Source organism: Entelurus aequoreus, linkage group LG11 (assembly GCF_033978785.1).
Source record: "Entelurus aequoreus isolate RoL-2023_Sb linkage group LG11, RoL_Eaeq_v1.1, whole genome shotgun sequence".
NCBI classification, from domain to species: domain Eukaryota; kingdom Metazoa; phylum Chordata; class Actinopteri; order Syngnathiformes; family Syngnathidae; genus Entelurus; species Entelurus aequoreus.
This window is the reverse complement of record NC_084741.1, coordinates 54577161-54649249: the sequence shown is the minus strand read 5'-3', so window position 1 is coordinate 54649249 and position 72089 is coordinate 54577161. Positions and strand designations below refer to the sequence as shown.

The window sequence follows — 72089 nt, the reverse complement described above, 5'->3', positions numbered from 1 at the left end:
GTCATCGGGTCTAAGACAAACAGACTCAAGAACCGTTTTTTTCCCTAAAGCCACAACCACGGTGAACTCTGATAGGCACTAATTTTATAGTTTAGCACCTCTCTGTGTGCATTTTTTACTTCCCACCCACAGTCTGTGTTGAATATTTAAACAACACATTCAGAACATTTGTTCTCAGGACTGGACTGTGCACCTAACCTCCTTTTGCACTATTTTTCTTTGTCTTTCCTTCTTATGTTTTGCATATTTGTAGACTGTCGCACTGATACTGCATTTGCTTTTAATCTCATTGTACCTGTGTATAGTGACAATAAAAGGCATTCTATTCTATTCTACATATCTAGAAAGGGTGGTCCTTAAGAGGTAGGCATTTTTCGGAGGTCTCAAGAAGGCAACAAATACAAGAGTGTGTGTGTGTGTGTGTGTGTGTGTGTGTGTGTGTGTGTGTGTGTGTGTGTGTGTGTGTGTGTGTGTGTGTGTGTGTGTGTGTGTGTGTGTGTGTGTGTGTGTGTGTGTGTGTGTGTGTGTGTGTGATATGCTGATGCCTCATGTGACGCCACAATGATGGTTTCGATTCCAAGTATTTGCTTTCCGTATGTCAGGCATATTTGTCCAGGCTCTTTAGTGGGAACTCCAGATTTTACAACTTTCAACGCTTTTGATTTGCCCTTGGTGGTAAAATGAATAATATTTGCTTTGTGAAGGCAGCATTTTTGATAAACATCCTGCAATGCCTCATGTTAGATTGTGAGGATGTACAGCAGGGGTGTCCAAACTTTTTCCACTGAGGGCCGCACACTGAAAAATCAAAGCACGCGGGGGCCATTTTGATATTTTCTTCATTTTCAAAACCAATACAATATACACTTTTTTTTTTTAACCTTTGGGGCTCGCTCAAGTTAGGTCCTAGGGACTCATAAGGGTTTCAGTCTTATAAAAGGCTAAAAATAAGTCACCCAATTTTTTTGGGCAAAAATACAAAATATACAATATTTTTCCCAAAAAGATTTTCAAAGTGGAATATTTGATGTGAAGTAATTTGATCCCTAAATAGGTCAATAATTCATAGCAAAGTGTATTATAATTTATCATTATTATTTTTAGCAAAGGCAGGTGTTTTTTAATTCCACTAAAATTTTTGGGGATCCAAAAGTGCCCCACTCATAAAATGGTTATGCTTTTTATTTTTTTAAATTTTTTAAATCTCTATATCAGCTTCAGATAATATATAGTGTAATTAGTTTAGTATATTTATAATAACAGTCAATATAATAATTAGTATAATTAGTATTAGTATACAATTTGTATGTATTTAAAAAAAATCATTTTCACATTTTTTGTGTTTTTTTTGTTTGTTGTATCTGTGTCCTTTTTGTCCTTAAATCAGTCAATAATTCATAGCAACATTGATTTTGAATCATTATTATTTTTTGAAAAATTATTTTAAAAAATCGTGTTATTAGCGTCAACAATGCAACTTTTTTTTCTCGTTGCATTTCACCTATTTGCTCTTTTATTCCACGTTTTAATATTTTAAAAAAAAACATGAGCTTCGGGCCACACTTTGGACACCCCTGATGTACAGTGTCTAATGTAGTGCCCAGTGTGTGTATATATAATGAATAATACCGTGTTTGGTTGTGAATCAGAGAGAGTGAACCAGTGTGCATGCATTAGGGAACAATGTTCATTCCCTGGAAGATAAAAAAAAGGTACAACTTGAATGCATGTGTGTATGTTGATTAGAATGCTTTAATGTCTATTGTTTTGGAAGCCTTCATTAAAGTGCAGATATCAATTAAAAGTACATCTAAGGGCTGATACAACACAAAAATAGAAGCATCCCTTTCCTGTGTGCACAGACCTAGCACATTTTACAGAAGGAGGCTCGGCAACCTAATTGAATCAAGTCCACAAGCCGACTTAAATCAACATAAAAACCGAGTGAGGCAGGTAGAACATGTGAATGCTGATAACTTGTCCCTGAATGCAATCCCAACAATGAAGCGTATCGCGAGCCAAACAGATTTCCCAGACTTTGGTCTCAGATCCAGAACAAAGTCTCTCAGCCGTTGTTGCTTTGTTTGCTGATTCTCTGTCAGACATTGTTTGTTCGGTCGGGAGTGTTTTGGAAGGGTATTAAAGGAGGTTTTGTGCAAAGTTGGAGGTTTTGTAGACACGCGCTGCGAAGATACGACGCTGTGGGGGCTTTGTCTTTGTTTCACGGTGACAATGATCGTCATGCTGCTATCATATACAAACCGGGAGAAACAGCATTTGAAACCAATAGAAAACACTTTGAATACTTTTGTCTTTTCTCACAGCAAACATGCACACCTTGACGCTTCACAGCTCCTGTGCAAAAACACCCAACATGGATTAACATGCCCTCCGTGGTTCCCCTTCACATCTGAGTGACGCCTCTTGAGCATTATCTTGAACAGATTACATGGCTCTTTAGGTCCAATAATGTATTGATGTGTCCTGTTGAGAGTTCTCTCTAACAGAGACAATCAACTACATTGTTTTGGGGCCACATTTTCTAGAAAGATAAAGAGTGGGGGCGGGGGGCCCTCACTTCTCTCTTCACTATTTTGTTTTAGTTTGCATATTCCGAAGAACCAGCGTCTTCTACAGTAGACATTGGATTTTGGTTTAACCTTTTTGACCCACTTAAATACTAACAGTGAATTAGTAATCTTACTCTTGATTTTAATTGTATTCTAATAATTATGGCCGACCTACTTTCAATTTACAGGGTAAACCTTGTGAAATGATATGAAACCATGACCCATGAACCATGAAACCAAAATGAGGGACTCATAAAAACTGATAAAAAATATATGTACATACAATTATGCAGTGCTACAATTAATTCCAACCAAATTGATAATTCATTATAATAATATATGTCTTTCAACTTAACTGTCAATAAAATTAAAGTGCAAATGATAATAAAACTTTACCACAGTCATAATTGTTTGGCTTAAAAAACATATTTATGTCTTTTGCTCCAGACTTTTTCTGTTCGACTGAGATTGTCATGACTGCCACAAGTGGTGGAAACGTGTATTACAACTCAGTACCACAGCTGAGACACAGTAATTTGTTGGCGGTCCTCAAGGGCAGTGGTTCTCAAATGGGGGTACGCGTACCCCTGGGGGTACTTGAAGGTATGCCATGGGGTACGTGAGATTTTTTTGAAATATTCTAAAAATAGCAACAATTCAAAAATCCTTATAAATATATTTATTGAATAATACTTCAACAAAATATTAATGTAAGTTCATAAACTGAACATCAAATCAAGTATGCTATTTCATTCATTACAATGCAATATTCAGTGTTGACAGCTAGATTTTTTGTGGACATGTTCCATTAATATTGATGTTAAATATTTCTTTTTTTGTGAAGAAATGTTTAGAATTAAGTTCATGAATCCAGATGTATCTCTATTACAATCCCCAAAGAGGGCACTTTAAGTTGATGATTACTTCTGTGTAGAAATCTTCATTTATAAATGAATTACTTGTTTATTTTTCAACAAGTTTTTAGTTATTTTTATATCTTTTTTTCCAAATAGTTCAAGAAAGACCACTGCAAATGAGCAATATTTTGCACTGTTATACAATTTAATGAATCATAAACTGATGACATAGTGCTGTATTTTACTTCTTTATCTCTTTTTTTCAGCCAAAAATGCTTTGCTCTGATTAGGGGGTACTTGAATTAAAAAAAAATTCACAGGGGGTACATCACTGAAAAAAGGTTGAGAACCACTGCTCAAGGGGACCCTCGTGGCCCAACAACGACAGAGAGTATAGCCAACTCGGTTTTTAAAGTTGGTAGCAAACATGGCGCCCGGTAGTCCCGTGAGGGGCTTTTGACCAGAGAGAGTATGGCCAGAGGATCTCCTAAATCTGTTATTCTCAAACTGTGGTGTGTGTACACTAGTGGTACACGGCTCCATCTAGTGGTATGCCAAATAATTACTTAAAGTATATTATTTTATTTGCCTATATTCAAACACAGTGTTACTGTTCAAATTGTGTGTATGTAATGCTACAAGGGCCAACAATATTAAATATATGTATTAAATAGGGATGTCCAATAATATCGGCCTGCCGATATTATCGGCCGATAAATGCGTTAAAATGTAATATCGGAAATTATCGGTTTCGTTTTTTTTATTATCTGTATCGGGTTTTTTTTTGTTTTTGTTTTTTTTATTAAATCAACATAAAAAACACAAGATACACTTACAATTAGTGCACCAACCCAAAAAAACTCCCTCCCCCCATTTCTTTCTGTTATCAATATTCTGGTTCCTACATTATATATCAATATATATCAATACAGTCTGCAAGGGATACAGTCTGTAAGCACACATGATTGTGCGTGCTGCTGGTCCACTAATAGTACTAACCTTTAACAGTTAATTTTACTCATTTTCATTAATTACTAGTTTCTATGTAACTGTTTTTATATTGTTTTACTTTCTTTTTTATTCAAGAAAATGTTTTTAATTTAATTATCTAATTTTTTTTTTTTTTTTTAAAGTACCTTATCTTCACCATACATGGTTGTCCAAATTAAGCATAATAATGTGTTAATATCGGTTGATATCGGCATCGGTTGATATCGGTATCAGTAATTAAAGAGTTGGACAATATCGGAATATCGGATATCGGCAAAAAGCCATTATCGGACATCCCTAGTATTAAATAAAACCTCTGCTTTGTCTTTAATGAATACCTAGGCTTACTATGCTACTGTATTTTAATGTTGGCCATTATAGTGGTACTCAAATAGCTAAAGTGTTTCTGAAGTGGTACTTGATAAGAAAAAAAATGAGAACAACTGTCTTAAATGATTGGTCAAAAGCCCATCATGTGACTACAGGGCGCCATGTTTGCCACCAACTTTGAAACCTAGTTGGCCATACTCCCGCTCCAACAATGGGCCGCAGCCCTATGGTTAAGAAACACTGGTCTAATGTATATATTTGGAGCACTCTGCTGTTTTTAAGGACTTTCTGCAAGAAAGCTAGCCAAAGATCATTTTTAAAACATCTCTCCAGTGTTTGTAAGAATCTGCTGCAAAAATGTCTCACACAACTTTTATGAACTTGGCCCCCAGTTGAATAGCCCAAATGATGAAAAAGACGGAAACCTTGAAGAACATCACTATTATAACTAAAGAAGTTGAATAAATGACTCCTGACTGTATCTGACAATAACAAGCTACAGCAACACTTAAGTTACATAAATCACATTACGAAAAAAAAAAAGGGCAAAAAGGAGAGGACTTAAGGGGGTGCCTTGAGGAACGCCTCAGTTATGTGAATCACACGTTTGGACCCCAGTGTTCTATGTTTGCTGGAAAGGTTAAAATGTCTATGTGAGGATCTTGCAGTGGTCCAAGTTCCTCTATACATCAGGGGCCGTACTTATCAAGCTTCTTAGAGTGCCATTTTACACTTAAGTCCTGAGAATTTGCGAAATTTAGTCCTACTCTCAAACTTAAGAATAAAAGCTTTTTATCAACGTTCTTAAGTCTAAGAATCACTCCTACTCTCCACGATATTTAAGAGACCTTCAGAGGTGTCTTAAGTGGTTAGGAGTTGCCAGCAGGGGATGGCACTGAGGCGAGAGAGACGTGCGCGAACGTTCAGGGAACGGAACAATGTTTTGTTTTTTTTGATGACGAGCAGCTGATCAAACGGTATCGTTTAGACAGAGCGGATATTATTTTGGTCACAGATTTAATACTTTTCGATTCCTTGTTGATTTCTGCATGTGTCTGCAGTGGGCTAGTATATATAGAGCCACCCACACCAGTTTCAAATTAGTTGCCTAATTAATGAATTGGAAAGAACATGTTATGAGAGTAGCGTATGTGTGTGGCCGTGAGGTGAGTGACGTCAGTGAGTGTGTGGGCGAGAGAAGAGAAGAGAGGGAGCGGTAGCGTGAGTGCGGGCGGGGACTAGTTTGTTTTGTATTATTTTGTAGTTTATTGTCAAAATATACACTCCCATTGTCCACTTCAATATTTCCAAGATATTTCTTTATTCTTAGACAACGGATTCCCTTCCGTGATTGGTCATTTCTATGGACACAGAAATTACGTCACCTAAAATTCCGTTTACGGCACATAGTAATGTCGTAATTCAGCTCTGAGTGTGACACTTAAGATTCAGTCCTACACTTCGCTGAAAGTGTGAGTAAGACGCTTGATAACTAACTTTTAAGTGCAGCTTTCAGCGAATAATTTATTTACTCTTAAGTCAACTCTTAACAGACTTCTTAGGAGTAATTCTAAGAAGCTTGATAAGTACGGCCCCAGGAGTACTCCAGTGTTTTTAGCAATTTGCTGCAAAAACGCTTGTTTCCCAAGTTTTGAACTGAACTCGGGGGGCGATATGGTGTCTGGGTTTGGCCCCTGCGCCGCCAGTTGAATAATGTTGCTCCAGGAAGAGGCAGACCACTATAAGGCTATGTCTACACTAAGCCGGATAACTCATTAAAGACATAATTATTTAGCCTAAGCCCCGTTTCGGCCACACTAAATCATCGTTTAAGGTTCCCCTCCTTGGAGAATTTTTTACACAGGTAAGTGCGCCGTGTATTTCTTGAATCTCCGGCTCTTAGCTTTGTATGGACTCATTGATCATTTACAAACTGAGTTCGGAGAGGAAGTGACGCTAGAAAGGCCGCGCTCAACACAGGAAGTGACGCCAGAAAGAACGTGCCACAGCACAGCTTCATAATAAATCAGTTTCGTAACTCGGAGCTAACCACTGGAAATATGGAGGCGAGTCATCCAAACATGCCCGTGTTTCTCCTTCCGTCTGTACAGACGCTTGTGGAAATCACACATGAATACCTTAAGAGAAAGCGATTGCAGCTATTTGGGATAAAACACTTTTCAGACGGCAAGAGAACTTTCCAATGTCGAGGTCAGCTGTGATTCTACTTACTGAAAAACTTGTCCATTTGTCGAAGGAGAGACAACGAGAATGCGGGCTCCCGTGAATGTGATTAAAAAAAAGATAGCGTGTGCTTTGTATTACCTGGCCGTCGAGGGAAGACTACGGAAAACGGCGAATGCTTTTGGACTGGCAAAGCAGACTGTATCAGTTATTGTCCGCCATGTATGTCACGGACTCAACGTCTAGGTCCAGAGTATATAAAGTCACCAAAAAAGAATGGAAAATGAAAGTGAAGGCAAAAGAGTGAGGATATCTAGATCCCTAGATTGATTGTTGTAAAATGTTCTTTATCACATTGTTTACTTTCACATGTCCATTAAAGATTGAATTAATTTATGATGGCTCAGGTGTGATTCACTACAATAGGGCCCCACAGCACACTGGATTCCAGTTAATTGAAATACCACAACACTGGATATTGTTCAGATAAGTTAAATTTAAGAACTTGCACACAAAGCAACACTGGAGGTGACTATGACGTGCACATTTTCCGCCCTTGCGTACTAGGTCACGATGCACCGGCGGACGGAGGGGGTCTTAAACGACCATTGTGTGTGTGTGGACAAGGATAAGGTTAGGTGGGATTTACCCTGGATAACCTTGGCCGGCTTAGTGTAGAAGGGAACTAAAGGCGCTATTACTCCCTCATGTTCCCACCAGACTTTCGTCATTACGTCGGTGCCCTCGGTCTCCGCCCGCCGTTGTCCGCGGTACATACCGTATTTTCTGGAGTATAAGTCGCTCCGAAGTATAAGTCGCACCGGCTGAAAATACATAATAAAGAAGGAAAAAAACATATATAAGTCGCATTTTTGGGGGAAATGTATTTGATAAAACCCAACACCAAGAATAGACATTTGAAAGGCAATTTAAAATAAATAAAGAATAGTGAACAACAGGCTGAATAAGTGTACGTTATATGACGCATAAATAACCAACTGAGAACGTGCCTGGTATGTTAACGTAGCATATTATGGTAAGAGTCATTCAAATAACTATAACATATAGAACATGCTATACGTTTACCAAACAATCTGTCACTCCTAATCGCTAAATCCGATGAAATCTTATACGTCTAGTCTCTTACGTGAATGAGCTAAATAATATTATTTGATATTTTACGATAATGTGTTAATAATTTCACACACAAGTCGCTCCTGAGTATAAGTCCCACTCCTGGCCAAACTATGAAAAAAACTGTAACTTATAGTCCGAAAAATACGGTAATAGTTGCAGCCCTGAGAGGAAGCAGACATTTACTTGTACAAAACCTTGAGGAAAGCCCTACTACCAAATCCTCAAGGGCTCACGTTCAGCGAGCGCCCCAAAAACACAAAGACTATGCAAATCTTCCCAGGTTGCGTTTATCTGCTCGCGGTTTCCGCTTGCACCACGGGAACCTGCATTGTGCGGCGCGTGGCGATTATCGCATGTAATTTACATAGAATACGCGCAGGAAACAGCGCGCTGATCTCTAACAAAGCAGAGAAGAGTCTCTATCGGCTCAGCAGCTATCTGACGCCGCAGCAAAATTACAGGTTGAGCTGCGGGGTTTAAAACCTGGGCAGTGAATGGTATCTCCTCCAAATGTTGCTTGTTTATCTGTCGCACTTGTTTTAGAATCCAACTCAGGCAGCCCGTTTTTAGGAAGCCGCATCTTCAGCGGGATAATCTGCCCTCTGCCTGTGTTTCCTTTTGTCACAGAATCCATGCATCAACACAGCGAGGTGAAGTCCCATCCGGTCGGTGTGTAATTGCACAAAGGCACTCATGCTAATGCTACGGAGGGAGTGAGAGTCTATGACTGACTGAAGCAAACATGTTGAGAGTGAGCAATGGAAGACGGTCTCATTCATGTATTGGCTGCTCATGTCAATACTGTGATCAGTAAGATATGAGGGTCAGATGAGAGATCAAACTTCACCTGAAGCTAACTGGAGGAAGAAAAACCCTCAACTTACCTTTGGCTGGAGTTCACTGCAGAGTACAATAAGAGCCTGATTTACTAAGCTATGCCTAAGTTGTACAATCTATAAAATAGCATGTACTATTAGTTGGAGTGTGATCTACTAAGACTGCGTGTGCAATTGTAAAAATTCCCAAACATGCAGGAGACATATACCACTTTTTATGGACATTTTAGAAGCAGTCGTGCATCTACACTGCAAAAACTGAAATCTAAGTAAGATTAAATATCTCAAATAAGGGTGATATTTGCTTATTTTCTGTCTGATAAGAAAACTCTTCTCACTAAGCAGATTTTATGTTAGAGTGTTTTACTTGTTTTAAGGGTTTTGGTCCTAAATTATCTCAGTAAGATATTATAGCTTGTTACTGAGATTTTATGACCTATATTGAGTAAAACATGCTTGAAACTAGAATATCAACTGATGCAAAGCTGTGTCATCAACACTCACAAGTATAAAACTACTTTTAACATATTGAGCAAAAAGGTCTCTTTTTTTTCTACCAAGAAAAGTGCACTTGTTCTTAGTGAGAATATACTTATTTTAAAGGCCTACTGAAATGAATATTCAAACGGGGATAGCAGATCCATTCTATGTGTCATACTTGATCATTTCGCGATATTGCCATATTTTTGCTGAAAGGATTTAGTAGAGAACATTGACGATAAAGTTTTGGTCGCTAATAAAAAAGCCTTGCCTGCACCGGAAGTAGTGTGACGTCACAGGTTGAAGGGCTCCTCACATTTGCACATTGTTTACACCAGCAGCGAGAGCGATTCGGACCGAGAAAGCGACGATTACCCCATTAATTTGAGCCAGGATGAAAGATTTATGGATGAGGAACGTGAGAGTGAAGGATTAGAGTGCAGTGCAGGACGTATCTTTTTTCGCTCTGACCGTAACTTAGGTACAAGCTGGTTCATTGGATTCCACACTCTCTCCTTTTTCTATTGTGGATCACGGATTTGTATTTTAAACCACCTCGAATACTATATCCTCTTGAAAATGAGAGTCGAGAACGCGAAATGGACATTAACAGTGACTTTTATCTCCACGACAATACATCGGCGAAGCACTTTAGCTACGGAGCTAACGTGATAGCATCGTGCTTAAATGCAGATAGAAACAAAATAAATAAGCCCCTGACTGGAAGGATAGACAGAAGATCAACAATACTACCAAACTCTGGACCTGTAACCACACGGTTAATGCTGTACCGCCTGGCGAAGCCTAGCAATGCTGTTGCTAACGACGCCATTGAAGCTAACTTAGCTACGGGACCTCGACAGAGCTCTCATCTGCTTATCACGACCCATGCTGACCTGCGTTCCAGCGATCGACGGCGCGACGAAGGACTTCACCCGATCATCGATGTGGTCGGCGGCCCGGAGACGGAGGAAGTCAAGGTGAGGACAGCGGTGCGGCGGCGGGCGTTGTAGCTTTCTACGACACCCCGGCCGCCATTAGAGTAGGCAAGAAACATATATTTCCCCAAAGTTACGTACGTGACATGCACATAGCGCCACGCACGTACAGGCAAGCGATCAAATGTTTGGAAGCCAAAGCTATACTCAGGGTAGCGCGTCTGCTATCCAACTCAAAGTCCTCCTGGTTGTGTTGCTGCAGCCAGCCGCTAATACACCGATCCCACCTACAGCTTTCTTCTTTGCAGTCTCCATTGTTAATTAAACAAATTGCAAAAGATTCACCAACACAGATGTCCAGAATACTGTGGAATTTTGCGATGAAAACAGAGCTGTTTGTATTGGGATACAATGGTGTCCCAATACAACCCTTGACGTCACGCGCAAACGTCATCATGCATAGACGTTTTCAGCCGGAAGTTTCCCGGGAAATTTAAAATTGCACTTTATAAGTTAACCCGGCCGTATTGGCATGTGTTGCAATGTTAAGATTTCATCATTGATATATAAACTATCAGACTGCGTGGTCGGTAGAGGTGGGTTTCATAGGCCTTTAAGGTATTTTTGGGTTCATTGAGGTTAGCTAATTTTACTTTGGGAAGTCTTGACAAGCCGAATTTTCTTCTTCTATTGGCAGATGATTTTGCTTAGTTCAAATAAAATACCCCTAATTTTTGTATTTTGTTTTCTTGTTTTTGAACACTGACTTTTTGCAGTGTACATCAGGGGTGTCAAACTCATTTTAGATCGGGGGCCACATAGAGAAAAATCTACTCCCAAGTGGTAAAATCACGGCATGATAACTTAAAAATAATGACAACTACAGATTGTTTTCTTTGTTCATTCTGAAAATGTACAAATCATAACGTTGTTGGTTTTTTCAAACTTACATGTTGCGGTTGATACTATTCTATCTTTATTTGTCGTAATTTCTACTTTCTGAATAAGTTATGTGATAATGATCATCAGTCAAGTTGTTGGTGTTAATTTTCAATCCATCAAAATAAAAAAATAATATCAAAATCAAATTTCAGGATGTTATTTATGTAGTTTGCTCATTTTCCTCGACTGGTGCACTTCCCTCATGTGGTTTATTTATTTTTTGACATATGTAGCATGATTTACAAAGATAAAAATAATTACTATTGCGACATCTAGTGGACACATTTAGAAAAGCAGTTTCTTTCATTAATAAAAATTCAGCTCATTTTTATACTTGGCAAACTCATCCCGCGGGCCGTACGTTTGACACCCCTGATCTACATTGACTTATTTTTATTTTGGTTTAATCGCTGAAGGTGCATGGCATATAGGCCGCACTTGTGCTCAAGACGCGAAAAATGCAAACTTCAAAATGTTTTTATCATATAGGATATATGCTAGTGATATGTATTCTATGTACAAAACTTAAATAAATAAAAATTACATCAAAACACATCAATTGAAAAGGTTTTAATCAGACTTTTAAGTCACCAAGCAGCTATACAATTATAAAAGGATGGGATTAGGGATGGGAATCGAAAACTGGGTCTTGTCCAGAACCGGTTCCCAGTGTATCAATTCTTTGGAATCGCTTGCCATTTCGTCGAGCAATTGTCTTAACAATACTTCCGGGCGTGGCCTTAGCCTGCTCAGTGGCCTTGTGTTTAGAATGTCCGCCCTGAGATTGGTAGGTCGTGAGTTCAAACCCCGGCCGAGTCATACCAAAGACTTTACCTCCCTGTTTGGCATCAAGGGTTGGAATTGGGGGTTAAATCACCAAATGATTCCCGAGTGTGGCCACCGCTGCTGATCACTGCTCCCCTCACTTCCCAGGGGATGGAACAAGTGGATGGGTCAAATGCAGAGGATAATTTCACCACACCTAGAGTGTGTGACTATCAGTAGTATTTAACTTGAACTTTTATTACGTGTGTAGTAAGATCAGACGGCAACATGGCGTGTTCCCAGGCGGAGAAAGTTCAACGAAGTTTGCCAACATTTTATTAAAAAAAGACTGCAACAGCGTTACTTTTAATAATCCCAAGGTTGCTATTTCATCAAGAGGAGTACATACGAGCAAAATGCTGAAACATTTGAACATAAAGCATGCTATGAATGTCGCATTTTTGAAGCGCTGATCTCAATGCAGGCAGCAGCATTCATCTGACGCAAATACAACAGGTTCTAGCACTGCCTATAATGATAGCGCTGTTACCTGTTAACTTGAAATGAATGCCATCTCATTCACATGAGCGAGAGGAGACATATTCTGAATGGTTTGGAGGCGGGCAGTAATGGCTCCAGTTCACGTCTGTCGCAAGTTTTCACGGCGGCAGGGAAGAGTACCACTCGGCCAGGAACGACGAATGTCATCGAGCAGTGACTAAGTTTGTGGTCAAAAGCTTGCACAAATTTGCCACATTGATGCTCCTTCGGTAGGTGAATGTTCAATTGTAGTCAGAGAAATAGATAGATAGTACTTTATTGATTCCTTCAGGAGAGTTCCCTCAGGAAAATTAAAATGTTGCATGTTTTCCTCCAAACACATTTTTACTCAGTCATTATATTATACAAGTAAAACTCGTACAATTAGAATATGGTGTAAAAGCCCATTCATGTCAGCAATTCAACATCAAATGTGAAACTAATATGTGATATTAACTCATTACATGCAAAGTGACATAAGCCTCTATTTAATACAACTTTGATGATCATGGCTTACAGTTTGTTTGTTTTTTTTAATTCTGAGATTTTCAATTTAGGTTTTTAATAAGATGTAAGCAATAAACATCAACATTATATCAAAAAGAAGGTTCGAAATATCTCATGTTGCATGCAATGAGCCCATGTCATTATATTAGTTTCACCTTGTAAATCTAAACAAACCTTTGCACAGTATGTTTTCTAGGTCGATGACAAAGATTCTTAAAACTTAAAATGTTACGAAATGTTAAATTCTGGTGTAATTTCCAAATCTTTAATTTTTTTAAATTTTTTTTTTAATCTATTTTCAAAAGTTTTTTTTCTGTGCTATTTGCCTCTTAAGACCTCAATGTTGGCTTTCTAAGGTCATGTTTGCTCTAAACTAAAGAAAATTGATGCGAATCCATCATAGTGTTGTCTTTTTTTCCAAATAAGAAAAAAGAACCGATAAAGAACCGAATCGTTAAGCAGACTCGAAAGTGGAATCGTAAGCGGAAAAATCTCATCAATTCCCTTCACTATGCTGAATAAATGATGTGTCTAATACTTTTTTTTATTTCTGTCTATCGCCTGTCGTTACAGCACGAGCACTCCTCTCTCACAGCCGTGTGTGTAAATGTGTCAGTTTGCGCGTACGTTTGGTAAATAAAACATAAAATAGTGCTCCCAAAACGGTGATGTGTTGATGAATCACATTTCAAATGCTGTATTAATAAACTTGCATTTTCTCCTCCCAGTATTGTGGGCGTTTTGATGACCAGCATATATTTTGCATATTAATGAAGACAGAGACTCAAAAAGGGAGTGCTCGCCTTATTTTGCTCACTTTACAAATGCAATCCACTTTGCACACGTTTGGTAGACCATCTTTGCGTGTGCTATCAATTTTGCACATGTTTTAGTACACAAAAAACTTCAGTAAATCAGGCCCTAAATCCCCTTTGAGTGTTTAAATCACTCACAGTCACAAATTCTAAGAACAGACACAGAAAATAAAGGAGACATGAAAAAAATGTTTCAAGTTGTCTTTGTTTAATATATCAGTTCTCCAGGATTTTTGCAGGCCTTTTTTTAAATTTATTGGTATGACCTAAAATGTCTGAATTTGCAGCAGTTGTGCCAAAAGTTGAGATGTTATAAAAATAATGAATCAACTTGTAATTTTATGAATTCATCAATGTTTTAACCCTCTGGGGACATTTGTTGAAATGATCTTACAAGCCACACAGGACATAAAAACAGGGCAAAAAACTCAAAAGTTTCAAAGGGCGTAAAAAGATTTTGAATTCATATTTTTTGTATTTATTTTTTGCGAAAATTTCAACAACAAAAAATGTGTTGAGCCTTTTCAAAGCATTTTAATCATGTCACATATTTGAACTAGTAAAAATATGTTTTATGCAAATGTATACTATTTGAAAACTATGACATAACTTGATTAAAAGGCCTTCAAAATTCTAACAAAACATTATATGTTTGGTATTTTTGTTTGAGGCCGAAGACAATTGAGAGATTTGAGCAACAACATTGAAAAAGAGAATCCAAACTGTGTATATGCCTTTTGGAATGTTTATGTCCTGTTTGGAATTGTCAAATTTGACATGAAGACCCTCTTAGGAAAAGTCATGTATAATGAAGTATTGGAACACAGCAAAAATTATGGCCAAAATACAGCAAATATTTACTGAAAGGACAAAAAAACCCTCAGCCTTTGTCCCCTGAGGGTTAAGTGTTAACTTCAAAAGTACAGGATTTACACACAACTTGGAATACTGTATTGATGTTTTACTCCTTTTAATACTGCACAGTCTTAAAAGTAGGCACGAGGTAGCAGTTAAAGCACATACTCAGAGATTATTACTGTGCTTTTTTTTTACTTTATTGTAACTCATAATAATGATAATACTGTAGACTCGGGAGCTGCATTGGGTTAAAAAGATCTGGCCAGGGGCCGGGCTGTATATATATATATATATATATATAAAAAAAAAAATATATATATATATATATATATATATATGTATATATATATATATATATATATATATATATATATATATATATATATATATATATATATATATATATATATATATACACATTAGGTCAGGAAAAAACACAGAGGCTATTTCATTCCTACAATAAACAAACAATAATATAAAACAATAAACTCCCCTGAAGAGCAGGGAAACCTGCGAAACAGGCTTGTAGGGATGAAATAGCCTGTGTTTTTTCCTGACCTAATGTATATTCCACTTTACCCCAGTATTGAGCACTGTATAACGGATAAACAACAGTAACCTTTATATATATATATATATATATATATATATATATATATATATATATATATATATATATATATATATATATATATATATATATACACATATATATATATATATATATATATATATATATATATATATATATATATATATATATATATATATATATATATATATATATATATATATTCCGAGCGCGATGATGTCACGTTATCGATGGGAAAATGCATTTTTAGACGGCTAGGAGACACCGAGAGTAACAAGCGGTAGAACATGGATTAGAAAGGACAGATTTAAAAAAGGAATAACAAAAACAAATAAAAACTTTTTTTCTTTCTTTTTATTAACTTGGGACTTCCCACGGGCCGGATTTTGGACGCTGGCGGGCCGCATCCGGCCTGTGGTCCGTAGTTTTGGGACTACTGCTGTAAATTATAAAGAAAAATAGATAAGTAATAGTAACAATGATCATTATTTTAGGAAACATCACCAAGGACTTACAATTTGCAGACATTCTCTGTATTTATTTTATACTTGAAAAATGTTTTGTCTATCTTAAACATTTATTTATTCTCCCACACATTTATCCCCGCATGTGAAGAGAATTTGTCAACTGTTGAGAGGAGATCCATAGTAACTTTTGCTGATAAATGAGAGACGGTGAGAGATTATCATTACACTTCAACATCTCTAACAGGTAAATACTGCTGCTTCGTCAGCATTGCAAATAAAAATGTTATTAATTGACTAACCATACAGAGATATAGCATAAATAATTATATAAGTACCAGTAAACTAGGAAGTAAATGTTCATATATTACATTACCCAGAAGGCTTAACGCCATAAACAAAAACAGGGAGTAAGTCTGAGCTACGCGGGAGGACGACAATTGTGTCGTTTAGAGACAAATTTGATTGGTGAAAAAACGCTGAGTGGCCATAATGTGTGGGGAACTTGCGGTCATTGGACAAAGTTCTGAGGCCGCGCATAATTTGCTTGAAGTGGCGATAGTGAGATTAAAAACTCCATGAATGACTGACATAAAACCGGTAAACATGTTGAGAGCATTCGGTCACTCGTCCCACTGACGTGAGAAACGTGGACACACTCGTCTAAAACGGCAACTTTACCCAATACTGTCAAAATATTTTCTTGATATCGTCATTTCATTTTGTGTTGTAGAGACATTGAAAGGGGCCTGTACATACAATGTTGTTGTTTTTTCCATCACAATGTTGTATTATTATTTACTCTAAGCATCTATGCAACATTACTGCTACTACTTTGACAGCGTTATTCACATTTGTGTTCCCTCGGAATGAGAAGCACTTAACGAGACTTTACCTTCTTAAAGTGACACATAAGATATGTCTCTATGTCTAAATTTAAATTTAGACATAAATAATATTTAAATCGACATGCGATGAGGTGGCGACTTGTCCAGGTTGTACCCCGCCTTCCGCCCAAATGCAGCTGAGATAGGCTCCAGCAACCCCCGCGACCCCGAAAAGGACAAGCGGTAGAAAATGGATGGATGGATATGAATTAGGAATGACAAAGTTAACGCAGTAAAGTCAAAGTTAAAGTACCACTGATAGTCACACACACCCTAGGTGTGGTGAAATTATCCTCTGCATTTGACCCATCCCCGTGTTCACCCCCTGGGAGGTGAGGGGAGCAGTGAGCAGCAGCAGTGGCCGCACTCGGGAATCATTTTGGTGATTTAGCCCCCAATTCCAACCCTTGATGCTGAGTGCCAAGTAGAAAGGAAATGGGTCCCATTTTTATAGTCTTTGGTATGACTCGGCCGGGGTTTGAACTCACGACCTTCCAGTCTCAGGGCAGACACTCTAAGCCACGGAGCAGGTTAAGGCAATTATCACATTAATGATGTATATATGCCTATATATATATATATATATATATATATATATATATATATATATATATATATATATATATATATATATATATATATATATATATATATATATATATATATATATATACATATGTATATATATAATTTAATCACACAATTTATTCTGATCGTACATGTTCTTTAACTTTAACCGAGGGATTGTTATACGGTCAGTGATCGGGTCAATGCATAGGTCAATGAAAAGATGATTTAGGTCGGGGGTTTTTAACCTTTTTGAGCTCGGTGCTCAACTTGTCCACTACAAAGGGTGCACTAGTCAAATGTTAACACTGAATTAGTAAATTTAAAGGTATTCAATAATTATATCTAACCTACTTACAGTTCACAACCTTGTTAATGATATGAAACAATGTTGTTAATTAACACATAAACCTAGGTCAGGCTGATTAGACATATAAATACTAAGCAAATATTTCGCATAGGAAGGGAATCATAAATAACAATTATGTTGTGCTAAAATAAATAAATTAATATGTTTCTCAACTAAACTATCAATAAAATTAAAAGTGCAAATGAAAATACAGCTTCACTACTTTAGTCATAAATTTTGCATTTAACAAACTTCTCTATGATTATAGCTTGACTTTTTCCCGTTTGTTTGATATTGGTATTGATATTGTCATCACTGCCACAAGTGGTGGAAAAGTGTCTTGCTGCGGCCCATACGTACCACAGCTGAGAAACACATATAGGGGGCGGTCCTGGCCCAACAATGGGCACTATGGTTAAGAAACGCTGATTTAAGAGACTCCAACTGGTTTACACGCTGGCAAATTTCGCTTCAGAATTCACCCCAACGGGATTTTAGATAAAACCCAAGTAATTTGCATGTTTAGCAGGGAGTCACAAGTTATACAAGCAAAACAAATGTTTCAGGCAGACACTAGCAACAACGCTATTAGTACATCGACAACAAGCAGCGGGCGACAAATAACACTCCGGCAAAGTATACCCAGGGCAATGTTGTCAACTGTGATAAATCGCAATCAATCAAAATTCAAAAGTGGGCTGAATCTGCTTTTTTTTTAAAAATACTTGTTTTACTATTTGCATATGATAAAAAAAATAAAAAAATGTAAGAACTGTGCATAAAAAAATCCAATGTACCCCCCCGAGATGATACACTAATATGGCAAGGTCAACCATAATAAACTGCCAGTAATAAATGCTCTTTAGCAGCGCCCAGGTTGCTCCATGGAGCTTTTTCGAAAATGTATGGAAATGGAAAAAAAAATAAGTGAAAAATAAGTTTTCTGTTGTAATATGGTTTCTGTAGGAGGACAAACACGACACCAACCTTCCAAATTGTTAGAAAGCCCACTGTTTAATATGTTTATGCTTAACAAATGAGAATATTTGGCGAGCGCCGTTTTGTCCTACTAATTTCAGCGGCCCTTGAACTCACCGTTGCATGGACTGTGTCTCAACAGTTTTACATGTACAACTTTCTCCGACGCTGCCACAGAAAGACGTGTTTTATGCCACTCCTTGTCTCATTTTGTCCACCAAACGTTTTGTGCTGTGCGTGAATGCACAAAGGCGAGCTTTGTTGTTGTTATTGACCTGTGTGGAGTGCTAATCAGGCATATTTGGTCACTGCATGACTGGAAGCTAATCGATGCTAGCATGCTATTTAGGCTAGCTGTATGTACATATTGCATCAGTATGCCTCGTTTGTAGGTATATTTAATTTCCTTTACTTATGTCCTCTGTGTATTTAGTTTATTTTTCCATGTTTCATAACATATTATCTGTATGTACCGCATTTTTCGGAGTATAAGTCGCTCCGGAGTATAAGTCGCACCGGCCGAAAATGCATAATAAAGAAGGAAAAAAACCTATATAAGTCACACTGGAGTCGCATTTAATTTATTTGATAAAACCCAACACCAAGAATAGACATTTGAAAGGCAATTTAAAATAAATAAAGAATAGTGAACAACAGGCTGAATAAGTGTACGTTATATGACGCATAAATAACCAACTGAGAACGTGCCTATTATGGTAAGAGTCATTCAAATAACTATAACATATAGAACATGCTAGACGTTTACCAAACAATCTGTCACTCCTAATCGCTAAATCAGATGAAATCTTATACGTCTAGTCTCTTACGTGAATGAGCTAAATAATATTATTTGATATTTTACGGTAATGTGTTAATAATTTCACACATAAGTCTCTCCTGAGTATAAGTCGCACCCCCGGCCAAACTATGAAAAAAACTGCGACTTATAGTCCGAAAAATACGGTAATATTGGCTGCATTTCTGATAGTTGTTCCAGACCACAGCAAACGTTACCCAGCTCACAAACATTTTAATAAATCTATTAAAAGAAGACAGCCCGCCATTTCCTTTAACTTGGACACACACATCTATACCTTTGACCATTCTACGCCAGTCATTTCCAGGACTTCTCACCCTCTGAGAAGTTTTACTAGAGTTTTCCAATGTTGTAAAAATGTGTAGAATAAATATTACATTTCAACATTTCTGTCAACAAAGATTTGCATCAGCCTGTGACCCATAGTCATTCTGATAGTAGGCTAATATAGCTAATATAGACACTTTCATCATGTGTTGCCTTCATTATAACACTTATATAAGGCTTTTAATTTTTTGGCGGCTCCAGACAGATTACTTGTTCGTATTTGTGGTCCAATATGGCTCTTTCAACATTTTGAGTTGCCGACCCCTGAGTTAGTTCAATAATGTGACGTTACATTTCAACTGTGTCAAAAGTGCAACTTAAATCACATCTGGAATAAAAATGCTTCTATTCATGACGCTTTTTAAAAACAAAACAAATTTGCCTTTTTTTCATCACATAGATTTTTCATATCAGTCATATGTGAGTTGTAACATGGTTTTTGGCAGATTTTGTTAAGGGACTGTAACAATTGTTAATGATAACGGCTTGTCTCACCTGTGTTTATTTAGTGTGAATTGTGTCCATGCCATGAAATACACATTACAGTCAACTGAGCAGAGTAAGCAAAAAGGCAGCATGTGTCATAACTGTGTGTCATAAAAAAACTAACAAAAAAAACTTGAGTTTCTTTTTTATAGTGTCACTAGTCAGGAGACTACATCAAGCAGAACAGACACCCTTCTGATGTGATCACTGGTTAGAGTACACTGCTGTCATTAATTAATATAACACTGGCCCTTTAGAGCATGCCCTCCAAGGGCCAGTCACAAGCCTAGCATGGGTTTCTTACTGCACAATAGGCACTCTTACAGGCTTATCATTCCTGTCATCTTAAACATTATCATAATCAATAGTGGTATGCTGCAGCTGTCTCACACCAGTTGATTTTCTCTAGCTTTGAAAAGAGCAAAGCAGATTTGGTCTATAACACAAATAGTACGAGCCAGGAGGGAAGTTAAAATCTAAAAAAAAAAGAAAAAAGAAAAAATGTATTACACCGGGCTAGCAGTTTTTAGCGTCATTCCTTTAATTTGCAGCAACGATGATGCTCCAGAGTGTCTTATACATATGAAACGTGATGCTTCATTATGACAAATGAATACACAACCACAAATGCATGACTGTTAACAACTGCTTTGGGGTTTATTTTACAATTGAGAAAGGAAAAGAAACAATCTAATCTGCGCTAAAAATGTTTCTTTGTTGTTTCTTTTACAATAATGTCGATAAAACATTGAAATGTATAGTCATTGTGCATCGCTTATTTATTTTCCACACCATTCCATGCATCAAATTGGATGCACGTACAATTAAAATCATTTCTGTAAACCAAGCCAAAGAAGCTAAATTTGTATTTTCTTTAAAAAAAGACATTTTGTAGCTCTTGAGCATATATCTATGTACACAATCTGTTCTTTGTTTGTTTTTGTTGTTTTAAAAAAAAAAATCATTTTAGTACGTAAAATGACAATATAAAAGTTAGAGAATGCGCACACCTTAAGATACAAAGACTGCCGAGTCATTTTAAATTAGATATGTCTGATGGGAGTACTGACATTTCACTGGTAATCATTTACAACTGTTTTCTTTACAGCTGAAAGCAACTCCGGTAAAAAAAAAAATACAATTCATAAAAAAACTGAAGAGTTGAACAAAACAGCAATGAAATGTGACAATAGGTGATACCTCACAACAAAAGTTGTTTTTTGAGCAAACTTGCATACAATGGCCACTTTTGACTCACTGGAAGCAGCAATTCAGTTGTTCCAAATGTTCATATAATCTTTTTTTATACATAATGAGCAAGCCATTCTTCTTCAAAAACATTTCAACAAAAAGGAACCCAAAGTGATCGGGGGAAGGTATCAATCTCAAATGCAGGACGTTTTCAAGACATGTACTTTTTACAAATGCAAAAATTCAAATATCTAAGGTGCTACTTCAGTCTTTCAGGGGTATTCTTTAATTATTTTGGTGTATACATTTAATTCTCCTCTTCTTCATATCAAGTATTTTACAAATTTCCATACTTCCAATGCATTTTCGCTTTTACCATTGACACAGTAGTTGTATTTTTGCAATGAGAATATTAAAATCATTTCAACCTTGCGTCACTAAAATACATGCACAGATCGGACATATAGGATATAAATATATTACAAAATAAGTGTAAAAAAGGTTTGGCAAAACAAACAAACAAAAAACAACAACAAATCAACATGGTCCAGTCAGGCATTAATCACAACAGAACATTTCTTTTTACTTATTTCATTTTTTTTTTTTTTCTGTTGGCTCAGTTCGGCCCAGTGCAGTAACGGTGAACAATGTTGTTTTAGTGCAATGAAATTCTAGTCAGTTCCATAGCTGTCAATCACTGAGACCCTCCTTAAACAGTTTCCATTTTGTCTAGTTTCTCCAGTTTCTCCAAAGCTGTGACAAACACCAGGTGGTCCTCGGGAGACTTCCCGTGGGTCTTACTGAGGTGCAGCTTGACTGCGTGTTTGCTGACGAATGTCCGATTGCAAAGTCTGCACTGGTACACCGAGCCAATGTCGTCCTCTGACGTGGTCAAGGCTGACAGAGGACTGCCGAATGTCATTTTGTCCGTGATCACCTTTGAGGCAGCCTGCTGCTCCCGTAGGTGCTCAGTTGACAGTTTGGACAGGTCCTTCAAACTAAAGCCCAGGTGAGACTCAAGGTGGCTGATGTAGGAGGAGGGAGTCCTGAACTGGGAAGCACAGTCACCACAGAGGAACACAGGCTGGCATGAGTCCATGTTCTTGAGAAACTTGGTGCCCCCAGTCCGTCTCAGCTGGTACTTGACGTTAGCTAGCCAGTGGGATATGGTAGTCATTGAGAGGCCTGTGAACTTACAGATGTGGACTCTTTCCTGAGGGCCCAGGTCGGTCATGGCATAGCGGCCTTCTGAGGTCTCTCGCAAGCTAGATGCAAACTGTGCCTGCAGGATAAGGAGGTGCTGGGGATTCCAGTTGGACTGTCTCCCTTTTCTCTTCTGCACTGGGGAGAGATCCTCCAGAGCATCTTCAAATGCGCTGCCATCAGCGTCGGACTTCTCTGAGATAGAAGAAGGAGTTGAGGATTTGGGAGTAAGTCTCCCGGTAAGGTTCTTTACCATATCAGAGATGTCCATTAGAGCATTCTCTCTCAGGGGGGAAGAAACTGTGTCAGCGAGGGTAATGAGAGGTTTGTTACCATTTACAAGAGTTTTCGCCACACTACTGCTGTTGTTATTGTGACTATTAGTGTAAGACTTGTGTTTACTCAAGTCCATGGGTTGGTCGTTGGTTTCATACAAAGGATAGTGGTTGATGGGCTCAGCGGTTTTGCCCTGAGTTGGTGTGTTGAAGGCCGGTTTATCCATCATGCTGGTACTGATTTTGTACAGCATAGAAAGTGGGTCTGCAGCTGGGCTTACAGGTTTCGAGGCCTTACCCAGGTGTGTGTTCATGATTGACTGGAGTGCACTGAGGGGGTTGATAAAAGGACTTCCTGGTGAGTGATCAGTGATGATGCTGAGACTGTTGCCGTTAGTTACTGGGGACTGGCATGTCTCGGGGCCATTCCTTGAATTGTTATTATGGACATCCACAATACTTTCTTTAGGCTCCTTCTTGCAAATAAACTCAGAATCTTCACTGCCTGGGCTGGTACTCCTCATACCAGATGGTTTACTGCCAGTGAGGTCACTTGGAGAGACCAGTTGATCTCGCTGCTCTCTCAGGGCCGGTGAGGGAGATTTTACTAATGATGGAGGCCGGTTTCGGTCCACACTCACCACCTTCTCCTCTTTCTCTTTCTTTACAGTGGCAGTTTTACCCGTCACTTTCTCGACCAGCTCCTCCATAGCAGTGACGTTACTTCTTAGGGGAGTGGGGGAAGAGGGGCTCCGAGGCGAGTGGATGACTGAACTGGGGTCACTCACAAGGTTTCGAATCCCACTGTTAAACATTGGTTGCATCTGGACACTCTGGATTGTGGGGGGCAGAACAGTAGTAGAGCTCTTTAAAGCACCATGGAGCTGGTAAGCCGCATGAATGCTAGGATATCCACCCCATGTTGGAGTGCCTGTCTGGGCCTTGCTAATAGCACTTAAAACTGTATTTTCAAGGGATTTAAGTATATCTAGACCTTCTTTAGGAGTTTCTTCCAGATCTTCTTCTCTCAGATATTTATATGATGTGGCATCTGCCTCAACTTTTTCACCCGTGTCATCTTTCTCCTCCTTGATTTTTCTGTCCATTGGCTCCCCACTTTCCACTTTCTCATCCTCACTTACGTCACGCTTTTCCTCTGAGCAAGACGAAAGGGCAGGGGACATAGGCTGAGACTTGACACTATTAGGAACAGGCAGTTTGTTGGTGGTTGGTGGTAGTGGTATAGACTGAATCTTTTCTTCCACCACAGGATCAAACACCAGTTGTTTCCCTTTCTTGGATGCGGAATTTGTGACCTTTAAAAAGTGACCCGTGACCATCATGTGGGCAGTAAGTTGTTGTAGCGTATCATGCGAGCTACCACACTCCATGCATTTGAGGATCTGAGCTTTGCGAGCTTCAAACTGCCATGTATAGCTGGCACCATTCTGGTAGCCATAGCGGTTGTTTGCTGTTACATAGGGGTTAGCTGCTGCTTTTGGATCTTTGCTAGCATCCCCAAGTGATACAGTTCCACCACTACCACCAGTATGAATAGAGTCTGGGGAGCATGGAGATATTATAGCATCATGGATTGCTCGTTTTTTAGTGGATGTTTGTACAAGTTTAGTTGCCAATGCTGGCACCGGTTCTTTGAGAGGCACTTTCTGGTAATGCTTAGTCTTAATCATATGAACGCTGAGATCCTGCAGTGATTCAAATGAGTGGCCACAGTACATGCACTTTAGCACCTTCTGAGCATCTTCTTTCCCTTCCATTTCCATTAGGGAGCGCTTGCGAGGTTTAGACCAGCGCTTTCCATGATCTTCCTCTTTGTCTTTGTTGTCATCTCGATAGTGGCCAGTCTCATTCATATGGACCGTCAACCCCACTAATGTATCATACGCAGCGCTGCAGTCTTTACAGCGGAATTTGCTTGCACCAGTGAATACGGAGCCATACAACTTATTGTTTTGGCGGTACAGCTGGACAGTGCTAAAAAGGCTAGGCTCTGGTAAAAGGTGGTAGGGGGTCTGCTGAAGAGTTTTTGCAAGTGCTGCCTGGTGCCAGTCGTAGGCCACGCCACTGCCGTTATTAGCCCCTGCACTGTTGCTCCCATTGCTGCTGGTTGCAGTGTGGCTATTAACCGTGCTAGCTGCTGTGCTATTAGTGTTAACAGTTGTAGTGCCTGTGTGGTTGACAGTGGCGCTGGAACTCCTGCCATTGTGGTGACTGTGGATCATGTTGATCCCATTGCTCTTGTTTGTAGTTGTTGTGTTTGTAGAGACTGGGGCAGTAGAGGCAGCTTCTGAATTGGTGAGGACAGTGCTGACACTGCCAGCTGCAGCAGACTTGGATTTCATGATGTCCATTGTAATGCTGGACCAAGAGGCATCTGATATGAGGTTTGCATAGACGGCTTTCATCTGTGCCAGGCTATCCTGGAAAGAGAGGCCGTTGTTTGGTGTGTAGGGCAAAGTTGCACCCTCCTTCTCTTGACCATCCCGAGAGGAAGGGCTTTTGAAGTCTGTAAGTCGGTCACTGGCATCACTCAGGGGGGACCCATATCCAGCATCAGGGTTGGTGCCATTGCTGAGTGGCGAGTCTCTGTAACTAGGTGGCTGCCCTCCTACATCTTCCTCTTCCTCATTGCACAGAAACTCAGTGTCCTGACCATCTAATGAGAGGCCATCATCCTGAAGGTGCTCTTCATCATTGTGAGCAGGTGCCTTAAGTTCATCTTCGGGCATGTACGCTAGAAGACAAAAACAGAAAAGGATGGGCGTTAGTAAAGTAAACTTCAGCAATCACAGTACATTAAAAAGAACTACTGGATAAACAACACTCGATAGGAAATGTGGCCTTTTATTCTTAACCATTGCAATTGTGCGTCTGTGTCTCCATGTATGCCTGCACGAGTTATACTTTACACACATGTGGCTCTGAAAGCATGTGGTGAAAAAAGCCTCCAAGGGAAATATAAATCACAGCGCTTCTGACAGTTGTCCTTTTCTTACCCAACTCCCTACTCCTTCACAGATCCCTCATGTTCCCCGGGAAATGACTGGCTGTTTGGCCTTGTTAGCCAGCTGCATGCTTGCATGTCTAACTCCCTTTTTCCTTTTTGTTTTTCTGTTCTCTTAGCTTTATTGCCTCTCAATCATCCAGTACGTGAAGTTCAACTCCTCAAATGTTAAGATTATGCCACTGATCTGGATAGGGAGAAAAAACACTAATTGGATGGTATTGCAGCTTTTCCTAACCCAATAAAATGAGCAGAAGGTCACTCCCATTTGAGACAATAAGCACAGAAACTGACAAAACAATGGTGTTTGGAATCAGGCTGCAAGTGATTGTCCAGGATAGAAATATGGGGCAGACAGACAGGAAACATGTAAAAGAACATCAGGTTGAGGAACAAGACATGTGTGTGTTTGTGTGAGTGTATAGAGAGAATACACAAACAACCTTCCCTATGTTGGAAAGACATGAAGTGGTTAGTAAAACAACTGAATGAAAAGTACAAATTGGGGAAGAAGGAAAAGTAAGAATGAAGTGGTGGGTTTTCTAGGCGACAAGAGGGGGATGCGGGAGAAAGAAAAGAGAGAGAGGGTGAGGGATACAGGAAAGACAGCCCCCTAGCTTCTTCCTTTATCTCCTTCCTGCATGGTGAGATGTGTGTCCTAGATGCCAGTATCAATCTTTCCTGATGAAACAGATGTGCTGTCAGCTTCAAACGGCACGCTAACCTGTCATATCATAATCTAAGTGGACATAATACCTGATATATATACACTGGCACCATTTACTGCTGCCTGAGAGGAGATGGGTGGAAGAGGTGGGGGAGGTGAGCAGCTGCACCATGCACTGTGACTATGTGATGATGTGCATGTGAGCGCGTCGGTAAGTGCCTGTTTGCAAACGCACGTTTGCTTGCACGCTCACCATCACAATGCAGCTCATACTTTGCTGGCTGTTACAGTGCAAACGTGAGACCACCGACCATAATATTGTCTATAAATTTGAGTGTGCTGTGTGCTGCTGATACAGCCTCTCCAAATGAGCAACTTACTCCGCCCAATGCCTGACAAGATTTCAGTGAAATGAGAGCACTACAGGAGAACCTGGCTACATTCAATCCTACTGACAGAGTGAGACCGAGACAGTTTCTAAAACTCCTGAAAATCCCCAACACAGCAGATTAGCATTATGTGATGTACTCTCTACATCTCATCTGCACGTCTTTACCGTCTTCTGTTAGGGTGCCTTCCCACACTAACCTGCTTCCAGAGAATGTGGCTATCAATGCGTATCAGCCATCTAATATTCAATGCATCCTGCAGAGAGGCTATCAATTTGTCATGCACCCAAACGTACAGTAGGAATTACCCAGCTGAGTCACTGACGTCAGCTGCAGTCCAAAAAATTGCTAAACCCCAATATTTGGCAATATGCACGCACGCGCACACACACACACACACAAGCACACACACACACACAGAGACTGCAGCAGAAAAGAGAAAAAGCAGAAAAATCTGCGGATGAGTGACAAAACACAGACTGCAATAGGGAGGGGCTTCGAGCAATGAGCAGGTCGCCAGGGAACCCATTGACGATCCCTGTCAATCAATGCCTGTCCTGCCATGTTGTCATGGAAACAACAAAGAGGGAGCTATCAAAAGCATGCAGACAAAAGAGTGGCAGAGAGAGACATCTGTAAAAATCATAGGCAGCAACCAGATTGTTTTGCAAACCATAAATGTACATTAGTGATGAAACGTGGTTAAAGTTAGCCTCAAATAAATTATCTCAGTCTCTCCTTTGAAATGCTCATCTGACAGGAAGCTGAAATCTGAATTGGCAATGAGGAGGTAAAAATATTAAGTGCTTCGCATCAAAGGTGTCGCTTCAATCACTGCTACTTGAAGATGTGTGATTCTAACTGGCAAACAGATTAAGCCACCGAACACCCCCCGCCCTTGTGTTCTGGACACGCATATGAAACGTTACACCATCAGGAAGGGGCGGGCGTAGGGTGGGCTAAGGCTGCCATCCCTGGCGGTTTGGTTTGCAGAGTGGGTGATGGCTGTGAGTAGGGCCATCTGCACGGGCACCAAACCACTTGTCACTTTTGCTCGAGAACGTGCTGCCATCAAGGAGACAGGCGGCAGCGTGGCCAGGATAGCGCCACAGACTCTCTGTCACAAACTGCTGCGATCAAGCTCCCACCACCAGCCATACGAGATCACCAACAACGCATACCAGAGAGTCAGGATATTTGCATCCCTGTGAATCACTCATCTTCAGTATCTACGCATACAGTTCATACAAAGAGGGATCTGAAATATGTTAAGTACTAAAAAGGTTTCTAGTAGCCCCTCTGGATGTCATAAAAGACTCTTTGAACAGCATAATGCAAAAAAAGGATTGACACACACATGATGGTGCTACAAAGTAGGTTCTCATGTCTCAGAAAACAAAATGTTCTTTGGGCTAAAGGACTCTTGAGTGGTAATAAGAGGCTGAAAGATCGGGCGGTGATTATTTCAAATAAATAGAAATAAATCCTAGATGCCCGTTATAACTGGATGGACATTGCCTAAAATATTGTGCATTGTGGTTTGCTTTGTCATTAAAACTGGTTCTTGCAGAGCAGACCAGATGAGGACAGTTGATTAAGTTTGGCAGTAAGCATCCTTTATCCTGCCTAAATAAAACATTGGGCCTCACAGAGTGACAACATGCGTGACCTACGAAAAGATCATCTCTAAAACATTCTCTCTCATACACAGTTTGACTTTTTTATGACTTGATTTCTGTAAACGATACCACATTGAATCCAACAAAAGTACACGTCTGCATTTTGGCAAGCAGTGAAGAAACAACACATCACTCAGTTTCAAAACTTTGCTATCTGTTTTCCACCCATCCGTTTTTTTTTCCAGGCTTTCTCCCTCTTCTTTGCAGAGAGTCTGCTTGGTTGTTAAATCAATAACACTCTCTGTCAGACTCGCAGAGCTTCACCATTTGGCCGCTGTCAAAGCCAAACAAACCAGATAAGAAAGGCAGAGGGGCGATGAAACAAGAGTGAAAAGGAAGAGATGAAACCAGTCAGCTTCTCCTCACCATTCCCAATTCTCCAACACCCCTTCTTCTATTTATTTGCACACGTTTCTTTATTTATTTGATGTGCGTTTGGGAAGAGGGGGCAATCATTGCAGTCATTTGCAGCACTAATGTCCAATCACAGGCCCTTTCACTCATGTGATTTAGCCAGTGCAAGAGTGCGTTTGCTGTGGAGAATGCTGCTGGAGATGGTTGTGGGTGTGTGGGGCGGGGGGCGTCGGCCCGGGCCGTTTAGGCTGGCTCCTAATAGGAAACTGGCAGTCTTATTCCTTCCCCAGATTCTGTTTGTCACCCTGCTCTCCATTACGTGCCTCTCAACACTGATGGCTTCAGACAGGAGCTGATCAAAAAGCCATCACTTGACCTACACGCTGTGGCAGAAAGAGACGCGCCCTGCACAGAGAGAAAAAGGAGGGGTGAGACGGAGATGTGATATAAAAAAAAGAGGAGGAGGAGTTTTGTGTGGCAGATAGGAGAGAGTGTCGTGGTGAAGGTTGGAGGCGAAGGGAGGGTGGGGGTGATAGCTCTCGGACCGGGACAAGAGGGCTGTAAATAAAATGACATTATTATTTCCTCTGTCCCGTCATGTAGAAAAGCCAATTATGGTAATGCTGCTGCCGGCGTGTCAGAGGGAATGTTGGGATGTGCTTCCCATGAAGCGGCTAACATGAGAGCCATGCCCTACTCAAGAACACAGGCCTCATTTTGACAGGAGACTGCATTGGGAAGGCGGAGAGGACAGACGGAGAGAAAGGAGATGGGGATATGAAGCTCATAACAAAGCTCTGTACCTGGGCTTTGTTTTGTTAAGTGGAAAATATCTGCAACACCAATGGATATGTATTAATATTTCCACTCCCTTATGTATAAATGGTTGAGGTGAATGTAGGTGTGGTATAGATTCTAGTACACTTTGATATTATGAATATGATTGAGATGCACCAACCAAAGCGAACATTTCAAGCTACAAGTTTAGGAGTTCAGGAGTTCTACTCGTCACACCTCAACATTTGACGAGATTAATTATGCAAAGACGACAGTGAAAGAGCCTGATATTGAGGGTGAAGGCGATCATTTACTAATTTGTTCATCTCATCGCAGCCGTCTCCGTTCTTAAAAAAAATGCTCCATAACGGGGCTCTCCCTAAACACCTTTGCTACCTTTCCGCGGTTGATCCTGTCCCTCTTTCTCTTTTATTCCCGTCATCCTCTTCCTCTCCCCCAGACGTGCTCACATGCCCACATGAACCCCTCCCAAGCGGAATAATGGGAGCATATGGCCCAGGCAGCACCTACAGGGCCTTAAATAACTGCAGCAGCATTCCGGCTCGATGTACCAATTTATCTCTCACCCCTCTCTACAGCCCATTTCAAAACACCTCTAGCCTGAGTTGAGCTCAGCAGATAGCAGCAGATGGGACATGTTGTTCTGCAGATACATATAGCTGCATAATGGACCTAAGCAGAAAGTGGTGTGTGAATGTGAATAAAGCGCTGTGCAAATGGGCTTATTTTGGAAATTCTGCCTTACCGGCAAATATTCAGTCATAGAACTATGTAAAGTCAGTTTGAGAAAGTAAATAAAAAATCTCCCTGGGTGGCTCATGTTCAATGTATTTAAGAGCTGCCATACTATTAGTGCTATGGGAAAAGCCTCAATCAGTGTCTTGCTCACCTTGAATAAAAACATCATGCTTTAATGTATCTATTGGGGGCTTAACGTTGGGAATACATGACTGTAGGTCATGCAGAAGGGGTCAGAGGGCAGACAGGTAGTCAGTGCTCAGCTTGCAGAGGTCATGCTCTAATGTAAATACATCAATAAGTCCCGCAGACATCCTTCCACCTGACCTCTAAAACGTGATTCATGGATTAATGGAAGGTATGCCTTTGTAAGAGTATTTGTTCATGTGACTGTGTGTGGACAAAAGTGGGACATCCAAGAAGCTTGTGCATATGGTTAGCATGTGTTTGTGTGTTTTAGAGACAGAGCGAGAGAGAGTACAGAAAGAAAGTGTTAAAGGTACAGCTGTTTTATTTATAGAGTAAGCACTATTTATACCCACCTCAAAGATCGGTTCAGAGAAGCAGTTTGTGGGCCATAGCCAAGATCACTCTCATTTACAGTGCTGAGTGCTTGGTACTGTAAGAAATATTATCTTCTTTTTTCACATGCATACAATAACAGGGAGGTATTTACAGTATATACAGCTGTGTGTCAGTTGAGCGAGTGTGTACTTTGCCCACACCGACTGACTGAGCGTTCTTCATGGAGTACAGGAGGCTTTAACATGCCGTGGGATCAATACAGTGAACCAGCAGCAATCGATAGTAATTCATCTGGCTTTTTTATTTTTTACATGTTCATTCTCACCCACTCTCACAATGTACAGAACCACCACGGCACAACAAATACATAAACACACACAACCAAAGGCATACCCAGAAGCACATAAACTCAGTAACACACCTGAATGTCTGAAAGGACCGCAGCCTCTATACGAATGAAGGTTCAATAAACCTGTGAGGAATTTATTTATTTTTATTGAGCATACCAGCCCTTCCTGGTCTTCTCAGCATAACAAGCTCTGTATAATTAAACCATAAATTTCGGGGCGCTCCTTTAATTACCATAGACAATGTCAGGAGGCAGCAGAGTAAACAAATGGCTTTGAAGTGAGCTAAAAAAAAACACTTTGACAAAGATATTCGATTTGGTGTGAATGATTGTGAATGTTGTTGCACCTGAAAAGTTGGGAGTACAGTAGATACCGTATTTACTCTTTGTTTTTCTAAGAGTGAGCTTGAGTAATACATGCTTTCTGTTTAGACATACATTTAAGCATTTGTCTCCGTTATGGGTTATAGATACAATGTAATGTATTTGTGTGTCTGCATGCATGTGTGTACATTTCAGGTCAAGTCAACATGCAGGCCTACTTCCCAGCGGCTCAGCTAATTACACAGGAGCCCTGAAGGCCACTTAGAACAGGTTAACTAATTAACAAACAGACTGATTGCAGATTAATTGAGAAGTGTTCCTAATCTTCTCCCCTAAACACAATGACAAATGCTAACTGGTGCTAATTAGGCCGGTATGGGAAAGTGGAAGCTGTATTTACAGTTGCTCTGTCATATGGACATGTGGCTTAAACACAGATGTCTCTAACACAAACCTGTTATATGCACTTAAAATCATTCCTCTGTCCCTGCTATTTTATGTATGTCTGTAACATTTGGGTGGCCTATATACCTGAGTTCATGTCTGCTTCCTTGTAGGTCATGAAACCTGAAACCGCTTGAACACAATGGGCTATGGTGGATTACAGCACCAAATGGAAGTAAAATAGGTCCCTTAACGGGGGACCTGATCCAGCACCCATCTGTGTGATGACTGCCTGCCAATAGAAGGTACACTCCACTTTAGCTCCTTAACACCCCTCTCTGTCTTACGTATCAAAACAACTCCCTATTGGTTTGACTTCTTTTTTTAAACTGCAATCTACTTTCACTGATTAAGCATAAACCCACCACTGTACACTTCAATATGACACAAGTACACATCCAGTGGTGTATAAAATCTGCATTTTTGTGTTTTTTTTTGATTGATTGAGACTTTTATTAGTAGATTGCACAGTGAAGTACATATTCCGTACAATTGACCACTAAATGGTAACACCCGAATAAGTTTTTCAACTAGTTTAAGTCGGGGTCCACTTAAATTGATTCATGATACAGATATATACTCTCAGATATATACTATCATCATAATACAGTCATCACACAAGATAATCATCAGAGTATATACATATACTATATATATACTGATTAACATCAGACTGGACACTGTGGACGAGTTCACCTACTTGGGATCAACAATCAGCAACAACCTCTCACTGGACATCGAACTGGACAGGCGTCTCGGAAAGGCAAATACCATCATGGCTAGACTGACCAAGAGAGTGTGGGAGAACGGAGCGCTGTCAGAACACACCAAGATCCGTGTATATCAGGCCTGCGTTCTCAGCACCCTTCTCTATGGAAGTGAATCCTGGACCACCTATATGAAGCAAGAACGTCGGCTCAACACCTTCCACATGCGGTGCCTCAGGCGCATCCTCAACATCAGCTGGCAGGACCACATCCCATACACCAACATCCTGCAGCGCGCCAAGATCCCCAGCATGTACTCCCTGCTGAGTCAACGCCGTCTCCGCTGGCTCGGCCATGTCCGACGGATGGAGGATGGAAGACTACCTAAGGACATCATGTATGGACAACTGACCATTGGCACCAGACGAGCTGGTCGCCCCCTACTACGCTTCAAGGACGTCTGCAAAAGAGACATGAAAGCATGCAACATCTCTCCTGACAGCTGGGAGGTACAGGCCATGGACAGAAATGCTTGGCGTCAGACTGTCCACAAGGGCAGTGCAGAAGCTGAGGTGGCAAGAGATCGGCTTGCAGCAGAGAAGAGGAGACGCAGGAAGTGCACTGCAGCAAACCCTCAAACCCAGGCCACCTTATTCATTTGCACAAACTGCAATAAAGACTGTCACTCACAGATCGGACTGCGCAGCCATAGCAGACGATGCCAAACAACATGACAAGACTCCAGACGCGCATCAGTATGGTCTCTCGAGACTGAGCTGCCGATGATGATGATGATATACATTGAATTATTTACATCTTTTACAATCCGGGGTGTGGGATGTGGAGGCGGGGGTGGCATTTGTGAATTGTTTTGGTATTAGTTTGTAGGGATGTAGAAACTACACTCACAATAACACTGAACTATTTAATGAATTAGTAAATCTAAATTGAGCTAAGTATTTTTGAAACTACAGCTCCCACGCACTCAAACTGTGTCTTCAAAGTTCCACACCCCTCCCTAAACACACAGACTCATATTCCATCTTGCCTTTTTCAACCTCTGGCCCCATCATCGCCCAAGTCTTTCTCCTCCCTAATGTTTCCCCTCTCACCCATGCACCCCTTTCTTCAGAGCCACCTGCACTTTTTAAATCCCTGCATCACCTGATCACACACACAGACAACAAATACACCCCCGAGCGCGCACTCCAATCCCCATGAACGCACACACAAACAATAAGTATATTGAAACACACACACAATCCAGGACAAGACAACAGCCAGTAGCAGCTGCTTCCATCTCCTAGCAACGGCCAGCCTGATACATGACCCAACGATGGATAATTACCGTAAATCACCACAGCTCACACACTAACAGGGAGATAGAGGTGGGAGAGCTGGGGAAAGAATGAGAAAAGAAGGATATAGTAGGGAGGGAGTAGACAGCGGGGTCAGAAATAGAGGGCCAGCACTAGTCATGTGTGCACTCTTGCACCTTGAAGAGTTCAAATTCATTAGATTTTTGAAAAAGCATTCGGTCAACACACACTCCACAGAAAATAAATCTATTCATGACCACAGAGGAAAATACTGTGTTTCAGTAGTGTACAAAACAGACAAAAACGTCCACCTGCAGCTCTACTCCGGCTGTGTTATCGCTGTAATCTGAAACTGCAGGCTCCACCTCCTACTCCAGCACGTCTGTCAGAAGATTCAATGCTTTTATACTGACGTGCCAATCAAAAGGCCAGTATGTAGTAAAGGGTGGAATGGGATGACAAGAGAAAGTGCTAGATTGCTAAGAAAAGTACTATACCCATACATTGGCTTTACTGTTTTCATTTTACTGCCTACTCCACATTTCCTAAATGTATTCGGTCCGCCACGAATATCCTCCACTGCGATTTTATCAAACAACACACTGTGTGCACAAATAACAGAACTTGTTTGCATTTGTTGAAAATAAGGCTGTTGTTAAATCATCATCAGATTTTCAAAAGGTTGTTTACTTCCCGTCTGTCTTTCTCCTTCCATTCTTTCATCACTGCTCCTCCCTATTTCCCCTCCCTCCCTGTGCAAGGCCTGGCTTCGGCAGACATTTGATCTGGCTGCCTTGTGATAGATTGACAGGTAATGAGGAGGTTGAAGGGTCGTTGGAGACAGGAGCAGGTGTTCAGCACAGTCTTTTTGGCCAGCACTAAGCTGCCATGTCCTTCACTGCTGCACCTTACCGCACCACTCTTGCTTATCCTCTAACTCAATGCTTCGTCTCCTTTCCTTCCTTCTTCTTACTTTCACCATCCCCCTTTTTCCTCCTGAGCGAAGAGGACTATGCAATCCATCAAGCAGTGACAAACTCGGACATAGACTATTTTTATATGGGGAAATATAAGCACAGACCTCGGAAATAAATAGATACATGAAAAGTGAATCCCGTGCTAGTGGAGGAAAACGTAGACTGATTTAAAGCATCCTCTGCAGACAAAAGTGGTTAAAAATATGCAGATACTGCTAAAAAATATTGAAATAAATTATGAGTGGTCCTTGGGCTACAAATAAGTTCCGTTCCTATGACTGTGCTGTAAGTTGAGTTTAAGTGTAGCATAACCTAAGTTTCCACCTAAGTCGCTCACACAGTACACAGTGAAGGGCTGATAATACAGTAAGTAGGGATGATACTCGAAACCGGTTTTCCCGGTTGTTCGATAAGAAAATAACCAAATCCTCGGACTCGAGTCCCTTTTTGAGAACCGGTACTCGTTATCGAGACCACTATAGTAAAGAAAAGAGTTGGTTCTTTATTCGAATCCCTTGGAACGAATCCCGCCCCGACCAGAAATGCTCCGTGTGACATCACAATAAATCAGTCACGTAGCTCAGTCATTAGGCGCAGATAGCGAAAGCAGGAAAACAATGGACGGGAAAAAGCGCTCCAAGGTGTAATAAAGTTCAAAACAAAAGGTATAATCCAATGAATAACTTTACTGAGAGATTTGAGCAGGGTACAAACTCATGAAGAACACTTTTACGACCCACCGGAAACATAGCAACCAGGCTAGCAACGCACTTCCTTTACGGCAGCTGTCGCAACGTTCTTAAAGCAACCGCAGCACATACATATATATACAACACATCTCCCTTTTTTAACTTTTGTTTTTCACACTGTATATGTGTTGTCTGTCTAATTATAAATAATGCAGACGAGGCGTGTTGGCTGAGTTCTTGACGTTTACTTTCACGGGTGACGACATGCAACAACACTTTTCGGGGCTACCGCGCATGCTCGTCACTCCCGTTGCATGATGGGTAGTGTAGTTGTTATATTCCCTAGCTCATAACATCTTTCCCCCTATAAAGAAATAATGTTAACTCAATAAAGTGTATTTCTTTTTTTAGCTTTAACTTTTCATTTTTTAGCATTGTAACCACATTTGCAAACAACTTTTCTCTTCATAGAATTTTCTTTCTTTCTTTAAAGTGCAAAAATGTCAAAGCATCATAAACAGTTATGTCAAATAGCAGCAGAATTGCACTTTTTGGAGAGCTGTATTATTTCCAGTTTTGTGCCCAAGGGACTGATTTTATTTAACACTATATTATTATTTATACACCTATAGTGATCACAGAGACAGGTTGTTTTTGTGTTACTGTATATATTTGTTTTTCTGAAAAATCCCACTTAATATACTTTGGGTAACAACAGTCAATGTTTATTTATTTTATTTTATTTTTTTAGGGGGGTAACAGTCAATATTTATTTATTTATTAGATTAAATTGTTTTCTTATATAATAAAAGTGAGCTTTTGTTAAGCCAAATATTGTGTGTTTTTTTCCATATACAACAAACTATCTGGACTCGATAAGAGAATCGATAAGGAATCGGTTCGATAAGAGGATTCGATAATAGACTCGAACTCGATAATTTCTTATCAAACATCATCCCTAACAGTAAGACAAAAATTTAATCCAAGATTCAAACAAAACAGATATGAAGACGAAACAATTCCTTACTTGTATCCATGCGGCTGTCTTGAACATTGCAAGGGGCATTGCAAGGGAGGGAGAAACAAGATTATTGGGAGGAGGAAGCTTTGATATTATGACCACAACGCTGCAAAGTAGGGACGTAACAATATAAAAATCTCACAGTACAATATTATCACAGTATTAAGGCAACGGTGCAATATTATTGTGGTATATGTCCAAAAAGAGACTTAAAAATGCCATAGTCAACAAGGTTAATATAGTTTGATTCTCTTTCTTCCCATCCATTTATCTGCTTTCTTTTGTAATTCAAGTTTTAATTACAGATATGTATAGTCGCATTTGAAATAATTGTATTGTTGATAATAGAGGTAATTATTGATATTGTTCATTATCAATAGTGCTATTTCTACTGGTATTTGTATTGCTCCATTTGTAGTGCAATAATGTTCATTGTCATTTTTGTGTTATTAATATTTACTTCACTAACTGCTTCTTTGCTATACTTTTCCGTATCATATTTGTACATAACGTATTTGCTGATGTCTTATCCCCCTCTTGTCCCTGAAATGTCCCCGTCTTTGTTTTTTTCTTCTTTCTATCCACTCCTGTTACGGACCGGCTGCACCAAACATTACATAAATCCATTTAATAAAATCAAGTACAAATACGGCAACAAGAGAAGTATCCCACTCTTTTCTTATGTTAAATAAATCTGTAAAGCAGATATGGGCATCTACATCAACAATATGATTTGCCTGAGTGGCTGAACAAAAGAATTGTGCGGGAACGTCCACTGTGTTTATCAACTTTGAACTTTCTGAGAAGGAGTGTCCTCTACAGTGGACATGTCTTATATCGGTTTAGAAAATGCAGTTTTTTAGAAAAGTTAATTCACATTTTAACTTTTAATCATGTAAATACCTCACAAACTGACGACTGGCTTCGCTGGCTTTCCCTCTTTTCCAGATAATAGTAGCTTATAAAGTAGCTTCGGTGTGCGGCAGGAACTCTCCCTCGGTACGTTGCGCCTTGACCGAAGCTGTTTTGGCTTGGAACGCGCGAGACAAACAAGGCGCGTCCCTTATCAATCTGTAAAGGGACGCACTTTGTCCCGTATTACCGTGTAAATCAATACAGTCTTCGAAATGTCAATGGAATTATTGCATGACAGGGCGCTTTCTCGCCGCTTTATACTGCATTTTACAATAAAGTGGTAGCCCTTACCTACTCCGAGACCAATGAGCTGACATCACCTTCAAACGTGACCTTTGCTACACCGAATTTGACTAATCTCATTGGCACTGGCTAGTGCGATGAAGATACCAGAAGGAAACACACGAGAATGCAAAAGCATGGCTGACAGGGATGACGCCGAGACCGATGCTAGGCTTGGCATACGTGTATCAGCCTCAATAAGCTTTCTCGTCCAAGGAAAAAAATTAAAAGGCTGCAGAAATACAAACTGGATAGGGAAAAGAAAAATATGTGGTTGGAAAAGGTGAACAATTATGTCTACAAAGAGCACTGCGTGGTATGCCACCGCGTTTCTCTATTGCCCATGGTGGACTGTGTGACGTTGAACAGCATGCTGCTAGCAGTGGTCATAAAAAATACCAAAGACAAAAATACCAGTGGAAACCTTGACCAGTTTGTTGTCAACCAGGCAACACCAACAACCAACCAGGAGTCAAGCAGAATATCATTTTAATTAAGAACTTTATTTCTATCTTTTTAAATGTTGCATTAAACTTAAATTGTTGGACATTTTTTCCCAGGAAGTCTATTCAAAAACATGCATTTAATTAAATTTAAGTCTGAGTCAAATAGTATAGTTTCCCAAAAATTGGCCACACTGGTAGGACTGAAGACGTTCTGAGAAAATAGGCTACCCGTAAAAGTTTGCTACCTAACACTACTGAACATGCTCACAGATGCGCAATAGTGCTTAATAGATAGATAGATAGTACTTTATTGATTCCTTCAGGAGAGTTCCATCAGGAAAATTCAAATGTTTCCTCGAACAAAACCATAGCAATTAAGGTAAAGATTTTTGCTATATTGTGGTTATTTTTAGCATTGTTTTACATTCCAGGAAAAAAATCTAAACATTAACAGCATAAACCTTGATTAACCCTAAATGCATGGCTGGTTGTTTGTCTCAACTCTATGGTGACAGAATGAATGTCAACAATAAGTATTTTTACAAACTTATAAATGGACAAAGTAAAAACTACAAAAGCACTTGTTCCAGGATCTATTTCGGATATTTTCTAAAAATGTAATCCATATCCGTCTATGATTTATGTTGATAACTCAGATTACGCAGTTGGTTGCCTTTTTTTTTTATATAAAGCAACACATTTTTTTGGAACACCTCCCCCACCAAGAAGTTGTCCCTTATTTTTTTTCAGGGAGTTGGCAACCCTCCTTAAATTCACCTCAATTTTCATTATGAATGAATGAATGAAATAAATTTATGAAATTTTCACTTTCCTTTTCTTTTACACGCTACTAACAACATGGTCTGCCTCACGCTTAGGAGACACAATGGAGGTTAAAGGAACACAGTCCTTCCTGGATGCACAACTATTATGACTTTGCCTCTTGCTTTTTGTACAGGAGTAATAAATTGTGGGAGTGTGTTTGTAACCTGAGCACCGCCTTTATCATTTCTAGAACAGAGTCAAACTGAAAGACTACAATCAAAAATCCGATAATGTTTCAAAAGATTTCCAACCCCTTTAAAACACCTTTCCCAACGTGACATTCCACTTCACCTACTAACACCATACAGTAATCATATAAAAGCAAAAGGTAATTTCACATCCTTAGTTATGTATATTAATTTTAACTTGATTATTCTGTTTGTAGCATATATCAAATAAAACTGAGAAAGTTACTGATAGTTAGAAATATTAAAAACACCTGTATGTGCAGTGCAGATTTACAACAATGCCAACAAACTAGGGCTGTCAAAATTAACCAGTTAACTCATGTGCTTAATCACACAACATATCACATTAATCATATACTTAGATCAACCATGCAATTTATTTTGACTGTACAAGCTTTTTTATCTTAAAGGGGAACTGCACTTTTTTGGAATTTTGCCTATCGTTCACAATCATTATGAAAGACATGATGACGGATGGATTTCTTTTTTATGCATTCTAACTAGTAAATAAACGTAAATAAAAGTCCACTTAAAGCGTAGCCAATGGGAGGTCCTCCATTTTGCCCGTATAGTCCAATAAATAACCATTCAAAAAACGGCCAACAATACTCCATTTACATTTTGAGACTTGAATATTAACCAAGTATTAATGATATTATTATTATAAGCGCTAACGCAGACTAACTTTATAGCAGCGCCGTGATCACTAATGTGTGTGAAAATGTTTACATCATCGAGTGGTCTGCTGCTTTCTTGCTCCCTGGACGTTTATTGTAGATTATAAATCATGCATCTCACCTGCACAGAAGAAGTTTGAGTAGGTATTCCGACATGTTAATACACTTTGACAGCCATTTAGGGCCCGGAAATGGCCAGAACGACACGAAAAAACCGCTGGACTCCCCCCTCCCGACCCCTGACCCCTTTTCTTCATGAGGATTATGGTCATTCTTCATTTAAATGGGAATATAAAAACATCCTAGAATTTAGCATCCTAATGTACAGTAAGTGATGCTTTATCATGTTTGTTTGCTCTCATGAAGTCTGCAGTGAGCAGTTCACAGTAATGAAGAAAAAAAGGCAAACGCTGTGATGCATTTTTTAAATTAATGCGCCGAATAGGGATGATACTCGAAACCGGTTTTCCCGGTTGTTCGATAAGAAAAGAACCGAGTCCGCGGACTCAAATCCCTTTTTGAGAACCGGTACCCGTTATCGAGACCACTATAGTAAAGAAAAAGAGTTGGTTCTTTATTCGAATCCCTGGAATCCCGTACCGACCAGAAATGCTCCGTGTGACATCACAAGAAATGACGTCACGTAGCTCAGTCATTAGGCGCAGATAGGGAAAGCAGGAAAGCAATGGACCGGAAAAAGCGCTCCAAGGTGTAATAAAGTTCAAAACAAAAGGTATAATCCAATGAATAACTTTACTGAGAGATTTGAGCAGGGTACAAACACATGACGAACACTTTTACGACCAACCGGAAACATAGCAACCAGGCTAGCAACGCACCTCCTTTACGGCAGCTGTCGCAACGTTCTTAAAGCAACCGCAGCACATACATATATATGACATCTCCCTTTTTTAACTTTTGTTTTTCTTTCCTTGTAAACAAAACAAAATCACACTGTATATGTGTTGTTTGTCTAATTATAAATAATGCAGACGAGGCGTGTTGGCTGAGTTCTTGACGTTTACTTTCACAGCGTGCTCATAACCTCATTCTTAGCTGCCGGGTGGCAACTTGCAACAACACTTTTCGGGGCTACCACGCATGCTCGTCACTCCCGTTGCATGCTGGGTAGTGTAGTTGTTATTTTCCCTAGCTCATAACATCACATATTTCCCCCTATAAAGAAAGATTTTAACTCAATAAAGTGTATTTCTTTTTTTAGCTTTAACTTTTCATTTTTTAGCATTGTAACCACATTTGCAAACAACTTTTCTCTTCATAGAATTTTCTTTCAATAAAGAAATAAAGTGCAAAAATGTCAAAGCATCATAACAAACAGTTATGTCAAATAGCAGCAGAAGTGCACTTTTTGGAGAGCTGTATTATTTTCAGTTTTGTGCCCAAGGGACTGATTTTATTTAACACTATATTATTATTTATACACCTATAGTGATCACAGAGACAGGTTGTTTTTGTGTTACTGTATATATTTGTTTTTCTGAAAAATCCCACTTAATATACTTTGGGTAACAAAAGTCAATATTTAATTATTTTATTTTATTTTTTTAGGGGGGTAACAGTCAATATTTATTTATTTATTAGATTTTATTTTTTTCTTATATAATAAAAGTGAGCTTTTGTTAAACCAAATATTGTGTTTTTTTTCCATATACAACAACATATCTGGACTCGATAAGAGAATCGATAAGGAATCGGTTCGATAAGAGGATTTGATAATAGGCTCGAACTTGATAATTTCTTATCAAACATCATCCCTAGTGCCGCATATGCTTAAAATACGTAAATATTCAATTAAATGTTACTACATCAAATATATACTTACATAATGTATACGAAACCTCAATGGAGGTGTATGGAAGTTTTTAAGGGCTTCATAGGCGGAATTGCGTGTCTCCCATATGCTCCATTGTAAGCAAAGATCGCAATTATTTAATATTTAGAATGCCAAAAATAAAATAAAAATAACATCCATCGTCTTGTCTCATAATGATTGAGAACGATAGGCCAAATTGCAAAAAAAGTGCAGTTTCTCTTTAACCACTATACGGTCAGTGAACAGATCAATGCATACGTCAGTACAAAAACCAGTACATCAGTACACAAATGCTCGGTAGCAAATTTCAGTCCAAAATACAGTCTAAAAGAGCTTTAAATAAAACTGTTACCAAGTTCCTGGATGACATTCTGACAATAAAATTGCATTGGTGTACAAATACTGGGGTCTTTTCTTATGCTAATTTCAACGAGCAAGATAGTAATCACCTTTGATTAATCATGATTAATCCAATTTACAAAATCGGATTATTGGATTAAAAAGATAAAATAAAATTGACATTTTTTTTTTTTTTTAAATACAATAGATATTTATATAAATATAAATCTTAACTGATTGGATTTATTAAGAGTATTTTGCTTTCCACATGTGCACGTAATCAAGCGCCATCTTAGTCGGAGTAACTACTCCTGAACACCAATTCTGCTGACTATGCACACCTGAGCATAACAGCTCACCAACTAAACAGACCAGAATGTTGTGAGAGTAGATATGGACTAGAAATGAAAGGAACGATAGACCAAATGAGAAAAGGCCAAGTGAAGAATAAAAGTGTTTATAGAGAAGGGATTGAAAAAAAATCTTACTTCATTTTAGGTTACTTGTTGTTTTTGCATTTAAGCTTTGCAATGGTTGCTTTAGTCACAAGTAAAATGACTTACAGCTGTAGCATGGACATATTTTGAGGGCAGGAAAAGAGCAGCTTTGTCTGTTGTCAAAAGTGCAGAAACAGTAGGGAGAAAACAAGGCAAAGGCCTATAACTCCAGCACGCCAAGCGGAGACAGTGCGACTCAAACGGTAAGCATTTGCATGTTTCTTCAAACATTCCACAGAGGTGAACAAAGCAAGCAGGAATATCAAATATAGTTTAAACACTTCAGATTGATAAAGAATATTGATTTACATGCAAATTAATACATGCCACAGACTCACTGTCATGAGGAACTTTTATGAAGGAAATAATTAATGAAAAATATAGCTATTGAATCAGTGTTTTCCTTCAGCATGACTCCAAATCTAACATTGAAATCAAACACCTGGTCAGCTTTATTTCCCCTTCATAGTGAAATAAACATTGAAGAGTCCTATAGGCATGTTAATTATTGAAAAGAAAGCCAGATAAGAGTGTGTAGAATTAAAACAGGATGCTACCAAGCTTAAAATGAGCTTTTCCCGATTGTCTCAAAGAGAACCTGCCTCGTTAAAAAAAGGTACAGGAAATGTCATTGATGCACAACGCACTTTTTCGTCAGTTAATTCTAAATTGCATAGCCACACACAGTGGCACAAACTCAAGCGTGCGCGCACACACAGACCAAACATCCTCCAACACACAAACAGACACCCACACATACGCACTTTTTAAGCCCTTGCTTGGCATCAGCTGTCACACAACCTGCCTCGGAGAACTAAGCAGAGACAGACACTGTCAACTTAGAGTGCCTCAAATGCCCACATCGAGGCAGGCAGAGGAGAAATCAGGCCTGTCTCCCAGTATAATTTGCACTAATCCTTCATGGGAGATAGTAAAGTCTATGGCATATCTGCCTAATAGCATCAGTCACCGGCAGGTTCTAATCTCATATTTAGACCCGTTTCCATCACAGACTGACGACAAAAGCACCCGCACAAAGTGATTACCTTCTTCTTTTCATTTTTTTTTACATTTCTGCATGACTTGACTTCTGATAATGGTGTAGGTTTGAAAAAATATAAGAAGCAAAACTTCATCTCTTGGTGGAGGTGGAAAGAAAGTCATTCCAACTACAGACGACAGATGGATTGAGGGAAAAAGCAGTAAAGTAGCTGGCTATGTACTGAAAGTGAAAACCTGCTGAAGCCTGCGCAGTCATACACGTTCAGAGTAGCACATCCTCGCGTGCAGCCCTGACACACAAAAAACACCTTTTTCAAAGCATTTACAACCTGTGGTGTTTGTCCTGCTCTGTTGGCTGCTTTACCACGTGCATTTGAATGCGGACTGGAGTGCATCCCTCTCTTTCAGAGAGCACCATAAAAGAAGACACACACAATGAGGGCTCTTTTGAGTTGAGTGGGGCTGCCTGGGGGTAGGGAAGCAACTCCAAAACCGCCACAGTGCTTTAACTTGTAGAGGACAATGAGGTGCAAAGCCTTACAGAATAATGCAATATTACTCAAAAAGATGACAAACAGAACAGAGAGTAACTGCACAAAGTGTAGGATAAAATATCCTTTCGTTGCAAATTTTCCTACCAGGTTGACTAAGTTTCCATGCATTTTTTTTGTCAAATAGTTCGGGTTTTTTTGCATTTTCACATCTACATGTCAGGTCCCAGTGTCCATGCACACTCGCTAAAGCGACTATTGGTCACACACTGTGTGCCTCCCATACACTGGGGGCGTTTATTTCTTTTTAGCGTGGATTATTGTATTGCTTTTACTGTTGACCTACGACGTCACACCAAAACAAGACATCTTTGCGGCATTTTACAAGCCAACAGCCCAGTTCTTGTTTTACCTGATGTCCGCTGCCACGGATTACAAACATTACGTCTCTAATGGCAATGCTGATGTCAAATAGCAGACAGCATAAAAAAAAAAAGTATTATATTGTGCAACGAACAGGACACTACTAGTAAGAAGGTCTCGGAAGTGGATGCTGTTCTGAACAAAGACTTGTGGGAGACAGATGTTTTGAAGAAATCTTCGAGAGAAGAATGGAAAGAAAACTTTTGATTGCCTTGGAGTTCATTAAATAAGCTTTGTGGATTGATGGAAAGAGTTTTTAGTTTGAAGGATAAGACTGTTTGTGCCCAGATACCATTTCAAATGAGGGTTGCTATTGTTCTGGACAAGCTTGCCAGTTGTGTCGAATACAGAGTTATTGCTAACCAATTTGGAATACACAAATGCAGCGTGAAGAGGTGTGTGTACGCTTTCTTCTTTGCCTCATATACCTTCTTTTTCATCTCACTCGTTTTTATTCGGGAGTCAGAAGGTTTCTTTTTTTCTCCTATCGATGCACTTCAAAATGTTCCGTTCTTTTCATTTGTACAGCAAATAATGAGTCTCTCTTTCATTCCAGATGTTGCCTTTGTTTTTACTGAACGGGATCCGCTTCTGAGTTATGTCTCACGCAGTGAAACTGGCGCATGTGCAATATGAAGGCTTCCCTGCGGCCGCACACACCCACTCGAGAGATCGGGTTTTCTATCGCATAATCTAAGTGTGTTAGTCCGACTTTTCAAAAGCCAAACACAATCAGATTAAAGTGTTTCCATGGGTTGTAGAATGCTTCTCTTGAGGCGATTTATTTCAGAAATCAGATTCATTTAGTGCATGGAAATAGTCAGTGCGTGTGTGTGTCTCCAAGAGTGACCAGACAGAAGGAGGGAGACAAAAAGAAGGGGCGGTTGTGCTAAGATTCTAATGAAACCGTAAATCAGACTGCGATGAGAAAGGACTCTGAAGGCAGATCACATCACAGGAGATCGATGCGGACATCCACATACACACACACACACAAACGCATACAGTTAAGAATAAAGATGAGAAACAGCCAGACGCAACAAACACATGCCAGAATTCCTAAGCAAGGCCGACTTATGGAGGTACAGGCGAGTATATATGCATTAGCGGACAGAGACCAAGGCGCTAGCTGTCATCTCCAAGCTATTATACTGTGTCCATGCTGTCCCACTAGGACCCACACATGAGCTCAAGAGTCCCACCTTTTTTGTTCAATCCTGCTCGTCTGAATCACATCAGCGGTGATGTATGGTGCCATAACTCAGATATCCACAATCAATCTCTGGTTTAAAGACACATCAATCTTCTGAAATGCTGATGGTGAGGCAAGAGGGGTTGGTGGAGGAGTAGTGATGAGTAGAGAGGAGGAAGGGGCTTTTTGTCTGACCTCATACTGGAAGGATGGAAAAAGGAGGTGGATGCATTTGGGCTGGTGCGTTTTGATGGCTGATATTAAAGCAAGCCATTGTGTTATTTCCGTCAGCATACTATAATTTCCCACTGTCTGCATCCAAGCTACGTCCTGAATGGTGACTGGATGAGCGCAAAAAAGGAAAAGAAACACTACACGGTCGGTACCGGAAGACACAATCGGTCCACGTTAGTGCATGCTCTTACCATGAAAGTATTTTTTCCAATAATTTTTATTTCAATAATAATGTAATGTTGGCATTACATAAACATATACATAACAAGGATACAATCTTTCAAAACGGTCAGTTGTTACCAAGGTGACAATCAACCGTCACTACCTGCCCAATCTGCAGGGAAACTTGAATTTAACAAATGACAGAGTGATCAACATTTTAACTACTTTACTATTTTATTTATATAAATTCACAATGCTGCCAATTGCAAAGTGTACTTTTTGTGTTATGCTGCGGATATGTATAGTGTCCTGTTTGAAAAATGTACATTTAATAAAAATTGCCTTGTTGGAATTTCCTTTTTTTAATTGAGACCCTGTTATAGTTCTCTTTTTCTATTATGTACGAATGTATTTTTATATGAAAAAAAAAACATTGAAATATCACAGCACGTGATGTTGCAGTAGCTCCGTCGTAAAAAATAAAAGTGAAAGAAGTGAGAAGTGAGTCTTTGCGGCTGTGTGCAGAGAGACACGAGAGACCTTGGCTTCTTTGTGCGACCCCCGCAGTATGATGACAAATGTACATAGACAAATCTACGAACAAAAATTAGTTTAATTCTGCATGCACAGATACCTTTGCCTTCGTTGCCAACGAAATACTTGATACGTGGTGAGAAATTAGCAAACAAAAAATGTAACATTTAAATACATTTTCAAAACAAGTACTCACTATTTCCTGGAAAAGTAGTCATTTATTTCAAAGTAGGCCTACACATGAGTAATAGTGGTCATCTCGTGCAGAGCAGCTTTGCACATGCTGGGTTCGAACTAGCGACTTCATATCCCCACCGAATGAGAGTTAAATCGAGTGGAGCTATCCATCAAGCTAAAAGCCAGGGCCAACTTACTGTGTGGCGCACTACTTAAGACGTGTGTAAGAAGTTGGCCAACATACTAGCTGGTGTCTGCTACACGTGCACTTCTGTTTGTTGTAAAGGTTAAAATTACAAAAGAAAATCCAATTGTAAATGTTGAGAAATTGTATTATGTTTGCAGCTCCAGACTAGTATTTGTCTTTAGTGAAAAAGGGGGTAAAATTGCTGCTGTCCTAAACTCCAAAAAAACATGCAACCACAGACCACACCAATTTATGAACAACAACAAAAAGACACAGTCAAAAACGCCTTACCAGATAGGAAGCTGCAAATAGGAGATCCAACCCAATATTTTACTATTGTCAGTAATTGTCAAAGACCCCAATAATTGTGTCCAGATATTATAGAACTGGGTGTAATCAGAGTGCAAGGACCTTTGAAAACATAAAAAAAAACCTGCACTTTTTTTGGAATTTTGCGCATCATTCACAATCTTTATAAGAGACAAGAACACATATGTATTTTTTGTTAGGGTTTTTTTTTTCATTCTAATGTGTGTTAATCGGTTCGGTCTTGGTGGCGCAATGGTGCAAATGGGAGTAATCCATTTAGCCTCTAAATTACTCGAAAAATGCATTCAAAAAGTAACAAAATATTCCATTTACATCTTGTGACCTGACTATTAATAAAGTATTAGCAATATTGTTAATATAAGTGTTTACGCAGACTATTTTTAGCCACAGCGTGATCTACAGTAAGAGCGCTAACTAGCTTATGTAGCTGCAGTGTTGACATTCTGAGCTGCTCTGCTTATGATAGCCTGTTAGCCAGTGAAAGTTACATTCTAAATTCTAAATCATGCCTCTGACCTGGATAGAAAAAGGTTGTGTACATAAACTGAGAAATTGGTCATCTGTGGTATTCACCCTATAACCGGCGATGGCGAGAAAGACACAAAACAACGCCAGTTTGCGGCACTGGCTTTCTTTTAACCCTTTGCAAAAATGATTATTGTATTCTTCATCTAAATGGCAAAAATTTGACATCCCATCAGGCATCCTAGTGAGAGCAGACACTATACAGTATGTGCTTATTTTATTGTATATGTTGTCTCTCATGAAGTCTGCCATGAGTAGTAGTGTTGTGGTTGTTGATGGAAAAAGCGAACATTGTGATAAGTCTATGAAACTAATGTGCCGCCCTATTCTTGAAATGAGCAAAATACATAAATGTTCCATGTTATTCTGAAGGTGCCTGTTACTACAATGCCTATATACTTACAGCATGTATATTTAACGTTGGTGGAGGTGTTCGAATGGTTTTAGAGCGCTTTAGACGGGGAAAACAGCGACTCCCATATGGTCCATTGTTAGCTGACTTTAATTTACGTTTATTCATGAGTTAGGATGGATAAACCAAATTTAAAACTTGTGTGCATATCTCACATAAGGACTGTGAATGATAGGCAAAACTCCAAAAACAATGCAGTTCCCCTTTAACAGTAGTGTCTGATACACAGAAAGTATATATCTCCACCATTCAGCTTAACATTCAACACTGCTTTAAAGCAAACACTTTTCTTGGCCATTGTACGGCTAAAATTCTCTGCATCGGAACTCCCACATGACACTCTACCTTGGGCTGTGTGTACAGAAGAGGGGGCGGGAAGGATTTAGTGGACTAACTGGGGAGTTTAAAAGAATGAACTATCTATGACCCATAGTAGGGTCACCCCTCAGTGACACCGCCACTGAATATTCACTTTCATGACATGTAATGTTTTTTAACCCTTGCAGACAAAGTCAGGAAACATAAATACTGTCAGGAAGGTTCCGTCGTGTCTTGTGTCTTTGGTTTTCTGTTTTTTTATCACCTCATTCTGCCCAAAGTTATTGAACAATCTCATGCGTGACCTGTCAGAACACAATTGTCTACTATTATGCAACATATAGGATTTTTTATTAACATACTATCTTTGGGAGGTGTATCAAAATAAGTATTTGCAGCAGTAATCCGAACACAAAAACAATAAAGGCAGATGCAGGTGAGCTGATTTAATGATTGTGGAAGTTGCTTAGATGGAGTTAAACCTGGCATGGACTGATGATGAGGGCGAATGAGGGCTACATGTAAGGTGAGCCGATGATGAATTAGAAGAAGCTGGAAGAGGAGTAAGTATGCAACACCAAGACCTGAACTCAAAAAGTTTTAAATAGGCATGCTAGACTAGACCGACCCAGCAAAATTGTAACTGGCATCAATTATGGTCTAACAAGCGTTCCTGTTTACATGCTGTTTTGCAATGTAATTTGTTCTTTAACAGAGTTATGAGGGTTCTGTGACCCTTCAGACCTCCAAAGGGGGCCTAGCCAGTTAGTAAAGCAGTAATCACTTTGACAACACTTTTGTGGCAGTATTGCAGAATTTCAATGTAAGCTCAGAGAGAGTGTAACCAGAAGGTTTGTTTGTTTTCAGGAACTACAGGAATGAAGTGTTGTTGACTATTGTGAGATCTTTCAATGATTGTGAAAAATATTAACTGTTTTTCAATAATTATTTTTATATTTGTCAGGAAGTTACACTGGCAGGCAACTCTCTATGCATACTGGTGGGCTCTTGTTGTATTTACTGGTACAACAATACACAGGTACACACAGCTGGAGCAAATACTGACAAGACAAAAACATTACAGGGCCAATTTTTGGCACAAGTGAACAGGGAGGGTTGAGGTAGGCGCTGGGAAAGAGGGCGGGTGTAACGAGGAGAGAAAATGAGAAGAGTGAACGGCGGGGGCGGGCTGAGGGAGCAGAGATGAGGGAGGTAGGGAACGAGGGAGAGAGGCAGGGTTGAGTGTTGGAATGAACTCTCTCAGGCTTTGTGGTGCGCGTTTCCCAAGGCCCCCGCCTGGCCCCTTTGATAAATGACACATGTCATTCTGTCAGCTTGTGACACTGCAGCTGGGAGGCCCTGTGATGTATGGCTCTGCTGAAAAAGGAAATCAACTTTTTTCCCCTCTTTCTCTCTCTCCTTCTCCCCATGTCTGTCTGACTCTCTCGTCCCTTCCCTCTCTGCTTTCTCCTTCCTCCTCTCAGCCTGGGCTGAGTGCATGGCCTTTTTATATGAGGATTTAGGTTTCCCCTGGTCTAGTGAGCTCCCACCTCCTCCCTATCTCTACAGTAAAAGTGCATGACGCCAGGTTAAAGCTATAGTTTATTTTCACTTGCACACAAGCACGCAAGACAAACAAGTGACATTGCTATTATGACCCTGTGAAAAGCCGGAACTTCAGGAAAGGGGTCAACACCTGTTTAGAGTTGAATCGAAATGTGTGGCTAAAAACTGAAGGAATAAACAATGCACACACTTTCTGCAGGAAAGGAGGTAGAGAGGAGGCGAACAGGGAAAAAGTGTGTAGGGGGACAAAATTCCAGTTATGCAGGATGATTAGTGTCTCCCACTGGGTCATCTGTCATCCATGTGTTTGACTTGAGGATGAGCACATGCAGCTAAACTGTACACAACACACACACACAGGAACTGGGGTTGAACTTACAAAAGTAAGCCACTCACACACACATGCAAACGCGCAGTATAAACACAAGCACTTGAAAAGCAAGAAGCCTGCGCCATCAATCTTCAAACGATGAAAACATTGAAAAGATGTAGAGATGTTATTTTGCAGCGCAAAAAGATTCCAGCCAATGAGCTGTTCCCGCGAGACCTGCCCCCACCCACCTTCCTGGCGTACAGCCTATCACAGCATCCGATTGACCCCTCCACTGCATACATCGCCCACACAATGGGTGGGCTAAAGTATAATAGGACCAATCTTGGTCTTTCTTCTTCTTGTACACACTTTCTTATTCATGCTCTGATCATATACTCCCTCCTGACACACACACACACACAAATGGAAACACACAGACACGCACACACACACACACACACACACACACACACACACACAGTCTCTCTCTCTCTCAACGGCTGACCTGTTATCAGTGCCCTGGAGATTTACCAGCCAAAAAGGGAGAATAAAAAAACTAACATGCACAAGTCAACCGTGACCGGGGGATGTTTTTTAGGGACGCCTCTAAATTTCCATCTCATACGCAATGCACCCGATACAACAATATGATTTGGGGGGGAAGAGCATGCCCAAAAATGATGACTGGGAATTATTGAATCACATCCAGCAATAATATTTTGGGAGCAGAAATGATTGGAAAATGTAAGAAATCAAAAAAGTTGCCTACAAACCTTCATTAAAAAATTACTTTAAAATGATGGTATTTTCCCAACTAATCAAAATTTGGAATATTGCATTTGTGTTTGCTTTTAAAGTAACACTTAATCAACTGCTATCACTGGCTCTACTCTATGTGACCATACACCGATTAAGCAGTATGTAAAATGGATGGACTGTTAGTGGTTAACTGGCTTCAAACACATTGATACTGTATAGGATTTTTGGTGGAATAGCAGTTAAATGTATAATGTGCAATGAACTTTCCAGACCATGGTTGTTATATCCAGACAACATCAACTGAGGTAGAAGAAACTAAGCCAAATGGAGAAAGAGAACACGGGGAAAAAAAACACAACATAGAGTTCAGTTATTGTCCGGACTGCAGCCACCTGGAGGTCATGACCTGCTCACGACCCCGTCAGATGTGTTCTCTAGTAGGGTTAGATTCTGTGGAGGGGGGAACAAGGCATCATTAGGGCTGAGTGATGAGTGGTGCCGATGTCAGACAACTGCAGGGTATAGCAGCACTAACATTGCATTTAAAAAATACTAGAATGCCCTCACAATGCTGTCAACAGCAGTGTTTGCAAGTGTGTGGTTAGTAGAGAGAGGGGGTTGTACCACCACTGGTATGCACCCCTATTAACGAGCTGCTTCTGTTACCAACAGGATATTGCCATACACATGTGGACAACAAACACATTGAAAACACACAACCAGTGGCCACTGCCCTTGAAAGAACATTCCTATTACTAATATCCAACTATACAAAAATAGTGAAACTACTGTGGACATTTTTTTTTTCGTTTAATTTACTCTTTGGCTAAAGATTGTCTTAAGTGGTTTGATGTTTCTCTTCAAATCACAGCTGGATGAGATGAAGAAAGCGGCATGAGGAAATGAGGGGAGTAACATGACGAGAAGGGCAGTGTGTGGTAGTTTGCAAGGCCAGAGGCAGCGGTGTTAGACCTCAAGGTCAGCTTATAAACAACACATTCAAGAGGGAGAAAAAGGCAGAACTTGCAAACGTCGCGTCTCCCTTATTTCTGTGTTCCCACTTGCACACATTCACCTCTATTAATCACCGGAATTGTTACACCATGGTAATACCAAAAACAATCTCGATGATGACACGCACAAACAAAATTTCAAATTGCTATCATCCATCTCACCTGCCCCTACACAATGAGGCAGGGGGGATTCGAGGTGGACGAGTGAACCAGTCATTGGTCTCATATTCTCTTCTAAAAGCTCAGCTAGTACCATGATAGTGAAAAATGAACAGCGAACAGCCAAATGGGTAAGGGGCGCCAGGGAGATGGAATCAATGCGCGGCATCTGCGGCAAGAGCAGCTATGTAAAACACTTGCCTTAAGTCAGCCGCATCCGGTTAATATTTAATCCCTCCATCCATCTCCACAAAGAGCATTTCCCTTTTAGCTTTAGCTGCCGTTTACTTTGATTACACACAAACGTTTAGGGTGAACGGGAGCAAGGCAAGAATGATAAGAGAGCATGCATGCTAAGTGATTTGCATGGAGATGGAGAATTTTTTCAGGTCTGATAATCACCCAGAGCAGGCCATTGCCAGTTTGAGACATAAGAGTGAGGCCTAAAGAAAGAATTAAATAAAATGAAAGGACAAGGTTTGGTTTGTTCTAAGGGGGCAAAAGCAGGGATGCAGAATAGAATTCTAAAAACAAATTTCCCCCAAAGGGCTTCTCTTGTTTTAAAATGTGATATGCAAAATTGAGGGCAAGTAGCAAAATAACAGCAATACTATCTTTTGTGTGGAATTTTTATTTGAGGCTGAAATCCAAAACTCCCAAGAGAGTATGTAAATCCATGTGTGTATTCCTACTAGAGAACTGTTTGTAGTCGTGTCACCTTTTTACTGTGCCATTCATGTGTCTTATTTCTGCAAAACAGCCTCGTGCTAAGTCTGTACTGGAACTGAACAGCATGAATCAGAGAACCCAAACACCAACAGCAGTATGCCAAAAAGTTATACAAGACCTTTAAAATACATCACACGTGTCTGTGATATTGTCTATAATGAGAAATGTGGTGTTTGACAGAAAAGGTTATTAAACAAAATGTATTTGTAACGCACAACACAACCACACTAGCCAATCATGTGTGTCACTTCAGTGTTAAAACAATCTTCATTCACATTAGTGGCATTTCAAAACAAAACTGTCTACATGCAAACTTTATACAATCAGAAGCCCCAAAAAGCAGCCACAGCTGACTTGGTGAAATATTAATGGCTGGGTTCATCAAGATATAGCAATACAGCAGATGCACAATAAAGCTTACATTTTTTTCAAAATCAGCATATACAGGAAACATAATTTGGGTTTTTTAATTGCCTGTGCATGTTTAAATGCACGCCCATCTGCCAGTGCACGAAATGAAACCAACACTTTAAACACTTCCAGGTTCTGTTGCTAAATAAAGTTTAAAATGATGAGATAATGGCAAATGAGCCATAGTTTTTGAAACTCTCCACTCTGACGTGAGTTTTCAAAAAGATTCAGTTTTAAAGACAAAAACTTTCATTTGCGGAACGCACTTTAAGGCCATACTTACACTCACTGCACTTTCATGAAGCAAAGCATCTAAAACCCCCAAGCCACCACAGAAACTGAAACTTGGAAGTTGAGAATGGTATATGGAGACTGCATATAACAGCAGCCATGTGTAAACCAGCATGGTAGGGAACCGGAGGCAAGTGGCTTCTCAGTTAATCCAAAACTAAGAAGTGAACGGACTACAAACTATTGAATATTTTCAGCAATGAAGAATGCCTTTCAGTTCACAACTAACTACAGGTTGATTTTCATACATATGGTAAAAATGACGTATTTGGTAGTGTTAGAATACACTAACTGGCAATCATGACCGTTTGCCCAACTATTGTGGCCAAAGTTCTGCCTTGACAGAGGTATTAAGAGTGTCAAATTTAATTTATTTTGAGCAGCATGGTGGTAGACATCTCAGTAAAGAGTTTGCATTATGGCTGCACGATTTTGAAAATGTTTCTGTCTAAAATTGTGATTCGATTTAAAATGTTGTCTATAATACATACAAATGCATAAAACTACGAAAATGACGAGTGAACGCATTTATGTTACTTTTACAATGTCAATCCAAATATTATTGTCTAAAAGGTGCCACACAGAGCAATATGCAATAATTTACTTAAAAAAATATTTGACTTTCTGCTGACAGACTACAAACTTTTTTCCACATCAAAGTTTTAAACTGAAGAAATAATCATTAAAAACTACACTGTTTATAATGTAATATAACCATAATACATAATAATGAAAGTAATAATTTAAAAGAATATACACTTTTATTTCTCATTACTGTAGAATGGTTTACCATTGCACTGTAATGGGAAGGTAAATAACGTTGTTATCCTGAATAAATGAACACAAATAAAATTGAGTAATTTCTGTAAGCTAAAAATTAACTTAAATAAAAATGTAACATCTTAAAGTGCATTTTTCCCAGTTGGAAAAACTAGGTCGGACGTATGTTGCCATCACGTGATTAAGGCATTCTCGCTCGTTCGTTTGTGTTAAATTATCCCGAGTGCAGCTGGGATGGGCTCCAGCACCCCCGGACATGCAGTAAAAAATGGATGGATATTCCCACAACATGACATTTGGCTTTGTAACCGTATTGTTTTCACTTAATTTTTTGTTCCTTTGCGGCAAGTTGTTAGTAGGGAGGCTGTCTGTCCATGCTTCCTGTGTGTGTGTAAGATGGCACCACCCTCTCTTCTCCTCTCACAGAGACAAAGATTGTGAATGACTAAAAAGAGGGCTCACTGCGTTCAGTTAATTCTACTGTTTAATGAACACGTTCGAGTGCTGGGGGCGATACATAGAGTGAGGCGTTTTTCTCCCTGTTTGAAGCAAGAGACAAAAAAATGTGAGGCTCAACAACATGGCTGCCACTCAAATGCCAGTGATGGTGGAGAAAAATATTATAATAAAAACTCTGCTTCTTGCAGTTACGTAATCGCACTAATTAAACCAGTAATGTCGAGTCGATGTCGATTAATTGTGCAGCCTTAGTTTGCATGTTCTCTTTGTGCTAAGGTGGGGTTTCTTTGGGTACTTTTCGTCAAGAGTATACCCTCCTCTCGCCCAAAGTAAGCTGGGATAGTCTCCAGCTCACATGTGAACTTCAAGAGGATAAACTTATTACATTTAGACAAACTTTATTAATCACAACGGGAAATTGTTTGATACAGTAGCTCAATTACAAGAAGAAAATATAACTAGAACACTCTGGAAAACATAAGAAAAGAAAAAAAATAACAATACCCAAAGTATAGAAAAATGATAGAATATCATAAAAAAACAACACAATGGGTAAATTAAGGAATACAATTAATTAAACAGGGTTTGCATAGTTACAAATTAAGCAAATGAAATAATTGCAAATAGACAAGTAATAAATGAGAATACAAAGTAAATAAAACACAAATGTCCACTATATACAGTAATTGGATAGGATAGGGGTATAAAGTATCAAGAAGAATAAAGTGTAGCTATACTTTTCAAAAAACTACACACACAATAAAAAAAGCACACATCTCGCACACATCTCGCACACATCTTGTGATTTAGGGCTATATAAATAAACATTGATTGATTGATTGATTGATCTCATAGAATTATGACCTCTCATTTTTAATCTCATTAGATTGTGGTCATAATATTGTGGACGCACATGTTTTTGTAATTGTTTATATGTGTGTACTGTTTTAGCAAAGTAAGCAGAGCTACAGAACGGAACTCCCTCGTTTCTCTGACCATGATGGGTCAAAAAGTGGACACACCCACCCCTCCAGAGACAGACAAAACCATCCTCATGATCACAAGCACACTGAGCTATTGATCAGTAAGCATCTGCCGCTGGCTGTTGCTTCAAAGAGGAATAGGAGTAAGGCTTTAGGGTCTGTGACAACACTGACAAGGGTAAAATGTTATTTCTCTCGCACGTCGACAGCTGGACATTGTGTGTGTTTGTGTGTGGCTGTAGCGTTGCTGTGATGCAGGGACCTACATGTGTATGTGTGTGGGGTGGAGGCATTTGGCCAGCAGTAATTCTTAATTGACACCTGTCAAGATAATGGTGGCGGTCACAGCTGTTGGGGGAGAATTTGTCCATCGTCTCATTCATCTGTCAGCTCTAATACCCGTCCTAAAAGCTGTGCCCCCCACCCTTTTCGCTGCCATCCAACCATAAGTCCTCCTTGATGCTCCTAGAAACTATCTCCTATAATACACGTTGAACCCTTCTATGAACAATAATGCTAAATTAGGCAACGTTAAACTGTTGTATACATGGGATGTAACCATACGGAAATTTCCTATCACGGGCATTGTGACCAAAATCATCACGGTTATCATTATTATTGCAGTGTTGTTAAATGTGCTCAAAAAGTACTTAAACACACACTGAAATATTTTGACCTAGTATTTTTTTAAATAACTAAAATAAATAAACACACTGTTAGAAAACCAACTATTTTGCATGTTTCCTGTTTCTTATACTTCACTGATGGTGTTTAAGTATTTGTATGTTGTCTGTTTAATGGCTAAGCTTTTATTGTTATTGTTTAACATTGGTATGCACTGTAATAAATAAATGATAAATGGGTTATACTTGTATAGCGCTTTTCTACCTTCAAGGTACTCAAAGCGCTTTGACAGTATTTCCACATTTACCCATTCATACACACATTCACACACTGATGGCGGGAGCTGCCATGCAAGGCGCTAACCAGCAGCCATCAGAGGCAAAGGGTGAAGTGTCTTGCCCAAGGACACAACGGACGTGACTAGGAAGGTAGAAGGTGGGAATTGAACCCCAGTAACCAGCAACACTCCGATTGCTGGCACAGCCACTCTATCAACTTCGCCACGTAGCCCTTTATAAGATTTATTTAAATAAAAAGTGCGTAACAAATAGAATCTATTATCTTCATTTATTAATTCTGGCGGGCGTTGTGGCGTCCGACACTGTTCAGCGGTCCTTGAACACACAATAAAAGCACCTCTGTTTCGTATTCCTCTAAGTATCAAACAATCATTTTGTTTAAAGAGAGCACAGCTTGTAGGTTCAATGTGTTAGTTACTCAGACAGCAATGTGTTTATATAAATTTAGATTGGGATATGTTGTTTCCTAATGGAGAAAAATGTTAATGTCTCTTGTTTTCAAGTTGGCATTTAAGCTAGCTAACTGGCGCCAGTCAGTCTGTGGGTTTATCAAAGTGCAGTTACCAGTCACGATTTTTCGATAATTTTAAGGGTAACACTCACTGTCGGCAGTTTTACTGTGGTTATCATTATTACCATTTATCATTACATCCCTAAAGTGAACAATATTTTGATTTCATGATATACATTTGATAGTATGAAAATAACCCCCACTAATAACTACTAAACTGTATTCAAGTTTTAAAACAAATATTACAAATCTGAATATCATTATTTCAATTAATCAATATTCTGTCTTATTTTTGCTTGCTTTTGAGTGTCAGAAATCAACTATTTATCTGGCAGAGTGAGGGATGTGAGAGGAAAAACATGCAAGGGACTGGAAAAGAGCAAGAAATAAAAAAGAAGCGAGAAGTGCAGAGGAAAAGTAAGAGATGAGAGGTGAGTGAAAGAGGTGGAGAGAGAGAAAGAAATGGAGAGGGGGAGCAGCATTAGAGGATGAAGAGACGGAGCAGTGTGCAGGGTTTGGGTGTCCCTGGATAGGACTCTTCTATAGAGGACCAGTCTTGTTTGTCTTGTTTGTTTGTTGACATCAACGCGCTGCCTCTCACTCCCCCTGCTCACTGATGTAATGAGTGGGTAAGCTACATGTTTTTTAAGAGGTTTTTTTTTTTGCTTGCACTGAGGAATTCAAATACTTATTAGACAAAATATTCTGTAATTGCTCATATTTTATTGATAGAAGCAACATGTTAAATGTGGCTGTAGCTGTCTTCTACATAGCCTCTTGAGAGGCGAAAGCGCTGATCAAGAGAGCAAATGCACTCTGGCTAAAAAAAAATGTAATACTTAAGAAAATTTGAGATGTCATTTTTTGCACTTTAAATGTTGCATGACTACTTTTCTTGAACGCTTCCCCTCTCATCTTCCTCATGTCTTCAATTAAGAGCCGAACGGGAAAAAATATCTAGCGTATCAACACTTTTTCTTTTCCTAAAGAATCTTAAATTTGAACACTTTTGCTGTTGATAAAAATAAAGAGTAAGTCATAATAAAGAACTGATGACAGCAAGTGTGGATCATTTATCAAAGGTTGCAATTCCATCTTTATTGCCAAAAAAAAAAAAAAAAGTTTAGCTTTGCTCCAACAGTAAAAAATGAAAACATTTCTTTATTTTGGAAGAAATTATTTTTCTATGGCAGTCAGGAGTACGGCTGCTTGTCAGCTCAGTCCCTGAGAGCAGCTTTCTATCTATTTTAAACTTAATTTTCTCAGCCTTTTTTTCTGCTTTCTTTTCAGGATCCCATGACTTAATGTTGTTTTTTATGTGCCGCATGGCAGCAACAAAACACATCTGGCTACTTTAATGATATGATTTCCCATCATACTAACCCACCTCCGATATGACCTCCCACAGAGATGTGCCGACTCCACTTAAGCGTTAGGCCGACGTGTTTGTTTGTGTGTTTGTGTCTATGGGTTTTGGTCTGTCTTTGTGTGTGTGAAGTGCAGCAAGGGCAACACAACCACTAGGCGTGTTGGCAGAGTGCCCTGGGGGCAGCTCTGGGTAAAGAGCTGCACAAAGAGAGGTTTTCATTGAAAACATTTTATATATACTTATTGACGAAAAAACACACGGTTAAAACATTAATAATACCCTTCATTAGTAATTTATAATCAACACTATCGCTGCAACACTACTTTACTAATGCTCAAATCCTGCGGTGCATATATCAAGCACAGCAAAGAAAGAAACACACACAGCTTTGGTGACATGAAAGTAAGACAAAGTTTAACCTTTGAATGGACTGAACCCCACATGTAAATTTAACAATTTGTGAGGTGACCCAGGAGGAAAAAGTGGCTATCTATGAAGCTGATCAATGCCACCTGCTAACAACACGGCCGCTCCAATTATAGTAACCTCTAGCCGCGTCTGAATACACACACACACACACACACACACACACACACTCTTTCTCAGACGGAACACTCTGGACACACACACACACCGTAAGACTGAAGCAGGGAAATAAAAACAGGCGGTAATGGATCAATATCTGTTCCAGCTCCTCTTTTGATTAGGAGGAGTCAACAGATTTGACAGTTGGAGGTAAGAAATACATAGAGCTCCTCTCCATGCTTGTTTATTTTTTTTTGCTCCGGTGGGGGAACAAAAAAAGGGGGGAAGGGATGACTCTGTAAACAGGTCCTCCTGCAGACGATGACTAACATGGTGTGGTTAGCATTACACCGGTTCAAGTTATTCATTCCAGGAAAACTAACACCCGTCCTTGCTAAACTACACTCTCAGAACATGTGTTTACACTTTCTCTCACACATAAACACAAGGTTAACATGTAATACTAATACAACTTTTTCTTTTCTTTTTTTAGAAGTTGTAAAGCCTATGACTTTGAGTCACTCTATAATTTAGGAGAGCTATTTTGCACAAAAAAAAAAAAGGCACTGTCTTTAATATATTCACTATCAACAAAAACAGGGACAACTTCTGATGACACACTCTTCATGACACCGGTGTAGACAGATGAGAGGGGGGTACATAAATCTGTATTGCTGATTATTTCGGGGGAGAATATCACATAACAGTGTCATCAAGTCAGAGCACAAAGGTCGCTGTGTAATCTTAGCCACCCCAAGCATGCAAAATCATTAATCCCTGAGCACAGCGAGCCCCCAGCTGGGAATAAACAGGAGGCCTTTAGCGAGGCGGCGACAGAACTGAGTCAGGATGCCGTTTTACTTTCATGCAGCCAAAGTACATGCCGGCCGTGTTATGATGTGGAGGTGATTTACTCCAAGGAGGGCGACGCATGCAAAAAGTTTAAACACGTCAACAGAATGCCTGTAGTTTAAACACGGTCCATGGAACTGCACAGAAGTACCTATAAACCAACAAGCTGTAGGTTGTCATTAATGCAAAAAATACAACTTTTGGCAACAGTTGGAAATGTTCACCCATCAAAGAAAATAAACACTGTTTTACTTTTAGTCAGAGTAAATGGAAACTCTTTCAGGAAAACAGTAAATGGATCACTGTGTTGTGCTAAGGTCGCACTGGCTTGCTTATTACAAGGTTATAAGAGGGGTGGCGAGGGCTTACTAAAGGTCATTAACTGGCATTGTCTCTTGACGTGATTAGTCAGGTAGCAAAGTCCATTTGTCACCTGTGCAGGCAAATTGAGTTGGTGCTGCACTAGGGGCTATGGGGACTGTATAATATCAGCTTGATTACATCAAGGCAGCTGCGGACTTGACACCTTACTGAATTTGTCAGCATTAATCGTTAGGCCCTGTCACAAATCCATCAGCCACACAGATAATTAGGGCTCTCTCTAATGAAGCCGACGGAAACAACCTTAACACCTTCACTACCTACTCCAAATGTACTCACGCAAAGTTTTATAATTACCACCACGCTACCCAGAAATAAGTGACTATCTTATTCGTTATTTTTAGTTACACATTTAAAACAAACTAACCCCTGGTCATTTAATGATACAACCTGTGTATAAATTATTTAACACACACACATTTAAAGAAGAAAATACAACCATGTTTTTATTTGCTACACTTGTTGATGCACTTTTATATTTTTTGTATATTGGATTCATAGAGGAAAACATAAATAACAAAATTAACAGTATCTCCTTTTTTGGACCATTTGTGCAGCCATATGAAAATGCTTTAAAACTACTATGCGATATATTATTTTACAGTGATAATGTTCCTGCAAAATAACATAAAAAAATCTGGTGAGCGTCTTTACGGAACATTTAAGTGCAGAACATATTGTACACTATAATAAATAAATGTAATACTGGTAATGAACGCATTTAAAATGTTAGACGGCAGAACTTTAAAAAAATTATTACAAGTTTTGACACTGCTTTACAAACACGGTAATTCCATGTACAAGTAGGGACAATTTTTATATTTTAGCTCTGATTTAGAATCATTTTCTAAACAGCGCAATGGAAGAGAAGCCAGAGGTCAGCAACATCTTCAATAAGGAAAATTAGTGTGTTTGTTTTGGTTATTGGGTGATATTGGGTTCTTAAAAGGAAAAGGCTGATGCCACCCATATGAATGTTGACTTGACAGGGTAATAGAACAAATACTGTATGCCAAGTTGAGATAGACCATTACAACAGATGATGGCACTGAGCGGACAATGTGATGGATCAATGGGGTGTGTGGTAGGAGAAAGAGGGAGGGAAGCTGGATAGTGGGAAATGGAGGGGTCAAAGAGATGTCATGTTTTCATGCAGAAGGCTAATGAGAGTCACTCTGATTCCAAAAGGGTGACCTTTTCAAGAGTGGGAAAATATCGCAACAACCAAAACTCAAACATGCACTCCAAATACAAGCGTGGATCAGAACTCACTTGCTAGAAAGGCACGAGAAAAATAAGTCGACTGCGAGCACTGGTTGCATGTTCTCTACTCCTTCACAACATTCCCCTCCTCCTCCTCCTCCTCCTACTCCTTTTCAACATCACCAGCAGCAGCACCACGCTTAAAAAGATAAAACCTGCCGAGTTCAAAGTCTTCGTCGGCTGGCCCTCCTCTTCGACTCGCTTTGCACCTCATATTTCAAAATCTCTTTAAAATTCTGTAACTGTCTTTTGTTCACTCCAGTTGTTAATGCCTAACTTCAAAGAGTCGGCCTCATTAGCACAGAGGTAGAAACCCCTGTCACTCATTTACATTTGTTTAAAGACTGCAGGGAGACGAGAGGAAAAAAGAGAGGGAGTCCAGATCCAAACCACTAGAAGTCAATGGTGTCAGCCCTCTGCCAACACCTGGGTTTATCAGCTGGCCACACAGTAAATATTAGACTCCCCTCCAGCACTGGATATCGATTACGATACTAGACTGGTTCTTGGGAGTGGATGTGGGGTAAATCTGAAAGGGAACGCACACATGTATAAGTAACCTAATCTGTGACCTGAGATGTTTGTTTAGGTGCATTACTGTAATTATTCATACAATAAACACACCATTGCTTTTTTGGATTTTTACAATTAAAAAAAAAACTCATATGTAAAACTTTTTTCCCCTAAGTCTGGCTGCCAACATCACAGGAGATAGTTTGCATACCTGTCTTGATGCGGAAATGTATTGAAGCTTATCAGGGTTGAATAGATCAGAAATAGTCACATGACAGGCGATCAATCACCAGTTAAATCTATGATGGCAATCCTCTAATATAATAAAAGGACGGCAAAAACCGCCTGTTTTCTCCCCTTTCTTTCCTACTCATCACACACACACATAAACAAACACACGCACACAAACACTTGGACCTCCTATGATCCCTTTAATCCCCAGAACTGTTACTTTTAATTTGAAAGGTAAGCAGGCAATTGGACACATTTTAGGACAACTAAACCCAGGTTAAGGTATAGGTCTTCAGTTAAAGTATGACAGTAAATGTGTGTCAAATGTAATTATATGATTCGAGGCATGCAGCACAACTAAAGAAAGTAGTATGTGACAAATAGTCTGCATAAGTGACTTATATATATATATATATATATATATATATATATATATATATATATATATATATATATATATATATATATATATATATATATATATATATATATATATACAAAGCTATTTTGCTTTGGGGAGATGAGAAATGACAGTGAAAGAAGGGGGCGGGTTATACCTGCTGATCGCCGCGGCTCTTGCTGCTTTCTCCTCGGCATAGTGACCGTCAACCTCCACGGTGCTTCTCATGCAGGAATGACAAAGAACTGGAAGTCTGTCAGTGGTGAAAAATCATCCCTTTTCGGGGGGGAGCACGTTTTGATCTCAGAGCAGAAAATGTCAGTCTTCTCTTTACACCGGCTGATATATTTAGACTTTAATAGCTGGATCGGCTCCAGCGACGTGGGGTTGGAAAAATTACGTAGCAGCTCGGGAGACCTTCGTGTCCATCAAATATCATCTTCCTTCATTTCCCCCCCGTGGAAATAATGTCAACAAAATGCCCAAAGTTTTCACTTCACTTCCGCTTGAATTAGAAAAAAAAAAAAAAAAAAAATATTTGGAGTTGTAGCGGGGCGATAGTTTGCGGCGCTTTAGAAAACTCAAAAATAACAAACAAAACAAATAAGTCCAGTCTGATAAGAAACGAGTCCTTTCTGTGCACCCCTTTTTAAAAGTCAGAAACCTGGAAAAAAAGAGATGAAAGAGAGACAGCCATTAGATGCATTAACGTCACAGTCCCAGGCACCGACACGCCACCTCATCCCGGATTCCGTCTCGATAGTTCGGACTCCGATTCAAATGAAAAAATAGCAAAACACAAATATACATATTTATACCTTACCTACGCTTTTAGGATTGATTATCTCGGGGCATCTTGAGCACGGTCTGTTTGATGCGGCGAGAAGGAACACTTGAGACGCATGCATCCAAAAAAGCTTTGGCGACATGGACTCGTAACACGCTTGTCTCTTAAACAAGAAAGGAGGGAGGGGGACAGATCCGAGTTCGAACCCCCTTCCCCGGCAGGAAAAAAAAACAAGTCAAAACGGAAACGCGATGGATCCACAAGCTGTTTTCAGACCGTCTCAACTGATAGACAGACGCATCGAGGCTTTTCCTGCTACATTTTTTTACTCCTCCCCTTCTCCGCCAGCGTCAGCCCTGACAGAGGAGGCTACCTGTCAATCTTTTTAATTGTCTTGTCCCCTTACCCAACCAACACTCTCCATGCTGGGGAAACATGACAATGGCAGCCTAGCACATCCTCTGGTAGCCATAAAGCACACCGACGTTAAAACACCGTCACGTCCAAAAAAAAAAAAAAAGTCTATTTTGTTACACGTACGACGTAATTAAATACATGTTTGTGGTTCATCTCATTCAATTGGCGATACAAGCTTACAGGTATGCGCCCGCGAACGTCACGTAACTCTTCAAAGACGTCGCTTTAACACGTTTTTGTCCCCTCTTCATCGTGTTGTTTGTATTATTAAGTTGAGGGAAATGGTTAGTTTCACCTTACTAGGAAGTGAATGTTGTGTCCGGGAAGGAGAAGAAGAAGAAGAAGAAGGGGGCGGGACTTAGCAGACAAACACGGACGACTAGCGAGTGTGTGGCGCGGCTGTGCTCCTCTCTCAACATTTTTGGGCATTAATACTCCTTTTTTTGGACTCGCTTTACAAATTGTTTATTTCGGCTTCGAAGCAAATAGTCGTGTTCGAGCACGACCGGGGGCCTGCATAATGATGTCAGCGCGTAGGACGAGCCTCCTAGCAGGCTAGCAAGCAAGTTGCCCGTGAACTTTGTCACATTTCCGGCGGGGGGGCAATGTCCGCTCCACTGTGGGCAAGAAATGCTCGGACGGCGGTGTTGTTGTTTTCGCTCGGTTCCAGGCGGAGAGGCACCGACTCACTTTCTGGACTTCTTCCGGTTCCGCGACGCCCTATCATCGACATGTCCTACTCGGCGCACTTCATTGATTTTAAGGGATCTTCCATACCGAGCAGCATGAAAAGGGTGGTTGTAAACAAGCTGAGTCCGAATTTTGGAGAAGCCGCCTCGGTACAGAATGCTCCTGTTCCCACACCCGGGGACGCGGACTTGCTCGTAAGGAATCGGTAAGTTGTCGTTTTATAATACAAAACAAAACAAAACCCTAATGTGTAATCTAGAAGTTGCAGAGCCTTACTTACCTCGATTCGGATATGTCCACCAGAAGCAGCAATCATCCTCATCACAAGATTGCAAAATACGTGAGGAATAAGAGCCGTACTGTAATTCCAAGTTCCGCCCCTCTCTGCATTTGTCTATCAATCCATCTCGGCATCTCTCTCTCTCTCTCTTTCCTCCCTCCCTCTCTCTCCGTCCTCATGTCTGTCTACGTCACCGACCTGCAAATACAAAGTCATGGGGGGCCCCCACCAGTACCAGCAGATGAGATGCTGGAGGTGGGAAAGGAGATGCTGCACCATTTCTCTCCTTTGCAAAAGTGGCAGAACACTGAAGCCGTTTTTAGATCACAAGATGACAGGAACTGAACACACTGGTAGGGTTTAAAGTGATAAATCCTGCTAAAAGCAATATCCTACCTGTGCTTTTTATTAGATCTGCATGCTTGACCTGGGGTTTTATGTTAAATACGCCTTTCACAATCCGCTTAGGTTTTATATTGTGGCATTTACGGCCCAATAAAATGTAGTTTTGCACCGGTCTGAGTGAAGATCACATTATAGCCTTGCAGGATCGCGATTATTTGCTTGTAAACTAAGACCTTTGACCGTCAGGTTACTTGGCGGTTGTTGGTCACAACCATAGAAAAAAGGAGTGAGGAGGCGGGGTAGTAATACAGTTAAGTGGTGCATTTGATTTTGTTTTTTTAGCAGAAGTTTTTACACTGTCAACTATGAATCCTGTTAAATAAGTCCTTTTACAGAAATATTGATAATTAAATTATTTACAACAAATTTAATCCACATTTGGTCCCTTTTTAAAGAAAGCAAATTCATGTTAAATGCATGATGTTAAAGTCAGAGTATAAGCGGCACTGAAGTGTATGCTTTTTTTACTTGCACCATAATTTTGCATTAAATTAGTAAACCCCCAAAATAAATGAATTGTCTGATTGTAATTAGAGCTACTGCATAAATAACTCTTACATTAAACATCTGTTGTGAATGTTTTAATGACAATATTGTTCTCAAAGCTGTAAAGAGAAGTGTGTTTTGAAATAATTGTGACAGCACTGTCACAACCGTCTGCTTATTTGATATAATTTAACCTTTGTATTTTCTGTTTTTATGTGGCAATAGTTGCATTTACTTTAAATTTCAGGATATAATTTAGTCCAATAGAGAGATGCTCTATCTCAGTGATCCAGCTGTAGTCTGCAGACGCATTATCTGCAGGCTCAAAGTGCACAAGCAACATGCACAATAATAAGACCTGAATGCAAAACTAAAAGACAGTACAGTAAATGGTTTATTTATACACTTCCTTTCTCACGTTTCTTTCCATCATGTTGCCAAAGATGAAAACAGTTGTCCCTGGCTTGAGACAATTATGTATGGTTTCTAAATTGCAGTTTGTTGTTGGTGTCTGTAAGCAATGGATCACAACATCATGCATTGTTTGGTGTCATACAAGCATTTCCTGTCAGTGAAGTTTGCTACTTCTTTTCAAGAGAGAATGCAGATTATCGCCAGAACAAATCCAAGTGAAGATTTATCTCAAGTCGGGGTCATCACCTCAACTGTATTTGTCTCATCTTTCATTCCAAGCTTTTTGTTTCATTGTCTTTCAGTTTTGTGGGAATCAACGCCTCCGACATTAATTATACGGCAGGACGTTATGATCCGTCTGTACAGCCTCCCTTCGACGCTGGATTTGAGGGTATCGGCGAGGTGGTCGGCCTCGGCCTAAGTGCCAGCTCTCGCTACACCGTTGGGGACACTGTGGCCTACTTCAACAATGGCGCCTTTGCGGAGTACACAGTGGTTCCCGCCAAGATGGGTGTGCCTGTTCCCTCGGTGAAGCCCGAGTTTCTAACCTTTCTGGTTAGCGGTGCTACTGCCTACATCGCCTTGAAACGACTGGGTGACCTGGCCCAAGGCGAGACCGTTCTGGTCACGGCAGCTGCAGGAGGAACGGGGCAGTTTGCGGTGCAGTTTGCCAAACATGCCGGTTGTCACGTGATCGGCACCTGTTCATCCAATGAGAAAGCAGGCTTCCTTAAATCTATCGGGTGCGACCGGCCAATCAACTACAAAGTAGAGGACCTGGTCAAGACCCTGAAGACAGAGTACCCAAAAGGTATAGACGTGGTTTATGAATCCGTCGGAGGAAACGTTCTAGACGTGGCGGTCAACAGTCTGGCTCAAAAAGGGCGGCTCATTGTGATAGGCTTCATCTCAGGATACCAGTCTGCATCTGGGATTCCCCAGTTCAGAGGAGCAACTTTACCTGTGAAACTTCTCCAAAAATCCGCCAGCCTTCGAGGTTTCTTCCTTCCCCACTTCATCAGCGACTACAAGGAGGCTCTGGCTAGCATGATGCAGATGTTTGCCAAGGGGAAGCTCGTGTGCGAGGTGGATTATGGGGATTTGGCTCAAGGGGGGAGGTTTGTTGGCCTCGAGTCAGTCTTCAGAGCTGTAGACTACATGTACGCAGGCAAGAACCTGGGCAAGGTTGTGGTGGAAGTGGCGCCTTTCTCTAAATCTGATAGTAAATTGTGAAATTCTTTGCACCAAAGAGTTGTTACTTGCACTTTAACATCATTATTGATTTAATTATGGCATGTGATGAAGTAAATCAGCATAACTTTTGCAAGATTAACAACAGCTATGCAAGGATTTATTAACAACTTTTCTCGTGCTACTGAGACTTTGTAATTGCAAATAAAAATCAAGTCATTAATTTTTTTAATGTTGTCAGATCCGTTTTTTTTTTCTTTGTACAATCACAGATTCGTATTAGAAATAAATGTGTATTAATTTATAGTGCTAACCTCTTTTACAATGGATGCTGCAACACTTTCTTAATGTTCATACACCCACTTTCACTCATTTCAGACCAGATGCCTCACTCTGCTCGCTTTTAGCACTCTACAGCACTTTATCTACCATAAATGTTTTATAGACTTCATTGTTTGTCTTTTAGGGGCTTACGTTGGTATGTCAAATGTGAGTACTGCTCCAGGTGTGCCTTATATTTTAGTGCCTGTGTGTTGCTGACAGGAACACAATCCGCGTAATCAATCTTTGCCTTCACATGCCCCAAAGCTGCACATAATAATAATAAAAAAATGTGTCCACCTAACTGGCAGTCAAAATGATGGTGGAACTACTGTGGATTAGTTTTAACATTAAGTTTCATATGTTTTGTATGAAATTGAGATTTGAAGGGCAAGAACATAAGAGTAACACATTCAAACTCCATTATGCTGAATGTATTTATTACAAGGATAATGCACTTAATACTCGCAAGTTTAGTTTTTAGTTTTCAAATTATGCAGCGGATAAAATGATAAAAAACTTGCTACCTGGCAAGTATGAATGTGGACTTGGTGTTCTGTGGACATGTTATTTCCTCAATATAATATACTCAGCTGTGACCCAGCATGCACGGCAGCTACTATCGCCAGACGGGACAGGAAATCACAAACACACCTGGCCAAGATGGCTTCAGCCCTTGAGGGGAAAAAAAATCTGAAAATAGACAAAATAACAGGTTAATCAATTACAATGAGGAATGTTGTTAGTGCAGTTTCCTTAAGGTCCTTAATAGCGTCCATGTGCATAATTAACATCAAGTCAAAATTGTCCTTTTTCTGACTGGTTTACAGAGTATAATTAAGGGAGAAACAAAACATTATTTGAGCTTGTGATCATGTAATTACCACAATCACCTGTGTAACACCATTATTTGTTATGGTGCATTGTTTTAAGACAAAAAAAAGCAGCCGTAGAGAAGGTGAGGGTAGATGATGCACAGGGATGTTTAGATAAATTTAGCATGCTCGAGTTGTGTTTGCATCTATGTTGCATGGCAATGAGTAGGCCAGGTTTAGCATCTCTTCAATTAACAGGAGAAGCCTTGTCTGCGTCCTCCAGGGCCCACCTGTACCTCTGCTGATTAGTGAGCAGTCACAGCCCCAATTAGAGAACAGAGGAACCTGGAGAGACAACACTCTTTATTTAATTGGATTGTGTTGCAGTCGGAGGCTTCTTACCGGCAACACAGGGAAGAAACCTGGAATTGCTGGAAGTAAACAAGACATTAAAGATTGAAAAAGCCTTTTTTTAGGGACAGTTTTTCTGTGCAACTGTGTTGTTATGATTTCAAGAATTTGCCTTATTATTAATCGTTTACTTTTAAATATTGTTCCACTGCCCATAAAAAAAGCACATTTTCACACCGCATGGTTTTAAATAAATGGTGCTTCATTAGGAGCACAATCTAATGAGAATAGTTTAAAATTATATGTTTAAGAAAATGTTGAAACACTAATACGTGGCACGACTGGACTGCATTGTATTGTCATTTACAGTATTTGAAACAAATATATCTATATATATTAGGGTTGTCAAACAAAATATTTAATCAAAATTGCCTTTTGTCCATAGTTAACTCATAATTAATCGCAAATAAAAGTATTTGTATATTTAAATAGTGTCACTTACTTTTGACCCAGCAGATTTGGTCACAATTTCAGTACACCCATAATAAATTCATAAAAGAACCAAACTTCATGAATGTTTTTTGTGACAAACAAATATGTGCTCCAATCACTCCATCACAAAAAAATAAAAGTTGTAGAAATAATTGGAAACTCAAGACAGCCATGACATTGTTATTTACAAGTGTATGTACATTTTTGACCACGACTCTAGGTCTTGACAGTATTTTATGCAAATGTTCAACACAAACGCAAAACTTTTTCCACCTGGGTTCTAATCAAGTCCTTTAGTGTACTCTCTTTTATCCCATTATGAAGTGTATATTTATATTTTAAATTGGTATTTTCATTAGGTTTTCCACACTTACTGCCACCGGACTCTCCCATTGTCTCGTCACTTATTTCTCTCAGGCATTTGCATGCAACTGTAGGGAACATGTAGGAAATGAAAAACTACGTTCCAGTGTATTGGGTTTTGCCTTATTGTGGGGCGAGAAAAGCAAGCCCAAATAAGCAACCACACGTTCAGAAACAAGCTCAAAATAAACATTTTGTAAGCGACTTGAGGAAAAAAGTAATACGCAGACTTGGCAAGCCCGCTGCTTCTAGCAGCTAGTAACTTCGGTGATAACTCAACTCACAGTGACAGTGGATGGAATTAACTTTGGTGTTGTGGAGAGAGCGACCTGCCAGGGCATCTACGCTAAACTTGCCATGCAATATATCTTTTTATTTGTTAATTTCATTCCCTATTAGTTCCGGTGATTCAGCATAAACTGGAATGTCACGCTTTTCCACCGCTATGGTATGGACCGAGGTCACACAAGATACATGTTAAAGGCCTTCTGAAATGAATTTTTTTTATTTAAACGGGAATAGCAGATCCATTCTGTGTCATACTTGATCATTTCGCGATATTGCCATATTTTTGCTGAAAGGATTTAGTAGAGAAAATCGACGATAAAGTTTGCAACTTTTGCTCGCTGATAAAAAAAAAAAGCCTTGCCTGTACCGGAAGTAGCGTGACGTCACAGGAGCTAGTATTCCTCACAATTCCCCGTTGTTTACAATGGAGCGAGAGATTCGGAGCGACAAAGCGATGATTACCTCATTAATTTGAGCGAGGATGAAAGATTCATAGATGAGGAACGCTACAGTGAAGGACTAGAGAGGCAGTGATGGACGTATCTTTTTTCGCTCTGACCGTAACTTAGGTACAAGCTGGCTCATTGGATTCCACACTCTCCTTTTTCTATTGTTGATCACGGATTTGTATTTTAAACTACCTCGGATACTATATCTTCTTGAAAATGAGAGTCCAGCACGCGAAATGGACATTTAAAGTGACTTTTATCTCCACGACAATACATCGGTGACACACTTAGCTACTGAGCTAACGTGATAGCATCGTTCTCAAATGAAGATAGAAACAAAATAAATAAACCCCTGACTGGAAGGATAGACAGAAGATCAACAATACTATTAAACCATGTACATGTAACTACACGGTTAAAAATTCTCAGCCTGGTAAGGCTTAACAATGCTGTTGCTAACGACGCTAAGGCTAATTTAGCAACCGGACCTCACAGAACTATGATAAAAACATTGGTGCTCCACCTGCGTTCCAGCGATCGATGGCGCGACGAAGGACTTCATCCGTGGGTTTGGCGGCAAGCATCGGCTAGGCGTAGTAAGTAGTCCTTGTTGTGTTGCTGTAAGTATTGTACTTAGCCGCTAATACACCGATCGATCCCACCTACAACGTTCTTCTTAGCAGCCTCCATTGTTCATTAAACAAATTGCAAAAGATTCACCAACACAGATGTCCAGAATACTGTGGAATTTTGTCGAAGAAAACAAGAGGTTTTTGTATCGGGTCGATGGGGTTCAACCACTTCCGTGGATTTTGTGACGTCACGCGCATAAATCATATCCAAAGGAGTTTTTCAACCGGAAGTGTGGCGGGAATTTTAAAATTGCACTTTATAAGTTAACCCGGCCGTATTGGCATGTGTTTCAATGTTAAGATTTCATCATTGATATATAAACTATCAGACTGCGTGGTCGGTAGTTGTGGCTTTCAGTAGGCCTTTAATCAAACGATTAAAAAACAACAACTGTGT

At 39.8% G+C, this 72089-nt stretch overlaps 2 protein-coding genes across 4 annotated transcripts; one reads left to right on the top strand and one right to left on the bottom strand.

Annotated features, from left to right (window-relative positions):
• Positions 1–20364: 20364 nt before the first annotated feature.
• tshz1 (teashirt zinc finger homeobox 1) lies at positions 20365–65672 on the bottom strand. 3 transcript variants are annotated; one of them, XM_062063563.1, is made up of 3 exons: positions 65486–65672; positions 63469–63975; positions 20365–25640 (listed from the first exon to the last, which is right to left on the bottom strand). In XM_062063563.1, the coding sequence occupies exons 2-3, from the start codon at positions 63506–63508 to the stop codon at positions 22117–22119; spliced, it is 3564 nt and encodes a 1187-aa protein (XP_061919547.1). In that variant the 5' UTR covers positions 63509–63975; positions 65486–65672; the 3' UTR covers positions 20365–22116. The 3 variants fall into 3 exon arrangements, with proteins under 3 accessions (XP_061919547.1, XP_061919546.1, XP_061919548.1); XM_062063562.1 differs by lacking the exon at positions 65486–65672 and adding an exon at positions 64135–64805; XM_062063564.1 differs by lacking the exons at positions 63469–63975; positions 65486–65672 and adding an exon at positions 29012–29113.
• LOC133660257 (prostaglandin reductase-3-like) lies at positions 64819–68287 on the top strand. Its single transcript, XM_062063565.1, has 2 exons — positions 64819–65410; positions 67093–68287. The coding sequence occupies exons 1-2, from the start codon at positions 65121–65123 to the stop codon at positions 68021–68023; spliced, it is 1221 nt and encodes a 406-aa protein (XP_061919549.1). The 5' UTR covers positions 64819–65120; the 3' UTR covers positions 68024–68287.
• The last annotated feature ends 3802 nt before the right edge of the window (positions 68288–72089 follow it).

What these genes read in the sequence shown, in the direction of transcription:
- LOC133660257 (XM_062063565.1), top strand. Translation starts at nt 65,121, where the DNA reads ATGTCCGCTCCACTGTGGGCAAGAAATGCTCGGACGGCGGTGTTGTTG. An exon ending in GACTTGCTCGTAAGGAATCG is followed by an intron (nt 65,411 to 67,092) that starts GTAAGTTGTCGT and finishes ATTGTCTTTCAG; the next exon opens with TTTTGTGGGAATCAACGCCT.
- tshz1 (XM_062063563.1), bottom strand. Translation starts at nt 63,508, where the DNA reads ATGCCGAGGAGAAAGCAGCAAGAGCCGCGGCGATCAGCAG. An exon ending in AGAGCCGCGGCGATCAGCAG is followed by an intron (nt 25,641 to 63,468) that starts GTATAACCCGCC and finishes TTTGTCTTCTAG; the next exon opens with CGTACATGCCCGAAGATGAA.